The sequence below is a fragment of the Sesamum indicum genome, linkage group LG2 (genome assembly GCF_000512975.1).
Source record: "Sesamum indicum cultivar Zhongzhi No. 13 linkage group LG2, S_indicum_v1.0, whole genome shotgun sequence".
Lineage (NCBI taxonomy): Eukaryota > Viridiplantae > Streptophyta > Magnoliopsida > Lamiales > Pedaliaceae > Sesamum > Sesamum indicum.
In genome coordinates this window covers 3,333,907-3,405,995 of record NC_026146.1, presented here as the reverse complement: position 1 = coordinate 3,405,995, position 72,089 = coordinate 3,333,907, and the positions used below count along the sequence as shown (strand labels likewise).

Below are 72,089 nucleotides of genomic sequence, written 5' to 3'. Positions count from 1 at the left end.
TTCTTGAACTTATTAAATATAGGAGGGAATAGATTATTTATAACAAAAAAGATGTTCTTCTTCCGCTTTTCATTCATTTTCTTCGATTTTGTTCAATAAAGAAGACAATTTTTTATCATATTTTATTTCCTTTTAATTATTTAAAATCAAGAACACCTCACTCAGTCAGATCAAGAATTGAATCATAAAGCACATATAAACCAACAGAAAAATGCAGAAATTGTAACACTGAAAATGAACGCAAAAACAGATAAAGGAGAATTGGACAAAAGGAGATTAAGTGCATTGATCCAGAGGGAGACTCACCGTACGAGGGTTCAGAAGGTCGCGAGAGATAGAGAGAGAGACGGAGGATTTCAAAAGAAGAGGGCGCTCATGTGCTCTTCCAACGGCGCGTGAATCTGATTTTGTCCTAAAATGTAGTTCTCAAAACTACCCTTTGATTTAAATTAAGGATAATTAAACTCTTCTCTGCTCATATTTGTGTAATTATATATAACTTTTTTATAATTTAAAAAATTACATTTATCAGTCTTGATGTTTATTTTTGACTAACAAATAAGTCCTTTTATTAATCAAAATTTATCGAATTTGCTGATATTAAAAAGAAAACCAGAAAAAAAAATTATATTTACTCCTATTGATTTATTACTAATTTATTACAGGTCAGATAAATTTTATTATGACCAAATTACACTTATACGTCTTCACGTGTGAATACTCGCGAGAAAGTATATCTTCACCATTATAAAAGTAGTTTAGTCAGAAAAATATTATTGGACCTCCAATAAATAAAAAAAAGTCAATCGATGATATATATTAATTTTCATTTAACTTTTTCATTAATATAAGCAAATTCAATTAATTTTGACTAATTGAGAGACTTATTTGTTAAATGAGAGCAAACCTCAAGAATATTAAATATAATTTTTCAAATCACATAAAATTTAAGTATAATTAAGCAGCTCATTATCTTTCTTTTCGAAGCAAAAAAAGAAGAAAAGGAAAAATAAAAAAAGCATTTCATTGCATTAAATAGCATCATAAACCAATTGTTAAGTAAGTGTGGGCTTTTGTGCCTCTCACGGATGGCAACAAAGCCGGTTTGTTCGGATCCAAGACCCGTCCCACTCCTTAAAAAATTAGTCTCGTTCCCCGCCCGACCACGCCTCTTTTTTTTTTTTTTTTTTTTTTTTTTTAACACTGGAAGGTGGGGGAAGCTTTCGAAGTCCCCATCTCTTCTTCATTGAAATTTAACTAACAGCTATCGCTACATCATTACTGCAACAAAATCATAAAAGAAGGAGTATTCCTCCTTTATATTGTAACAATTTCTTCCAGCGACATCATGTTTTGTGTTTTTGCTCCTATCTTCTTTTGATTCGCTTGTCCGAATTTCTTAAACCACAAGAGTTGCTTCTTTGTTTCATCACTCGATTTTTCTCCTCCAAATTCTTGGCCCCGCCTTGCTATGCTTTGCTTCTTAATGAGTTTAATTTTTTTTTTCTTAGTTTTAGGTTTTGTATCTTAAGTCTAAAATTATATAGTAAAAATAATATTAATAATAAATATTTTTATTCTAAATATTTTAGATTTAACTAATTGATTATTTTTTAATAAATAATATCATTTTAGATTTAAAACTTTAACATAAATTTTGATCTAAAATAAATTATATAATAAAAAAATACATTCATCTAAAATTTTTATATTTTTAATAAGTAATATCATTTTAGATTCAAGTACTTTAACATAGTTTTTTTTTTTTTATATCTAAATAGAACAATATAATACAAATAATACATACAACTATTTTTTTATTTTTTCAATAAGTAATATCATTTTAGATTAGGTACTTTCACATAATTTCTAATGTAAATTATAATACAAACTATACAGTTTATTTATTTTTTTAATAAATAATATCATTTTAGATTTAGATACTCTAACATAGTTTGCGATCTCAATCGAATTATATAATACATACAGTACATTCAACTAATTTTTATTTTCCTTCAAAAGGTAATGTCATTTTAAATGCACGTACTTTAACAAATAATACATTGAATTAATTTCTTTTTAATTTTTTGTATTCCTTATATAGAGTTGGATATATGCAAAATTGTTCAAGAATTTACATTTATAATTTCCTAATAACTAAATATTATATATGTAGCACCCCCTGCAACACCATGCATTATTATCATTAATTATCATATATCCTTCTGAAGTATAATCCGTCGTATAAAAAAGTTTTAATTTAAAATGAATACGACAAACTTCAATTTTATCAATAAAATATACATATATATATATAAAGTAAAAATAGATGGTGTCAAAAGTTTATATTTACAATTCGACTGATGTATTCATGTACACAACTCGTATAGCACCCCTTCCGTAATTGCATTTTACCTCACAAAAAATTCACATTTAACCCAATAAGACAACTCAGATTTTTTGCCAATATATATTTAAAAAGAATTTTATAATTTTTTAGAGAGATGAACATGAAAAAGTAATACTCAAAACAAGTTACAAACTAGTAAAAAATGCCTAAAAACTATTATATCGTCTTAATAGGGGCATTTTAGTTATAAGGGCAACACAATATCACGCAAGAACGCCAAAATAATCCGCCAACCGCACCATTCGCCTGTGCAACGCACACTCTCTCAATTTCTAACAGCAAGAATGGATTTTTTTTGTAGGGATTTACAAAATACGTACGATTGTATTTTTTTCTAGTTAATTTAGAAAAATACAGGGGTAATAAGGCATTTAGCCAATTTTTTAGTATCTCATTCTAGAAAATTTAAATCTTTACTCCATTTCTTTATATATAAACTAGACTTAATTATCTTTCTATTGCTACATATCTTGCCATATTAAAGTCACTGTCTATGTTTTTTAAAATTTCCCTTACTGCCCAGTCAACCTCTAATCCTGCCAGCATCAGTATTGTTCACTAATTAAATCATAACTTTAATAGTAATTCTCTAATTTTTTTTTAAAAATAGAATTAATTATACTTAAATCCCCTCTACAAATGTGAAATTACACTTTCTCCCAAAAAATTTTTGAAACTACACTTGCACCCCCTTCAAAAATTCTCAGCTTACACATGTCCCCCGTCTGTTAGGGTTTGAATGAGAAATGCTGAGGTAAGTAAAATAAATTACAAAATTATTATATGAAAACGTTAAATGAGGGGTAAGTCATGTAAATTTTTTGCTTATGTTAGTATTTTTTTTTTTCCAAATTCTAACAAAAAGGGATCATGTGTAACTAGTGAATTTATGAAGGGACTGTAAGTGTATTTTTAGAACTTTTTTGAAGGAAAGCGTAATTTCGTATTTTTAAAAGGGATCTAAGTTTAAATAACCCAGAATTTTATTTATAACAAAACCAGACATCCTAGTGTTTTGCCTCTGTCTAATTTGTCTTGTGCTCTCTTCTTTTTTTTCTTAGTTTCGTTAGACCTTTAGTTTTTTTTTCTTTGGTTTGTCTACTATCTGTGTACTGCTTGTCCTTCCACTCTTGGAGTGGGGTTATAAGGCTAAATTGCATTTTACTTCTTGTGTTTTATTATATTAGTAAAAATTTCTTCGTATTTGGAAAATAGGCAAAAAATCTCCTTCTATTTTTAAAATCCCAGCTAAAAAACCTCATTCTGTTACAAATTGACAGAAAGTGGTGTAGAGCGTAGGGATGGGGGTAGGCGGCGAGGGTTAGGGTGGCCCTACCGGGCGGGGGGTGGGGGTGGGGTTGGCGGGTGGGAGTAGGGTTTTCTTTTCTTTCTTTTAAATTATATATGTAATAGTAATTCATTTTTTATAATTTTTAATTATTTATATATAACAGTCAGACGATGTAAAAATTTAACTCCATTACACTTCAAAATAAAAAAAGGAGCGTGTGCTGAATTAGAAAAACACAAGGGGTATTTTACTTATTCTTAAACAAGGGGGGAGGATTGTTGAGTTTTTAAAACACAGGGGGATTTTTTGTAATTTAGCCTTTATAGTATGATTTTCATTTGGCCCTCAAAAGAAAATCCATCTTACTCCTTTACATGTTTTTTCTTGATAGAATCTTTATATCAAATTTCAAATTCTCCCTAAATCAAAATATAATTGATAAAGAATACAAGTATTATTTTTACTCCAAATATTCTCATATGTCTCTAGTTTTGTTTCCACTAGGAATCATATGATTTGATTTGTATGCAATAAGTTATCATAGTATAGTACAACTTTACGTGCTCCGTCACAAATTGGTTTCGACTGCTTCAAAATTTTCTAAAAAATAATAATATTTTCAGAATATAATTTTATATGTTTCTACTTTCAATTTACAAAAGAATCACCTTTAATATTCAAGTACTTCCAAGGATTTATATCTTATCTATTAAACTCAAACACAAACTATTATATAAATCATCACACCGTATATCCATATTTTTATACTAATAATAATAATTATGTATAAAGTTCGACGGCGCTACAACCCAAAAGGAAAGTAGCGAAGTTTCGAGCCATTATAAAATTTGAAATGCAAATCCAGTAAGAGGCTAATGCATCTGATAATCACATAGCTAGAACTGTTAGTTTAAGATGCCACGACTGACATACTTTACAATATTGACGATAAGGCACAAAATTCAATATGGATAGTAAATGTGACCTATCTTATAAAAAATGTATAGTAAGGAATGAGTTACCTACACAATGTATAGCTAATAAGCTTATGTATATACACATACGTAGTAAAACAAATTTCATGCATAACACATATTGACAATCATATTTCAATCCACAATATAGTACCGAACATTATTGTGTATTCCCCTAGGACCTTGCTTACCCCAAGTTGTAATACATCATTCAATTTGTATATAACCCTCAGCTGGTTGGATAAGACCAAATCCTCCATGGATTTGATGGAGGGTTATTTCATAGTAGTTGGATAAGATTGAAAATTTTCTTAAGATTCATTGGGGGTCATCTCCCCTACAGATTCGGTGAATGGTTAACTCTTGGCAGATGGAGACCCGCAATCCTCAGGAGCAATTGGATTCTGTTGTGGATGATGATATCTTTAAGAGATAAGGATGGCTTCCTGGATTTTTCGTGAAGTGCCGAAATCCCAAGATTTTAGGGTCTAAAGGTTACTTTTGGCTGAAAGAGCCACGTGTCCTCATTAGGGGACGTGGTCCGTATTTGATTCTATGGAGCCTTTTGAGAGGTTCAACATGGATGCCATCTAATCCACCCATGGAGCCCATATAATATGAGTTTCTACTTTGACTTTAGAATTTCAAGTCTTTAAGCTTCCCTATGGACCAATTGGGCCTTCTTGTATTTGAGCTTTCTCGGGCCTGCGTTGCTTGGGCTGTTTTGGGTTAATTTATTAATTGGGGACACTTCCTACCTGACTTCATGGGTGCTCTACTCAACTAGACTTTCTGAGAGCGCCCTGATCCCTTTAAGACTTCTTGCATTTGTCTTTCTTTATACTCTCGCGATCACTTTCTTGTTTTTGTATTGTCTGGTCCTCTTCGGACCAACCAATTTTCATGAGCATCATACTTAATTATACAATAGGCATAAAAGTAAACTTAAGCTTCAAATAGAACTAATAATTTTAATTAATTTTGAATATGCAAGAATAAAATATTCAAAAGAAGTGATCATCTTGTATAAAACTAAATATGTTTGAGGTTATATTAATTAATATACAATTTAATAACCCAGAATAGTTATTCTGACTCACCCACACTTAACAAATAATATAGATAATAAAAACATAAAAGTTAAAAAATAAAAAAAAAATGAAGAGGTTGGGATATCTGAGATTTTTATTTTACTTTATAACTTGGACATTAAGAGCCCGTTTGGTTGTGTTTTTATTTTCATTTTCAATTTCTAACAATTGTATTTGTGTAAAAATACTTTATTGATTTTTGTGTGAAAACTGATAATATGTTTGTATTAGTTATTTTCAAATATAGGTATATAGGTGTGAGAATTAATAATATAGGTATATATATTTTGATGTGACAGAAATTAATTATGAGGGTTGATCAAAATGGTTGCGAGAGAAAGCAATTTTATTTGATTTAAAATAAGAAAAGACATGCTGACAAGATAAGACAAGTATGACCAACACTTGTAACCTATAATTTCAAAAAATTCAAGATTAAAATAGGAATGCATTCTCAATAAAAATGGCTTGAACAAACAAAATGCCAACTACCCAAATAGTGAAAAGTGAAAATAATCTTATTGAAAACACAACCAAATGAGCTCTAAGTTTTCCAAATGTCTGAAGGTACTAACAGACATAATGAACCAGGAATGATATAAATCTTCATACAGTATTCCTATTTGTTTTTCAAACTAAAACTTATTATTTTAGACTATTCTAAATGATACTAGGTTAGATAGCCAATAAGATATAGGATTTAATACTTTAGGGCTAAGAATTAAAAGTTTTAGAGTTGTACATGAAAATTCAAACCCCTCCCTTTCACTATTAACTTTTTCAAGGTATTTATTATTTAATAGTATAGTTAGGCAGCGCAACAATCCTTCCCATAAGAATTAGTAGTATTTTTTTTTCTAGTGTATAAAAACAATAAGAATGATAAAAGTTATAAAAATAATTAATACGGCATCCAATGTTAGACATATCATCATTGATCAAATTCCCATCATTACCCGCTAAAAGGATCAAAAAGCCCCTTCGTTAAGGGAAAAATTGATATTACATCAGGATCCGCGTGTAAGGTCACGGGTTGGGTCGACGAGCCCTTCCCCGCACTTTAACCCATAGACCGACACGATAAGGCAGGAAGAATTGTGCATCGTTCGAATAAAGCTGGGAGATGCTCAGGATACTACCCGTGGCTTTATCTATTGTGTCAAATTGGGCCCTATAAATACTCAAATATAATTCACTTGAGGTAACTAGCGTTAATTATTTTTGACCATTCACCTTCTAATCAGATATAGACTCGAACTAATTTGAGCGTCGGAAAATCTTAGTCGAGGACGAACCTGACGAGCCTAACATACGTGTTTCAATCCTCATGAACCATCACCAATTTGGAAAAACTACGTTGGCAAACCTGATATCGTTCCGTGAGGTCGCATATTCGAGTTGGATGAAATTTATTAATAAAATAATATTAAAATATATTAATTAATTGATCGTTTGAAATAGTAATTTTTTCTTACCTGTTCGAAGTCTTGGCGGAGGAAAAGAAAAACGGCTAACGACTAAAGGTAAAATTTGACTTTGGCCTAATTTTGTTTTTTTATTATACCTAGAGTGGGAGAGAGGCGGTGCATTGATGGCTCACTTGGACAACCCAAACCAAATTTTCTCTTACATTATATGCCTATATTTTATTTTAACTTTTATCAAAATTCTAACTATGTTTTCTAATTTTTTAATTTATATAACTTAACTCCAAATATTTTATAAAACACCAATATAAAAAGTATATATATAGAGAGAGAGAATGTAATGAATTAATATATAATTATACCTATATATATATAGAGAGAGAGAAAGGGCAACAAGGGCAATTTGGGGAGGGGGTTTGGGTGCAGCGACGGCAAGTTGGAGAAGGTTCTTTGGACACAGCTACAAGGAAAGGGACGGGGGAGGGAGGCGTGGCGAGGTGGAGGACGGAAACGGTCATGGAGATTGAGGCGGTGGACTAAGGGGGGAAAGGGCGGCGCTGGGGTCTTTTTTAAAGAAAAAAAAATATATTATTTTAAACATTTTATATATTTTACATGAACTAGTACATCCATATTTTTATACTAATAATAATAATCATGTACAAAAGTTCGAGGGCGCTACAACCCAGAAAGAAAATAGCGAAATTTCGAGCCATTATAAAATTTGAAATGCAAATTCGGTAAGAGATTAGTGTATCTGATAATCACATAGCTAGAACTGTTGGTTTAAGATAACACGACTGACCTACTTAATAAGATTGATGATAAGGCATAAGATTCAGTTTGGATAGTAAATGTGACCTATCTCCTGAAAAATGTATGGCAAGAAATGAGTTGCCTACACAACGTATAGCTAATAAGCTTATATATATACACATACGTAGTAAAACAAATTCCATGCACAACACATATTGACAATCATATTTATTCCCTTAGGGCCTTGCTTACCCCAAATTGTAATACATCACCTAATGGTCCTTGTGTGATATATATATATATATATATATAGCTCGTATGATAAACCATAATCACACAACATACAACTCATATAATATGTCACGTTATCAATCATACCATACAGCTCAAATGATGTCACATCATCTTCGTTAGTCAATTGACAACACACAACTCGTCATCATATTATTTTTATTTCAATTCAAAATATCCTCATCAGTGACTTCATTATTCAAACCACCATCCATCTATCTTTCTTATACCATATCACATGAAAGCACATAATAAGTCCATAGAGCAAAAAAGTAATACAAACAAATAATCAACAATTCACGATCAAATATAAATAATTATATTTATCTCAATCTCAACACGATTAAATTAGTAGAAAGAGTTGCACAACCCTTTACTTTATAATCGTGTCCTATAATAAATTACAATCAATATATCGATAATATCATAAATTATGAATAAAATATTAGATAATATTTATATATTTTTCACCAGACTTTTAATATGCACTTATATCGAAATTCGTATCTCCTATTTATTTTTTTAAAATAACTAAATATATTAAACTTTTCAGATATACATCTAATTTAGCCATCTGTCTCTGATTACATCCCCGAATTAAGTTATCTCATAAATCCTATATTATTTTGAATAAATTTAAAATTTTTAAATACAATTGTTTAATATTTTTAGTAACTAATTAGATACATGCATATTTTGATTAATAAGTTTAGATAAATTCAATAAATTGAGTAATTTATTTATTGGCTATAATACCTTTTGAGTCAAACTAAATATTTAACCAAACTAATCAAATTTATAAATCGGATAATAGATTTTACTTTAATAAATTTATTACTTTGGCCTAATCTTTTATTACTATTATTTATTATATGCATAGAGTCGGAGAGCTAAAGGCGGTGCATTGATGAGCGCACTTGGGTAACCAAATTTATAACATTTTTCAAAATTCTAATTCTGGTCTCTAAGTTTTTAATTTATATAACTTAATTCCAAATATTTCAAAATATTCAAATTTCAACTTGTAATTTATTTACAATTAATATAATTGTTTAATAATTATCAAACATAAGTATATAATTATAAAAAAAAAGCTATTAAAAATACTAATCCGGCATCTTGGGAAAGAAACCCCAAACCTGCCCCAAACTTTCGGATTTCAATTTGTTTACCTTGATCAGCCAAAAAATGTACCAAACTCGCCCCAACCTGGGCGAGTCTGGGGCGGGGCCCTAGATGCCCCAACCCCATTTCCATCCCTTATGCCCCCACCCAGTAGGGCTTAAATATCTTCACGAAGGTAAGATTTGTGTGCCTCCCTAGAGAAAGGCTTATGTGTCTCCATGAAGGAGAGTTAGGTGCATGCATGTAATATGGTTTGTGTGCCACCACGGAGAAGGACTCAAGTGCCTGCACTAAGTAGGACTTGTATACTTCCACAAAGTAGAGCTTAGGTACCTGCTGGGAGGCAAGGCTTCATGCTGAAGGAAGGTTTAAATTGGGAGCGGGTTAATATATTTTTTCGATTCGAGCAAGGAGGTTGTCAAAATTGAAAACGGGTTTCTTGGCTAGATACTTCAAATAGGTCTTCATTTTGCAATCCCTATGCAAAAGCACATGTTAGTACACTAGAGATAGCAGAAGGGATCTCTAGGACCACGAAGTTAAAATAGTGTAGATACTACCTCAGCCATTCTCCTTCATTTTGTTGTACGAAGAAAAGACTCATGGTTCCCTTACGGCATCATTTACTATTGGTACATTTGTTCAGGAACGGAGAATCGAATTATCCAAATGATTGGACGTGATCCTATGGGTAATTGATTTAACCACCTTCGAGCTGAATGTGTGAGGGTTATTATAAACAAGAAACATTTGGTCCTAACAATATATTAGTGGAGAAAGGCAACATTCTAAAAGTAAGACAAGTGCTCCTGGAATCCGTGCTCCTATCATACTCTGGCAACTTAGGCTCCATCCAGCTAAAGAATGTGCCCTCCTGCTCTCGTAGGGGGGATCCTAAGACATGTCTCTAAGAATGTAAAAGTCCCTGTTGAAGCATATTAATTTGCATCCTTCAGCCGCTGATGGTGCCTTACTGTAGGACCAGATACTCCAGCCTTCCCCCAGGGGGGACATCCCAGCGTAAACTTCTCTACGTATTCAAAGTTGGGTGAAGAGTAATTCAACTCTAAGTAAGGAAACTGATCATACACTAGAGGTCATCCAGAGGGAGAGGGAGCATGCTTCTGTAAGTGATATCCAGAAGGTGTTAGTTTTGATATTAGTAACTTCCATCATTCTCACATTTTAGTTTTGTGTTCCCATAGACGACACTATATAATGCGAGCAAAAAATGATGCTTGGGTCCGATTGGAGTACAAAGTAATGAGATAAAGCAATAAAGAGTATAAATGATTGAAAATACCCATTTCTACGTACAAGCCAGAGAAGAAAATTGAAGTTCAGAGTATAAAACTCGAAGTAAGAACAAAGTTATCATTTTAGCTTAAGTTGGGTTCCATCGCTAGGAGAGGTCTCAATTGTATACAACCCTCAGCTGGTTGCATAAGACCAAATCTCCCATGGATTTGATAGAGGGTTATCTCATAGTGGTTGGATAATATTGAAAAATTTCTTATGAATTCGTTGGTGGGTCATCTCCCAGCAGTTGGATAAGGCTGAATTCCCTACAGATTCGATGGATGGTTAACTCTTTGCGGATAGAGACCCGCAATCCTCAGGAGCAGTTGGACTTCGTTGTGGATGAGAATATTTTTTGGAGATAAGGATGCCTTCTTAAATTTTTGGCAAAGTGCCGGAACCCCAAGATTTTAGAGTCTGAAGGTTATTTCCAACTGAAAGTGCCATATGTCCTCATTGGGGGGGGCATGGTCCGTATTTGATTCTGTGGAGCCTTTTGAGAGGTTCAACATGAATGCCATCTAATCCACCCATGGAGCCCATGTAATATTTCCTCTACTTTGGCTTGGGGATTTTAAGTCCTTAAGCTTCCCCGTGGACCAATTGGGCCTTCTTAGAGTTGAGCTTTCTCGGGCCTGCGTTGCTTGGGCTGTTTTGGGTTAATTTATTAATTGGGGGCACTACCTACCTGACTTCATGGGTGCTCTACTCAACTAGACTTCCTGAGAGCACCCTGGTCCCTTTAAGACTTCTTGCATTTGTCTTTCTTTATACTCTCGCGATCTCTTTCTTCTTTTTGTATTGTCTGGACCTCTTCGGACCAACTAATTTTCATGAGCATCATATTTAATTATACAATAGGCATAAAAGTAAACTTAAGCTTCAAATACAACTAATAATTTTAATTAATTTTAAATATACAAGAATAAAATATTCAAAAAAAGTGATCATTTTGTATAAAACTAAATATGTTTGAGGTCATATTAATTAATACACAATTTAATAACCCAGAATAGTTATTCTGACTCACCCACACTTAACATATAATATAGATAATAAAAACATAAAAGTTAAAAAATTAAAAAAAAATGAAGAGGTTGGTATATCTGAGATTTTTATTTTACTTTATAACTTGGACATCAAAGTTTTCCAAATATCTGAAGGTACTAACAGGCATAATGGATCAGGAATGATATAAATCTTCCGATAGTATTTCTATTTATTTTTCAAAAGAATGTATCTAAAACTTATTATTTTAGACTATTCTAAATGATACTAGGTTAGATATAGCCAATAGGATATAGGATTTAATACTTTAGGGCTAAGAATTAAAAGTTTTAGAGTTGTACATGAAAATTCAAACCCCTCCCTTTCACTATTAACTTTTTCAAGGTATTTATTATTTAATAGTATAGTTAGGCAGCGCAGCAATCCTTCCATACCATAAGAATTAGTAGTATTTTTTTTTTCTAGTGTATAAAAACAATAAGAATGATAAAAGTTATAAAAATAATTAATACGGCATCCAATGTTAGACATATCATCATTGATCAAATTCCCATCATTACCCGCTAAAAGGACCAAAAAGCCCCTTCATTAAGGGAAAAATTGATATTACATCAGGATCCGCGTGTAAGGTCACGGGTTGGGTCGCCGAGCCCTTCCCCGCACTTTAACCCATAGACCGACACGATAAGGCAGGAAGAATTGTGCATCGTTCGAATAAAGCTGGGAGATGCTCAGGATACTACCCGTGGCTTTATCTATTGTGTCAAATTGGGCCCTATAAATACTCAAATATAATTCACTTGAGGTAACTAGCGTTAATTATTTTTGACCATTCACCTTCTAATCAGATATCGACTCGAACTAACTTGAGCATCGGAGAATCTTAGTCGAGGACGAACCTGATGAGCCTAACATACATGTTTCAATCCTCAAGACCCATCACCTATTTGGAAAAATTACGTTGCCAAACCTGAGATCGTTCCGTGAGGTCGCATATTCGAGTTGGATGAAATTTATTAATAAAATAATATTAAAATATATTAATTAATTGATCGTTTAAAATAGTAATTTTTTCTTACCTGTTCGAAGTCTTGGCGGAGGAAAAAAAAACGGCTAAGGAAGAAAGGTAAAATTTGACTTTGGCCTAATTTTGTTTTTTTATTATGCCTAGAGTGGGAGAGAGGCGGTGCACTGATGGCTCACTTGGGCAACCCAAACCAAATTTTGTCTTAGATTATATGCCTATATATATATATATTATTTTATTTTAACTTTTATCAAAATTCTAACTTGTTTTCTAATTTTTTTAATTTATATAACTTAACTCCAAATATTTTATAAAACACCAATCTAGTGCCTTCAAATTTTAATATGTTCAAATTTCAACTTATAATTTATTTATAATTAATTTAAATTTTTTAATAATTACCAAATATAAGTATATAATTATAAAAAATATTAAAAAAAAAACTAATGCGGCGGCTTGGGAAAAAAACCCAAACCTGCCCCGAACCTTTCGACTTCAATTTGTTTACCCCGACCCATCAAAAAGTGTACCAAACTCGCCCCAACCTGAGCAATTCTGGGATGGGTCCATAGATGCCCCAACGGCATATCCATCCCTAACGCTGCCATCGAGTAGGGCTTACATATCTTCACAAAGGTAGGGCTTGTCTGCCGCCCTAGAGGAAGGCTTAAGTGTCCATGAAGGAAGACTTAGGTGCATGCATGGAACATGGTTTGTGTGCCACCATGGAGAATGACTTAGGTGCCTGGACGAAGTAGGACTTGTGTTCTTCCACAAAGTAGAGCTTAGGTACCTGCTAGGAGGCAAAGGTTTGTGGAGAAGGAAGGTTCAAAGTACCTACTGAGAGTAGGGTTTGGATGCCTGTGTTGAAGACAGGATTTTTGTGCTTGCACGGATTAGGGCTTAGGTGCCTGCATGAAATATGACTTGTTTTCCTCCATGGAGGGCTTAGATATATACATAGACAAGGGTTTGTTCCTTGAGCTTTGAATGGAGCAGCACATCATCTTCCAGTTCCTTGTGTTTTTCACAAACGATTTCTTTCTTGTACTTCTTAGTCCCTCCATGTTAATATAGTTTTTCAATTCGTGCTAGGAGGTTGTCAAACTTGGGAGCGGGTTTCTTGGCTATGGACTTGAAAAAGTCCTCATCCTGCAATTCCTATGCAAAAGCACATGTTAGTACACTAGAGGTAGCAAAAGGGACCTCTAGGGCCATTAAGTTAAAATACTGCAGATACTCCCTCAACAATTCTCCTTTATTTTGTCGTACGGAAAAAAGGCTCACGGTTGCCTTATGACATCGTTTACACTCGCAAATTGATGGAGAAAGGGAGAACGAAATTCTCTAAATGATCGGAGTTGATCCCATGGGTAATTGATTTAACCACCGTTGAGCTGACTGTGTGAGGGTTATCACCAACAAGCAGCATTTGATTGTAACAATATAACGGTGGAGAAGGCAACATTCTAAACGTAAGAAAAGTGCTCTTGGAATCCGTGCTCCCATCATACTCTGGCAACTTTGGCTCCATCCAGCTAAAGAGGGTGCCCTCCTATACCAGTAGGGGGATCCTAAGACATGTCTCTACAAGTGTAAAAGTCCCTGTTGAAGCATATTAACTTGCATCCTCCAATCGTTGAGGGTGCCTTACTATAGGACCAGATGCTCCAACCTTCCCCCAGGGAGAATATCCTACCGTAAATTTCTCTATGTATTCAAAGTTGGGTTAATAGCAAATCAACATAAAGTAAGGATATTGATCATAGCTAGAGGTCGTCCAACGGGAGAGGGAGCATGCTTCTGTAAGTGATTCTCGAGGAGGTGTTAGTTTCAGTATTAGTAACTTTCATGTTTCTCACATCTTAGTTTTGTGTTCCCATAGACGACTCTATATAATGCGAGCAAAAAATGATAGGAGTACAAAACTAATGAGATAAAGCAACAAAGAGTATAAATTAGTGAAATTACACATTTTTGTCTATAGGCAAGAGAAGAAAATTGAAGTTCAAAGTATAAAACTCCAAGTAAGAATAAAATTATGATTTTAGCTAAAGTTGGCCTTTTATCTCTAGGAGAGCTCTCAATTTAAATACAATCCTCTACTGGTTAGATAAGATCAAAACCTCCATGGATTTGATTGATGGTTATCTCATATTGGTTGAATAACATTGAAAAATTTCTTATGAATTCATTGGGGGTCATCTCCCAGTAGTTGGATAAGGTTGAATCCCAGATTCGATGAATGGTCAATTCTTGGCGGATGGGGACCCGCAATCCTCGGGAGCAGTTGGATTCTATTGTGGATGAGGATATGTTTTGGAGATAAGATGTCGATCTTTCGCGAAGTGCCGGAATCCCAAGATTTTAAGGTCTAAAGGTTACTTCCGGCTGAAAGCGCTACGTGTCCTCATTGGGGGGCGTGGTCCGTATTCGATTCTATGGAGCCTTTTGAGAGGTCAACATGGATGTCATCTAATCCACCCATGGAGCCCATGTAATTGGAATTTCAAGTCTTTAGGCTTCCTTGTGGACCAATTGGGCCTTCTTAGATTTGAGCTTTCTCGGGCCTGCATTGCTTGGGCTCTTTTGGTTAATTTATTAATTATGGGGACTTCCTACTTGATTTCATGGGTGCTCTGCTAGAATAGACTTCCTGGGTGCACCCTGGTCCCTTTAAGGCTTCTTGCGTTTGTCTTTCTTTACACTCTCGCGATCTCTTTCTTCTTTTTGTATTGTCTGGACCACTTTGGGCCAACCAAATTTCATGAGCATCATACTTAATTATACAAAAGGGATAAAAGTAAACTTAAGCTTCAAATAGAACTAATAATTTTAATTAATTTTTAATATGCAAGAATACAATATTCAAAAAAAGTGATCATTTTGTATAAAACTGAATATGTTTGTAGATATATTAATTAATATACAATTTCATAACCCCAAATAGTTATTCTGACTCACTCACACTTAATAAATAATATAAATAATAAAAACATTAAAGTTAAAAATTAAAAAAAATGAAGAGGTTGGGATATCTGAGATTTTTATTTTTCTTTAATTAATTAATTCATATATAGCCCACAAAAGACTTCAATATACACACATTAAGATACAAAGTAATTAATTAATTAATAAATGTCATCATCCATCTTTCCTCTATAAATAGAGTCAATTGTGCAACCTAAAAGCATCCATCCACCTACAATATTTCTCTAATTTTCAATTGCCACAACACCAATAATTAACAATGGGTCTCCTAAAAAAATCTATCTTAATCTTTTTGATCATGGTGATGGTTATAATGCAGAAGCCATGTGAAGCTGGTCGACAATTGGGAGAAACACTCCGTGCTGTTAATCGCCCATCATCGATGGAGCAACGTGACAAACTTTACACCCAGTCGCTCCAAAACGTTCCTCCTGGCTCCTATGGTGCTGTGCAACTCTACACCCAATCGCAAGATGTTCCTCCCACCTCCTACGTTGTCCCACCCTACACCCAATCGCAAGACGTTCCTCCCACCTCCTACGTCGTCCCACCCTACACCCAATCGCAAGACGTTCCTCCCACCTCCTACGTTATCCCACCCTACACCCAATCGCAAGACGTTCCTCCCACCTCCTACGTTGTCCCACCCTACACCCAATCGCAAGACGTTCCTCCCACCTCCTACGTTGTCCCACCCTACACCCAATCACAAGACGTTCCTCCCACCTCCTACGTTGTCCCACCCTACACCCAATCGCTCCAATTTCCATCTCCAATTCCTCCGTACCCATTTCCTCCATTTCAACTAACCTCCTACGGTGTTGTACCACCCAACACCCAATCGCTTGAAAACATTCCTCCCACCTCCTATAATATTGTTCCACCGTACACCCAATCACTTCAAAACATTCCTCCCACCTCTTACGGTGTTGTGCCACCCTATACCCAATCGCTCCAGATTCCTCCCGGCTCCAACAGTGAAGTCTCACCTCCTTAATCTAAAATAGGATCCGGTTGACCATATATATACACATCTACACAAGATCTAGAGAAGTTGATTCTCTTGTACTAAATAAGTGTAGAATAAATATTAATTCTTGTTTGAAATAATACATAAAAGTTTAATGTACCTTAAAAATTGAATAAAAGTTTCGTCTTCTCTCTACACACCATATATATACATATATGTTTACATATTTATTGTATTGCCAACTCGATGCTTTTTACACTCCAAGCTTTTCTTACTTTATATCTTATGAATTTAATACGAATTACCCCCTGTAAAAAAATACCAAATTATTTTTCTGTGTTTGTGGTAGAGCAAATAATTTACCTCCTCACGTGGTTTTGCATAATACATGTGCTTTTTACTTATTTTTATTATTTTGAATTTGAATTATTTAAAAATCATTGGATCTTATTTAAATCAGAGGATCAAATTCAATTTATAGATCAATAGCTTAGATCTTACTTAATCCAAAATCAACGGTCTAAATTTACAATTGTAAATTTACCTAATATATATCTATGTAAATATTGATTTAAAAGTGCATTACATTTAATGAATTAATATATAATTATAACTATATATATATATATAGAGAGAGAGAGAGAGAGAAAGGGCAACAAGGGCAAGTTGGAGAGGGGGTTTGGGTGCAGCCACGGCGAGTTGGAAGAGGTTGTTTGGGCACAGCTACAAGGAAAGGGACAGGGGAGGGAGGCGCGGCGAGGTGGAGGACGGCAACGGTCATGGAGATTGAGGCGGTGGACTAAGGGGGGAAAGGGCAGCGGTGGGGTCTTTTTTAAAGAAAAAAATATATATTATTAAAAATATTATATATTTTATATGAAAACTAGTATTTTACATTTTAATAAATATTTAGATATATTAAAATTATTAAAATCTTACATACAAAATCATGCACAGTTGCAAGAGGGATGAATGCACTACACACCTCTCTCTAAGGGAGTAAATTGCTTAAATTTTAAGAATACAATGAGGTAATTTGGTATTTTTTTTATTTCATAACAAATATTTTGCACATTACCCATATCACAGTAAGGTAACTTGCATTTTCCCCAGTCGGTAGTAATCATGAAACATATGGTTGGTAATTAATAAATATTTGTAACAAATAATTTTTTATTATGCAATAATTATTTACTATGGTCATGCAACGATTGTTGACCATGATTTTTATAAGACTGGCTAAAACATTTGTTATGCTAAAAGTCATAGCAAATATTTTTACTGTGGCTTTTAAGTGTGACAAATAATTTTTATGGTGAAAAAAATTATTTTTTACATAAATTTTATTTAACTGTGATTAGTAATAGTATTTATCATAATTTGTAATCATATTCATTTATATTGTAGTCAATAATTTTTTTTTCTAGTGTATAAAACAATATGAATGATAAAAGTTAAAAAGATAATTAATGTGGCATCCAATGTTAGACATATCATCATTGATCGAATTATCATGACTATGTTTTAGTTTAGGGATAATCACACTCTTCTCTCCAGAGGTTTGGTGTATTTATATATAAATATTTGTAATTTAAAAAATTATATTTAATACACCTAAAATTCGCATCTGTCTAACAAATAGGTCCCTTTGTTAATTAAAATTCATTTAATTTATTTATATTAATAAAAAAATTATATGAAAATAGATATTTACCCTCGATTAACTTATTACTAACTTAGTGCGGGTCAAATAATTTTTTTCTTAAATAAACTATCCCTACAACAATGAAGATATACCTCCTATATGCATAATCTTATGACGATATATTAGAATAATTTGGTCACAAAAAAATTATTTGACTTGCAATAAATTAAATAAGTCAATCGGGGTAAATTTAAATTTTTATCCGACTTTTTTAATAATATCAGCAAATTAGGTAAATTTGATGTGCTCTGTCATAAATTTGTGTCAACTGCTTCAAAATTCTCTAAAATATAATAATATTTTAATAATATAATTTTATGTGTCTACTTTCAATTTACAAAAGAATCACCTTTAATATTCAACTACTTCCAATGGATTTATATCTTATCTATTAAACTCAAACACAAACTATTATATAAACCATCATACTATATATCCATATTTTCTTATGCTAATAATAATAATTATTATGTACAAAAGTTCGAGGGTGCTACAACCCAGAAAGAAAATAGCCAAGTTTCGAGCCGTTACAAAATTTGAAATGCAAATTCGATAAGAGATAAGTATATCTGATAATCACATAGCTAGAACTGTTAATTTAAGATGACACGACTGACCTACTTAATAAGATTGATGATAAGGCATAAGATTCAATTTGGATAGTAAATGTGACCTATCTCCTGAAAAATGTATGGTAAGGAATGAGTTGCCTACACAACGTATAGCTAATAAGCTTATATATATACACATACGTAGTAAAACAAATTCCATGCACAACACATATTGACAATCATATTTCAATCCACAACATAGTACTGAATATTATTGCTTATTCCCTTAGGGCCTTGCTTACCCCAAATTGTAATACATCACTCAATGGTCTTTGTCGGCTATCACTATTTCAATTGCAATTTTACATTTATATATATCACACAACAGATAGCTCATATGATAAACCATAATTACACAACATACAACTCATATAATATCTCACGTTATCAATCATACCACACAACTCATATGATGTCACATAATCTCCGTTAATCAATTGACAGTACATAACTCTTCATCATATCATCTTTTATTTCAGTTCAAAATATCCTCATCAATAACTTCATTATTCAAACCACCATACATCTATCTTTCTTATACCATACCACATATAAGCACATAGCAACTCCACAGAGCAAAAAATATAATCAACGATTCACGATCAAATATAAATAATTATACTTATCTCAATCTCAATACGATTAAATTAGTAGAAAGAGTTGTGCAACCCTTTACTTTATACTCGTGTCCTATAATAAATTACAATTAATATATCGAGAATATCATAAGTTATAAATAAAATATTCGATAATATTTGTATATTTTCCACAAGTCTTTTAATATTGCACTTATATAGAAATTCAAATCTCCAATTTATTTTTTTCTAAATAACTAAACGTATTAAACTTTTCAAGTATACATCTAATTTAGCAATTTACTCATAAGAATTTATACTTTACCAAACTCCTAATATTTTTATAGCCACCGTTTCTGATTTAAAATTAAGTTATCTCATAAATCTTATATTTGTTTTGAATAAATTTAAAATTCTCAAGTACAAGTTTTTAATATTTTTATTAATTTCTGCAATTCCTCCATAGTAACTAATTAGATACATGCACATATAGTTAAGTATTTGATTAATAAGTTTAAATAAATTGAATAAATAATTGTAACAATGACGAAATTTAATAAATTGAGTAATTTAATTGATTCGCTATAATACCTTCGAGTCAAATCAAATATTTAACCCAACTACTCAAATTTATAAATTAAACATTAATCGGATAATAGATTTTGATATAATAAATTTATTAATAAAGTAAATTTATTACTTTGGCCTAATCTTTTATTATTATTATTATTATATGCATAGAGTGGGAGAGACGCGGTGCATTGATGAGCGCACTTGGCTAACCCCAACCAAATCTTATTCTACTTTATATGCCTATATATATATATATAATTTTATTTTAACTTTTTTCAAAATTCTAAATCTGGTCTCTAATTTTTTAATTTATATAATTTAACTCCAAATATTTCACTATATTCAAATTTCAACCTATAATTTATTTACAATTAATTCAAATTTTTAATAACTATTAAACATAAGTATGTAATTATAAAAAAAAAAAAAGCTAATGTGGCGTCTTTAGAAAGAAACTACAAACCTACCCGAACCTTTGGATTTCAATTTATTTATCTTGATCTGCCAAAAAGTGTACCAAACTTGCCCAACCTAAGCAAGTTCGGGCAGGGCCCTAAATGCCCAACCCCATTTCCATCCCTAACACCCCCATCGAGTAGGGCTTAAATATCTTCACGAAGGTAAGACTTGTGTGCCTCGCTAGAGAAAGGCTTATGTGTCTCCATGAAGGAGCGTTAGGTGCATGTATGGAACATGGTTTGTGTACCACCATGGAGAAGGACTTAAGTGTCTGCATGACGCAGGACTTGTGTGCTTCCACAAAGTGGAGCTTAGGTACCTGCTGGGAGGCAAGTGCTGAAGGAAGGTTTAAATTGGGATCGTGTTAATATATTTTTTTTACTCGAGCTAAGAGGTTGTCAAAATTGGAAGCGGGTTTCTTGGTTAGAGACTTGAAAAAGTCCTCATCTTGCGATCCGTATGCAAAAGCACATGTCAGAACACTAGAGGTACCAGAAGGGATCTTTAGGGCCACTAAGTTAAAATATTGTAGATATTGTCTCAGCTATTCTCCTTCTTTTTGTTGTACAGAAAAAAGATTCACAGTTACCTTACGGCATTGTTTACTATTGGTAAATTGGTTCAGAAAGGGAGAACCGAATTATCCAAATGATTGGAGTTTATACTATGGGTAATTGATTTAACCACCTTTGAGCCGAATGTGTGAGGGTTATTATAAACAAGTAACATTTGATACTAACAATATAATGGTTGAGAAAGGCAACATTCTAAAAGTAAGACAAGTGCTCCTAGAATCCGTGCTCCCATCATACTCTGGCAACTTGGGCCAGCTAAAGATGGTGCCCTCCTGCTCCCGTATGGGGGGATCCTAAGACATGTCTCTACAAGTGTAAAAGTCCCAGTTGAAGCATATTAATTTGCATCCTCCAGTCGCTGATGGTGCCTTACTGTAGGACCAGATACTCTAGCCTTCCCCTAGGGCGGACATCCCAGCATAAACTTCTCTACTTATTCAAAGTTGGGTTAATAGTAAATCAACATTAAGTAAGGATGCTGACCATACGATAGAGGTCTTCCGGCGGGAGAGGGAGCATGCTTCTGTAAGTGATATCCGAGGAGGTGTTAGTTTCGATATTAGTAACTTCCATTATTCTCACATTTTAGTTTTGTGTTCCCATAGACGACACTACATAATGCGAGCAAAAAATGATGCTTGGGTTTGATTGGAGTACAAAGTAATGAAATAAAGCAACAAAGAGTATAAATGAGTGAAATTACCCGTTTCTATGTACAAGCAAGAGAAGAAAATTGAAGTTGAAAGTATAAAACTCCAAGTAAAAACAAAGTTATCATTTTAGCTAAAGTTGGCTTCTATCGTTAGAAGAGGTCTCAATTTGTATACAAACCTCAGTTGGTTGCACAAGACAAAATCCCCCATGGATTTGATGGAATATCTCATAGTGGTTGAATAAGATTGAAGTATTACTTATGAATTCGTTGGGTTCATCTCCCAGCAGTTGGATTAGGCTGAATTCCATAAAAATTTGATGGATGGTTAACTCTTGGAGGATAGAGACCCACAATCCTCGGAAGTAGTTGGATTCTGTTGTGGATGAGAATATCCTTTGGAGATAAGGATGCCTTCCTGAATTTTTGGCAAAGTGCCAAAATCCCAAGATTTTAGGGTCTAAAGGTTACTCTTGGCTAAAAGTGCCATGTGTCCTCGTTGGGGGGGTAGGAGGGGGGGCGTGGTCCGTATTTGATTCTATGGAGACTTTTGAGAGGTTCAACATAGATGCCATCTAATCCACCCATGGAGCCTAGGGGTGACAGATGAGTCGAGCTGGCTCGCGAGGCTCGATTTTGAGCTCGAGCTCAGTTTTAGCTATTCACCAGCTCGCGAGCTGGTGAATTTTTTTTATATATATTTTTATTTTTAATTTTTTATATATTTAACTTTATATTTAATATTTGATCAGTTTTATAATCTAAATTGACCATATATTATAATTATTAATCAATATCATATATTTTATTTTGGATAATAATAAATTATGGTACTTTTATTTATACATTTAATCTTTATACAAAATAAATTTAATCAAAATCTTAGTAAATTATAATATTTTTTATAATTAAAATTATTATTTAATATGATATATATAAATTTTATGTTATATTTTAATATATATTTGTATTACATTATATATTTTTTAAATTGACCAGTAATTCACTTATGATTTTTTATTATTTATAAATTTATGTCAAAATTTAGTAATTCCTATGAATTAATCTAAAAATCATAATAATAATAATAATAACAACAACAACAATAATAATAATAATGATGATGATGATGATGGTTGAATAATTCTAATTATTATTTTATTATATATATAATGAGATTAAAAAGTTTAATCAATAATTGCGATATCTTAAAATCCGAGTACCCGATTCATACGAAATTTAAATATATACAAGACTGTGTCAATTAGATCATATCAGATAGTATGATTTAAAATCACATGGCTTGATTCCACGATACACCGTCTTGAATGATTACTCTTATGTTTCGAGTACGATATCTCGATATCCATTTATTCAATAAGTCTAAAACTTTACAAAATATATTTTTCTATAAGTTTTATCATATCTAACGGTCTGACTGAATTTTGATGGCCCGATTAACCCATGGTGTTCAACAATATAAGATGATAGTTACATTAATATTATACTAACATTTATAAATATATAAATTTTGCAGATTGTGGACATATATTAATTTCAACTATATCTATGTAAAAATTTAATGATTCGATCTCATGATTTATAATAATAATAATAATAATAATAATAGTAGTAGATTTCTGAATTTTGATAAATGTAACTAATTTATTTTTATTTAAATAATTTATTGACAAATTTAATCTTTATATATTGTGGTTTCTATTTGGTTTTATGAATTTGGTAGGCTTGTTTGTTTTTTTAAATGATTAGTTGATTAACAATAAATTATTATATAAATGTGCTCAAAGTCATAATTCAAAACAGAGTAAATCGAGCTCGAACTCGAGAATACAGTGTCGAGCTAGAGCTCGAGCTCGAAGTTACAGAGTCGAACTCGAGCTCGAGCTCGTTGCCAGGCCTAATGGAGCCCATGTAATATGAGCTTCTACTTGGCTTGGGGATTTCAAGTACTTAAACTTCCATGTGGACCAATTGGGGGGCCTTCTTGTATTTGAGCTTTCTTGGGTCTGCGTTGCTTGGGCTGTTTTGGGTTAATTTATTAATTAGGGGCACTTCCTACCTGAATTCATAGGTGCTCTACTTGACTAGACTTCTGGGAGCACCTTGGTCCCTTTAAGGCTTCTTGCATTTGTCTTTCTTTACACTCTCACGATTTCTTTCTTCTTTTTGTATTGTCTGGACCTTTTCGGGCCAACCAATTTTCATGAGCATCATACTTAATTATACAAAAGGCATAAAAGTAAACTTAAGCTTCAAATAGAACTAATAATTTCTTAAATAAGTTTTATTAATTTTATTTATGCAAGAATAAAATATTCAAAAAAAAGTGATCATTTTGTATAAAACTAAATATGTTTGAGGATATATTAATTAATATACAATTTAATAACCCAAAATAGTTATTCTGACTCACCCACACTTAATAAATAATAAAAATATAAAAGTTAAAAAAAATAAATAAATAAAGAGGTTGGGATATCTGAGGTTTTCATTTTACTTTTTAACTTGGACACCAAAATTTTCCAAATATTACAAGGTAGTAACAGACATAATGGACCAGGAATGATCATTAATCTTCCGATTTCTATTTGTTTTTCAAAAGAATGTATCTAAAACTTTATTATTTTAGACTGTTCTACATGATACTAGGTTAGATAGCCAATAGGATATGGGATTAATTAATACTCTTGTACAGGCAATATTGAAATCAATTTTAATGGCATAATTAGAATGCAAAGTAGGAGACTTTTAAAAGTATCATCACTCTATTTGATTAATTAATTCATATATAGCCCACAAAAGACTTCAATATGCACACATTAAGATACAAAGTAATTAATTAAAATTAATTAATAAATGTGATCATCCATCTTTCCTCTATAAATAGAGCCAATGGTGAAACCTAAAAGCATCCATCCACCTATAATATTTATCTAATTTTGCAATTGCCACAACACCAATAATTAACAATGGGTCTCCTAAAAAAATCTATCTTACTCTTCTTGATCGCAATGATGGTTATGATGCAGAAGCCATGTGAAGCTGGTCGACAATTGGGAGAAACACACGACGTCGTTAATCGCCCGTCTTCAATGAAACAACATGACAAACTCTATACCCAGTCGTTCCAAAAAGTTCCTCCCGGCTCCTATGGTGTTGTGCCACTCTACACCCAATCGCTCCAATATATTCCTCCCGGCTCCTATGGTATTGTCCCACCCTACATCCAATCGCTCCAAAGTTATCCATTTCTTCCATTTCTTCCATATCCTCCTGGTGTTCCAGTTGCTGGTGTCCCAGTACCCTACACCCAATCGCTTCAAAACATTCCTCCCACCTCTTACGGTGTTGTGCCACCCTACACCCAATCGCTCCAGGTTCCTCCCGGCTCCAACAGTGATGTCTCACCTCCTTAATCTAATATAGGATCCGGTTGACCATATATATACACATCTACACAAGATCTAGAGAAGTTGATTCTCTTGTATTAAATAAGTGTAGAATAAATATTAATTCTTGTTTGAAATAATAAATAAAAGTTTAATGTACCATAAAAATTGAAAAAAAGTTTCGTCTTCTCTATACATACCATATATATACATATATGTTTACATATTTATTGTATTGCCAACTCGATGCTTTTCTCACTCCAAGCTTTTTTCTTACTTTATGTCTTATGAATTTAATACAAATTACTCCCTGTGAAAAATACCAAATTATTTTTCTGTGTTTGTGATAGAGCAATTAATTTACCTCCTCACGTGGTTTTGCATAATACACGGCTTTTTACTTATTTTTTTATTTTTATTATTTTGAATTTGAATTATTTAAAATTCATTGGATCTTATTTAAATCAAAGGTTCAAATTCAATTTATAAATCAATAGCTTGAATCTTACTTAATCCAAAACCAACTGTCTAAATTTACAATTGTAAATTTACCTAATATATATCTATGTAAATATTGATTTAAAATTACATTACATGTAATGAATTAATATATAATTATAACTATATATACACATATATATATAGAGAGAGAGAGAGAGAGAAAGGGCAAGAAGGGCAAGTTGGGGAGGGGTTTGGGTGCAGCAACGGCGAGTTGGAAGAGGTTGTTTGGGCACAGCTACAAGGAAAGGGACGGGGGAGGGAGGCGCGGCGAGTGGAGGACGGCAACGGTCATGGAGATTGAGGCGGTGGACTAAGGGGGGAAAGGGCGGCGATGGGGTCTTTTTTAAAGAAAAAAAAAATATTATTAAAAATATTATAAATTTTATATGAACTAGTATTTTAGTTTTTAATAAATATTTAGATATATCAAAATTATTAAAATTTTACATATAATATATTATATAAAAATAATATTTTATTTTTTAAAAAATCATGCACAATTGCAAGAGGGGTGAGTGCACTACACACCTCTCTAAGGCGGTAAATTGCTTAAATTTTAAGAATAAAATGAGGTAATTTGATATTTTTTTTATTTCATAGGGAATATTTTGCACATTACCCATATCACAGCAAGGTAGCTTGCATTTTTCCCCAAGTCTTATTATTGAATTCGATGGCGGTTGTAATCATGAAACATATCTGTTGGTTAATAATAAATATTTGTAACAAATATTTTTTTACTATGGCCATGCAACGATTGTTGACCATGATTTTTATAAGACTGGCTAAAACATTTGCTATGCTAAAAATCATAACAAATGTTTTTATTATGGCTTTTAAGTGTGACAAATAATTTTTTCATGGTGAAAAAAAATTATTTTTTACATAAATTTTATTTAATTATTCAATTATATTCATTTATATTGTAGTCAATAATTTTTTTTTCTAGTGTATAAAACAATAAGGATGATAAAAGTTAAAAAGATAATTAATGTGGCATCCAATGTTAGACATATCATCATTGATCGAATTATCATGACTATGTTTTAGTTTTAGGCATAATCACACTCTTCTTTCCAGAGGTTTGGTATATTTATATTTAAATTCTCATAATTTAAAAAAATTATGTTTAATACCCCTAAAATCCGCATCTGTCTAACAAATAGGTCCCTTTGTTAATCAAAATTCATTTAATTTATTTATATTAATATAAAAACTAAATGAAAATAGATATTTACCCTCGGTTAACTTATTACTAACTTAGTGCGAGTCAAATAAATTTTTCTTAAATAAACTATCCCTACAACAATAAAGATATACCTCCTATATGCATAGACGTATGATGATGTATTAGAACAATTTGGTCACAAAAAAAATTTATTTGACTTGCAATAAATTAAATAAGTCAATCGGGGTAAATTTAGATTTTTATCCGATTTTTTTAATAATATTAGCAAATTTGTTAAAATTTTACTATCAGATATTTGTCAGATGGAAGCTAACTTCAGGTGTGTTGGATATAATTTTTCAAATTTAAGAAAATTTTAGTATGATTACATTAAATCTCAGGGAATGTGAGTGTAATTAACCTTTTCTTATTTACATTATTAATTTGATTTTGATTTGATAGTTTGAGGACTAGTAATCTTTTATCATTTATCAGCCAAATATAGATTTTTCTAGCCATTAAAAATAAAAGTAGATAATACTATTTATCATTTAAACACAAACTATTATATAAACCATCATACTATATATCCATATTCTTATGCTAATAATAATAATAATAAATATGTACAAAAGTTCGAGGGCGCTACAACCCAGAAAGAAAATAGCCAAGTTTCGAGCCATTATAAAATTTGAAATGCAAATCCGGTAAGAGATTAGTGTATCTGATAATCACATAGCTAGAACTGTTAGTTTAAGATGACACGACTGACCTACTTAATAAGATTGATGATAAGGCATAAGATGCAATTTGGATAGTAAATGTGACCTATCTTCTGAAAAATGTATGGTAAGGAATGAGTTGCCTACACAACGTATAGCTAATAAGCTTATATATATACACATACGTAGTAAAACAAATTCCATGCACAACACATATTGACAATCATATTTCAATCCACAACATAGTACTGAATATTATTATTTATTCTCTTAGGGCCTTGCTTACCCCAAATTGTAATACATCACCCAATGGTCCTTGTGTTATATACATATATATATCACACAAGAGATAGCTCGTTTGATAAACCATAATCACACAACATACAACTCATATAATATGTCACGTTATCAATCATACCATACAGCTCAAATGATGTCACATCATCTTCGTTAGTCAATTGACAACACACAACTCGTCATCATATTATTTTTATTTCCATTCAAAATATCCTCATCAGTAACTTCATTATTCAAACCATCATCCATCTATCTTTCTTATACCATATCACATGAAAGCACATAATAAGTCCATAGAGCAAAAAAGTAATACAAACAAATAATCAACAATTCACAATCAAATATAAATAATTATATTTATCTCAATCTCAACACGATTAAATTAGTAGAAAGAGTTGCACAACCCTTTACTTTATAATCGTGTCCTATAATAAATTACAATCAATATATCGATAATATCATAAATTATGAATAAAATATTAGATAATATTTATATATTTTTCACCAGACTTTTAATATGCACTTATATCGAAATTCGTATCTCCTATTTATTTTTTTAAAATAACTAAATATATTAAACTTTTCAGATATACATCTAATTTAGCCATCTGTCTCTGATTACATCCCCGAATTAAGTTATCTCATAAATCCTATATTATTTTGAATAAATTTAAAATTTTTAAATACAATTGTTGAATATTTTTATTAATTTCTGCAATTCCTCTAGAGTAACTAATTAGATACATGCATATAGTTAAGTATTTGATTAATAAGTTTAAATAAATTGAATAAACTGAGTAATTTATTTATTGGCTATAATACCTTTTGAGTCAAATTAAATATTTAACCAAACTAATCAAATTTATAAATCGGATAATAGATTTTACTTTAATAAATTTATTACTTTGGACTAATCTTTTATTACTATTATTATTATATGCATAGAGTCGGAGAGCTAAAGGCGGTGCATTGATGAGCGCACTTGGGTAACCAAATTTATAACATTTTTCAAAATTCTAATTCTGGTCTCTAAGTTTTTAATTTATATAACTTAATTCCAAATATTTCAAAATATTCAAATTTCAACTTGTAATTTATTTACAATTAATATAATTGTTTAATAATTATCAAACATAAGTATATAATTATAAAAAAAAAGCTATTAAAAAAACTAATGCGGCATTTTGGGAAAGAAACCCCAAACCTGCCCCAAACTTTCGGATTTCAATTTGTTTACCTTGATCAGCCAAAAAATGTACCAAACTCGCCCCAACCTGGGCGAGTCTGGGGCGGGGCCCTAGATGCCCCAACCCCATTTCCATCCCTTATGCCCCCACCCAGTAGGGCTTAAATATCTTCACGAAGGTAAGATTTGTGTGCCTCCTTAGAGAAAGGCTTATGTGTCTCCATGAAGGAGAGTTAGGTGCATGCATGGAATATGGTTTGTGTGCCACCACAGAGAAGGACTCAAGTGCCTGCACTAAGTAGGACTTGTATACTTCCACAAAGTAGAGCTTAGGTACCTGCTGGGAGGCAAGGCTTCGTGCTGAAGGAAGGTTTAAATTGGGAGCGGGTTAATATATTTTTTCGATTCGAGCAAGGAGGTTGTCAAAATTGAAAATGGGTTTCTTGGCTAGAGACTTGAAAAGGTCTTCATTTTGCGATCCCTATGCAAAAGCACATGTTAGTACACTAGAGATAGCAGAAGGGATCTCTAGAACCACAAAGTTAAAATATTGTAGATACTACCTCAGCAATTCTCCTTCATTTTGTTGTACGGAAGAAAGACTCATGATTGCCTTACGGTATCATTTACTATTGGTAAATTGGTTCGGGAACGGAGAATCGGATTATCCAAATGATTGGACTTGATCATATGGGTAATTGATTTAACCACCTTCAAGCCGAATGTTTGAGGGTTATTATAAACAAGCAACATTTGGTCCTAACAATATATTAGTGGAGAAAGGCAACATTCTGAAAGTAAGACAAGTGCTCTTGGAATCCGTGCTCCCATCATACTCTGGCAACTTAGGCTCCATCCAGCTAAAGAATGTGCCCTCCTGCTCCAATAGGGGGGATCCTAAGACATGTCTCTAAGAATGTAAAAGTCCCTGTTGAAGCATATTAATTTGCATCCTTCAGTCGTTGATGGTGCCTTACTGTAGGACCAGATACTCCAGCCTTCCCCAAGGGGGGGGGGGGGGGACATCCCAGCGTAAACTTCTCTATGTATTCAAAGTTGGGTGAAGAGTAATTCAACATTAAGTAAGGAAACTGATCATACGCTAGAGGTCGTCCAGAGGGAGAGGGAGCATGCTTCTGTAAGTGATATCCAGAAGGTGTTAGTTTCGGTATTAGTAACTTCCATCATTCTCACATTTTAGTTTTGTGTTCCCATAGACGACACTATATAATGCGAGCAAAAAATGATGCTTGGGTCCGATTGGAGTACAAAGTAATGAGATAAAGCAATAAAGAGTATAAATGAGTGAAATTACCCATTTCTACGTACGAGCCAGAGAAGAAAATTGAAGTTCAAAGTATAAAACTCGAAGTAAGAACAAAGTTATCATTTTAGCTAAAGTTGGGTTCCATCGCTAGGAGAGGTCTCAATTTGTATACAACCCTCAACTGGTTGGATAAGACCAAATCTCCCATGGATTTGATGGAGGGTTATCTCGTAGTGGTTGGATAATATTGAAAAAAGTCTTATGAATTCGTTGGTGGGTCATCTCCCAGCAGTTAGATAAGGCTGAATTCCCTACATATTTGGTGGATGGTTAACTCTTTGCGGATAGAGACCCGTAATCCTCGGGAGCAGTTGGATTCTATTGTGGATGAGGATATTTTTTGGAGATAAGGATGTCTTCCTGAATTTTTGGCAAAGTGCCGGAATCCCAAGATTTTAGGGTTTAAAGGTTATTTCCGGCTGAAAGTGCCATATGTCCTTGTTGGGGGGGCATGGTCCGTTTGATTCTATGGAGCCTTTTGAGAGGTTCAACATGGATGCCATCTAATCCACCCATGGAACCCATGTAATATTTCTTCTACTTTGGCTTGGAGATTTCAAGTCCTTAAGCTTCCCTGTGGACCAATTGGGCCTTCTTGGATTTGAGCTTTCTCAAGCCTGGGCGTTGCTTGGGCTGTTTTGGGTTAATTTATTAATTGGGGGCACTTCCTACTTGACTTCATGGGTGCTCTACTCAACTAAACTTCCAACAGTATTTCTATTTGTTTTTCAAAAGAATATATCCAAAACTTATTATTTTAGACTATTCTAAATGATACTAGGTTAGATAGCCAATAGGATATAGGATTTAATACTTTAGGGCTAAGAATTAAAAGTTCTGGAGTTGTACATGAAAATTCGAACCCCTCCCTTTCACTATTAACTTTTTCAAGGTATTTATTAATTAATAGGTTAGATAGCCAATAGGATATAGGATTTAATACTTTAGGGCTAAGAATTAAAAGTTCTGGAGTTGTACATGAAAATTCAAACCCCTCCCTTTCACTATTAACTTTTTCAAGGTATTTATTAATTACTAGTATAGTTAGGCAGCGCAACAATCCTTCCACACCATAAGAATTAATAGTATTCTTTTTTCTAGTGTATAAAAACAATAAGAATGATAAAAGTTATAAAGATAATTAATGCGGCATCCAATGTTAGACATATCATCATTGACCGAATCCCCATCATTACCCGCTAAAAGGACAAAAAAAAAGCCCCTTCGTTAAGGGAAAAATGGATATTACAGCAGGATCCGAGTGTAAGGTCACGGGTTGGGTCGCCGAGCCCTTCCCCGTACTTAAACCCATAGACCAACCCGATAAGGCAGGAAGAATTGTGCATCGTTCGAATAAAGCTGGGAGATGCTCAGATTACTACCCGTGGCATTATCTACTGTGTCAAATTGGGCCCTATAAATACTCAAATATAATTCAATTGAGGTAACTAGCATTAATTACTTTTGATCATTCACCTTCTAATCATATATCAACTCGAACTAACTTGAGCATCGGAGAATCTTAGTCGATGACGAACCTGACGAACCTAACATACGTGTTTCAATCCTCAGGACCCATCACCGATTTGAAAAAATTACGTTGCCAAACCTGATATCGTCCCGTGAGATCGCATATTTGAGTTGGATTAAATTTATTAATAAAATAATATTAAAATATATTAATTAATGGATCGTTTAAAATAGTAATTTTTTCTTACCTGTTCGAAGTATTGGCGGAGGAAGAAAAAAAAAAGCGGCTAAAGAAGAAAGGTAAAATTTGACTTTGGCCTAATTTTGTTTTTTTATTATGCCTAGAGTGGGAGAGAGACGGTGCATTGATGGCTCACTTGGGCAACCCAAACCAAATTTTCTCTTACATTATATGCCTATCTATATATTATATAGATAACTTTTATCAAAATTCCAAGTATGTTTTCTAATTTTTTAATTTATATAACTTAACTCCAAATATTTTATAAAACACCAATCTAGTCCCTTTAAATTTTAATATATTCAATTTCAACTTACAATTTATTTATTAATTTAATTTTTTTAATAATTACCAAATATAAGTATATAATTATAAAAAATATTAAAAAAACTAATGCGGCGTCTTGGGAAAAAAATCCAAACTTGCCCCTTTCGACTTCAATTTGTTTACCCCGACCCATCAAAAAGTGTACCAAACTCGCCCCAACCTGAGCGATTCTAGGACGGGGCCATAGATGCCCCATCCTCATTTCCATCCCTAACGCCGCCACCGAGTAGTGCTTACACATCTTCACCAAGGTAGGTCTTGTCTGCCTCCCTAGAGAAAGACTTAAGTGTCCATGAAGGAAGACTTAGGTGCATGCATGGAACATGGTTTGTGTGCCACCATGGAGAATGACTTAGGTGCCTGCATGAAGTAGGACTTGTGTGCTTCCACAAAGTAGAGCTTAGGTACCTGCTAGGAAGCAAGGCTTAGTGCAGAAGGAAGGTTCAAAGTACCTACTCAGAGTAGGGTTTGGATGCCTGTGTTGAAGACAGGATTTTTGTGCCTGCACGGATTAGCGCTTAGGTGCCTGCATGAAATAGGACTTGTTTTCCTCTATGGAGGAGCAGATGAGGGTTTGTTCCTTGAGCTTTGAATGGAGCAGCACATCATCTTCCAGTTCCTTGTATTTTTTACAAAGGATTTCTTTCTTGTAGTTCCTAGTCCCTCCATGTTAATATAGTTTTTCGATTCGAGCTAGGAGGTTGTCAAACTTGGGAGCCGGTTTCTTGGCTAGGGACTTGAAAAAGTCCTCATCTTGTAATTCCTATGCAAAAGCACATGTTAGTACACTAGAGGTAGCAAAAGGGACCTCTTGGGCCACTATGTTAAAATACTGCAGATACTCCCTCAACAATTCTCCTTTATTTTGTCGTACGGAAAAAAGGCTCACGGTTGCCTTACGACATTGTTTATCATTGGCAAATTGATGGAGAAAGGGAGAACGGAATTCTCTAAATGATCAGAGTTGATCCCATGGGTAATTGATTTAACCACCGTTAAGCTGACTGTGTGAGGGTTATCACAAACAAGCAGCATTTGATTGTAACAATATAACGGTGGAGAAGGCAACTTTCTGAACGTAAGAAAAGTGCTCTTGGAATCCGTGCTCCAATCATACTCTGGCAATTTGGGCTCCATCCAGCTAAAGAGGGTGCCCTCCTGTACCCATAGGGAGATCGTAAGACATGTCTCTACAAGTGTAAAAGTCCCTGTTGAAGCATATTAACTTGCATCCTCCAATCGTTGAGGGTGCCTTACTGTAGGACCAGATGCTCCAACCTTCCCCCAGGTGGGAAACTTCTCTATGTATTCAAAGTTGGGTTAATAGTAAATCAACATTAATTAAGGATATTGATCATAGCTAGAGGTGGTCCAGCGGGAGAGGGAGCATGCTTCTGTAAGTGATTCTCGAGGAGGTGTTAGTTTCAGTGTTAGTAACTTTCATCTTTCTCACATCTTAATTTTGTGTTCCCATAGACGAATCTATATAATGCGAGCAAAAAATGATCAAAGTACAAAGTAATGAGATAAAGCAATAAAGAGTATAAATTAGTGAAATTACGCATTTTTATCTATAGGCAAGAGAAGAAAATTGAAGTTCAAAGTATAAAACTCCAAGTAAGAATAAAATTATGATTTTAGCTAAAGTTGGCCTTTTATCTCTAGGAGAGCTCTCAATTTAAATACAATCCTCTGCTGGTTGGATAAGATCAAATCCTCCATGGATTTGATTGATGGTTATCTCATATTGGTTGAATATTCTTTATGAATTCATTGGGGGGTCATCTCCCAATAGTTGGATAAGGTTGAATCCCCGACAGATTCGGTCAATGGTTAACTCTTGGCGAATGGGGACCCGCAATCCTCGGGAGCAGTTGGATTCTATTATGGTTGAGGATATCTTTTGGAAATAAGGATGCCGATTTTTCGCGAAGTGCCAGAATCCCAATATTATAGGGTCTAAAGCTTACTTCCGGCTGAAAGCGCTAAGTGTCCTCATTGGGGGCGTGGTCTGTATTTGATTCTATGGAGCCTTTTGAGAGGTCAACATGGATGCCATCTAATCTACCCATGGAGCCCATGTAATATGAGTTTTTACTTTGGCGTGAGAATTTCAAGTCTTTAAGCTTCCCTGTGGACCATTTGGGCCTTCTTGGATTTGAGCTTTCTCAGGCCTGCATTGTTGGGGCTCTTTTGGTTAATTTATTAATTAGGGGCACTTCCTACTTGATTTCGTGGGTGCTCTGCTCGACTAGACTTCCTGGGTGCACCCTGGTCCCTTTAAGGCTTCTTGTGTTTGTCTTTCTTTACACTCTCGTGATCTCTTTCTTCTTTTTGTATTGTCTGGACCACTTTGGGCCAACCAATTTTCATGAGCATCATACTTAATTATACGAAAGGCATAAAAGTAAACTTAAGCCTCAAATAGAACTAATAATTTTTATTAATTTTAAATATGCAAGAATACAATATTCAAAAAAAGTGATCATTTTGCGTAAAACTGAATATGTTTGTGGATATATTAATTAATATACGATTTAATAACCCAAAATAGTTATTCTGACTCACTCACACTTAATAAATAATATAAATAATAAAAACATAAAAGTTAAAAATTAAAAAAAAATGAAGAGATTGGGATATCTGAGATTTTTATTTTTATTTAATTAATTAATTCATATATAATTGATTAATTGATTCATATATAGCCCACAAAAGACTTCAATATACACATATTAAGATACAAAGTAATTAATTAATTAATAAATGTCATCATCCATCTTCCCTCTATAAATAGAGTCAATGGTGCAACCTAAAAGCATCCATCCACCTACAATATTTCTCTAATTTTGCAATTGCCACAACACCAATAATTAACAATGGGTCTCCTAAAAAAGTCTATCTTAATCTTCTTGATCATGGTGATGGTTATAATGCAGAAGCCATGTGAAGCTGGCCGACAATTGGGAGAAACACACAACGCCGTTGATCTCCCGTCATCAATGGAACAACTTGACAAACTCTACACTCAGTCGCCCCAGGTTGTTGTTGTCCCACCCATCGCTGTTGTCCCACCCTCCATCCCATCGCTCCAAATTCCTCCACCTCCAATTCCTCCAATTCCTCTAACCTCCTATGGTGTTGTACCATTCTACACTCAATCGCTTCAAAACATTCCTCCCATCTCTTACGGTTTTGTGCCACCCTACACCCAATCGCTCCAGGTTCCTCTGGGCTCCAACAGTGATGTTTCACCTCCTTAATCTAAAATAGGATCGGGTTGACCATATAAATACACATCTACACAAGATCTAGAGAAGTTGATTCTCTTGTAGTAAATAAGTGTAGAATAAATATTAATTCTTGTTTGAAATAATACATAAAAGTTTAATATACCTCAAAAATTGAAGAAAAGTTTCATCTTCTCTCTACACCATATATATACATATATGTTTACATATTTATTGTATTTCCAACTCGATGCTTTTCTCACTCCAAGTTTTTCTTACTTTATGTCTTATGAATTTAATACAAATTACCCCCTGTGAAAATATACCAAATTATTTTTCTGTGTTTGTGATAGAGCAATTAATTTACCTCCTCACATGGTTTTCCATAATACACGCGCTTTTTACTTATTTTTTTTATTATATTGAATTTGAATTATTTAAAAATCATTGGATCTTATTTAAATCAAATGTTCAAATTCAATTATAGATCAATGGCTTAGATCTTACTCAACCCAAAATCAAAGGTCTAAATTTATAATTTTAAATTTACCTAATATATATATATATAAATGTTAATTTAAAAGTACATTATATGTAATGAATTAATATATAATTATACCTATATATATATATATAGAGAGAGAGAGAGAGAAAGGGCAACAAGGGCAAGTTGGGGAGGGGGTTTGGGTGCAGCGACGGCAAGTTGGAGAAGGTTCTTTGGACACAGCTACAAGGAAAGGGGTTGGAAGAGGTTGTTTGGGCACAGCTACAAGGAAAGGGACGGGGGAGGGAGGCGCGGCGAGGTGGAGGACGGCAACGGTCATGGAGATTGAGGTGGTAGACTAAGGGGGGAAAGGGCGGGGGTGGGGTCTTTTTTAAAGAAAAAAAATATTATATATTTTATATGAAAACTAGTATTTTAGTTTTTAATAAATATTTAGTTATATTAAAATTATTAAAATTTTACATATAATATATTATATAAAAATAATATTTTATTTTTAAAAAAATCATGCACAGTTGCAAGAGGGGTGAGTGCACTACACACCTCTGTAAGGGGTAAATTGCTTAAATTTTAAGAATATAATAAAGTAATTTGATATTTTTTTTATTTCATAGGGAATATTTTGCACACTACCCATATCACAGCAAGGTAGCTTGCATTTTTCCCCAAGTCTTATTATTGCATTCGATGGCGGTTGTAATCATGAAACATATCGGTTGGTTAATAATAAATATTTGTAACAAATAATTTTTTGGGAAAATTGCAATTTTCGTCCAGTTTCTTAGGGGCGGTGGCGTTTACAGTCCAGGTCTTTTTCAAAATAGTATAGTAGAACAGTAATTAAAAAATTTGGCAATTTTAGGACAAATTACCCTAAATCAGCCGGAATTGTGCACGTTTGGGGCATGTGAGCGTCTGAAAATTGGGGGAAGCATACGTGTTCGGTGATACCGCTCACGTGTAAAAAAAAGGGGGGCCAAACATGACGTGGCAAAGTTGACGTGGAAAAAAAGGTCATGTCAGCTTGCCTATTAAAATCGCTCTTTTTGCTCTGCAAAACGCATTCACAGCTTACCCATAATCTTTGCCATGCAAGAAAAAATTCGCTCCCAAGGCACGATTTAAGGAGAAATTGAGCAAGAAATTGAAATGAGCAGCATTTCATCTCTTGTCGATTGCTATTGTGGAAAGAGGGCAGTGCTTCGGACCTCATGGACTGAGATCAATCCTGGAAGGAGATTTCATTCATGTAAAAACTACAATGTAAGTTTGTTTTTCTTTTTTGTTCATCTCCACTTTGCTGAATTTTCTCCTCATTATATTTTTCTTATTTTCTTAACTGATTGTAGATGGGTGGGTGTGGTTTTTTTTATTGGGAGGACCCTCCAATGTGTAGAAGGGCGCGTACAATTATCCCAGGTTTATTGCGCAAGAAGAATGAAATGGAAGCTGAAATTTTGAAACTAAATTTCAGGCATGGAAGACTTTGGAGACAGACAGTTGTTTTGTTGGTTGTTTGCATAATGTGCATTTGGGTGAGTGTTTGATTGTGTTCGAAGAAGCAACAAGAAAAATGTAGGGTGTAGAAGATGAAGAAGATGGTTAGGCTTAGTAGGGTGTAAAAGATGAAGAAGATGGTTAGGCTTTGAATGTATTGTATTTGGTATTTTTGAAGTACTTGTATCACAAAATCCATATGTAATCATTTGGTTATGTGTAATGGAATTTTCCCCTGTTTCAATGTATTGTATTATATTTAGTATTTAGTATTTAGTTTCATCTTTCAATTAATTATATTACAAATTCATATGTTACCATTTGGTTATGTGTAATGAAATTTCTGCACATTACTTTTCTTGCAAACCAAAACTTCAACATTTCCTGCAAACCAAACAAAAAATTCATGTTACCATTTGGACTGTAATATACATACTTTCTGGAAAAATTTCTGCACACCAAAACTTCAACAATGCAAACAAAAACAGAACACTCAAATACCCCTGTTTCATGGCATTTCACTTCACTTGCACAATGCAACCAATGCAAACAGAAAACATAACTCATAATTTCTGCAAACAGAAAAGTAATGGATAACTCATAACTCATAATTTCTGCAAACATAATTTCTGCAAACAGAAAACAGAACTCATAATTTCTGCCAAGAATTCTTACATTGCAATGTATTTGACTTCATGACATTTCACAAACACTATCCACAAAAACTCCATTCCTACCACCCCAACACAAAAACTGATTCACAAAAGCAAGTGCACAAAAACTACTTTTGCCCGTGATCCTCAGAACTTTGGGAAGGCCAGCTAGAGATGTCAACCCACTTTCTCCCATGCTCCTTCACTATTGTCTTGGAAATAGGAGCTGCTGGCCTGCTTGAAAAGGAGGGCATGAAACTGGTACCAGTCATTAGAGGAGGTGCCCTGATGTTGAGTCTCAGTTGCAATGTCACTTGGGGTCAGAATGACATGTTTGTGTTGGCCATCTACAATTGTTCGTACATTGTAGGCCCTTGAACACATGGTGGAGTTGGGTGTAGGGCCAGGTTCTGTCAGTATTTCTGGCTCCACATCATGCTGCATTGGCTCATGTTGTTCCACAATTGGAGGTAAAATTGGTGGTTGATCATTTACTCCACTATCACTAGCAGGCATAGTCACCTAATTCAATATCATTGAACACACGGTCAACCAATTTGTACAATATGATTAAACACCCATAAAAAAATGAGCATACTTACCCTATTTGGATCTTCATAGACATAATGTTTCCTCTTCCTTGTAGTGCTTGTGGACGATGAACCTGCCTGAAAATGAAAATTAATATACAAAAGAGTACATTAGTTTATATGTATACAACAGATTATGTATAGAAATAAAAGTGAATATTGAGGTACCTTTGAAAACAATGCATTCATTTCAATCTCATCAAGCCCAGGTTCTTGCATGTCCTTATATAAGGCACATCCCTTTGCATTATGCCCCTCTTCACCACATATCTTGCAGTGGTGTTTGACATGTTGCCTTCTGAGTTTAATCTGTTTCTTCTGCTTTTTCTTTCCATCTTTTTCTTTACCTTCATCAGGCTCTCTATTTCTTGCTCCAGCAGGTCTTCAAGGACCCCGTCCAAAATTTAGAGGCAACGGAGGAATGAAGTCTGTCTCAGCCCACAGCATTTCACCACTGATTGGTATTGTAGCAGGTTCATACACTGACTTGTATGTATCCACATTGTAGTAAGGGTGAACCATCTCTTCAGGCTGCAAATTTTGATTAAAAATTGCACTGCATGCATGCTTGCAAGGGATTCCTAACAACTGCCACAATCTACATGTACATGTTCTCCTCTCCAAATCCACTAAGAACTGACTCCCATCATAACATGAAATTTGATAGTATCTATCATTGGCCTTAATAGGGATGCAGTCACCATTTGATAGTATCTATCATTGGCCTTAATAGGGATGCAGTCACCAATTTTATCAATGTGTTTCTGCAGCAACTTTTTAATTTTGGGGCACAGAGTTCCTTTCCACTTCTTGGATGCTTTTTCCCTGTTTTCTTGCAACCTTCGCATTAGATATTCCCTTATCCATTCTAGCATTGTAAGAATAGGCTTATTTCTTGCATCCATTATGTTTGCATTGAAGCTTTCACAACAATTATTAAGTAACATATCACATTTTGGCAATTCAGTAAAATGTGACTTACTCCACTCACTTGGGGGCTTTTAATTCAACCAATCAAAAGCTTTCTCATCTAACTTCTTTATCTCTTCCATTCTTAGTTTAAACTCCCCCATTGTGCTTGCTCTTGCTGCTTTCCACATTGCATTTTTATATGCAAGACCCCTAAAACCCGCAATCTTGAAATTATTGTGTAAATTTCCTACACAAAACCTGTGTGCAGCATTAGGAAAGACACTATGAAAAGCCTGTAAAAGTCTTTTCTGTTTGTCTGACATAAAAGTGTATTCACTGTGCCTCTGAATACACACATCCTGTTTCAGCACCGTTAAGAACCATTCTCATGTGTCTGTAGACTCCCTCTAGACCACAACATATGCAATGGGGTACAAGTTATTATTCGGGTCCACCCCGACAGCAGTTAGCAATATTCCCTTATGAGGTCCCTTCAAATGACAACCATCTACACATATAATAGGCCTACAACCTCCCAAAAATCCCTGCTTCAAAGCACTGAAACAAACATAGAACTTTTCAAATCTGTTCTGCCCATTTTCATCATTAATCCCCACAATGCAAGCTGCAATAGGCATGTTTCTAAGTTCACAACCATAGAACACAGCTACTGTTATAGATTCTGTTTCAGGGTCTGTAAAAAGAGCATACAAAAAAAAGAAACCGAAGCAACATAGCAATAACAACACACCAACATTATAATAGCAATTTAATGGGGGGCCACGTTTCCCCTTTACAAAATAGCAATACAAAAAAAAAAAAAAACAGACACACACACACAAAACAACAAAACAGCAGGAGACAATGTTTCCCCTTTTCACAATACCAAATTTATTTTCTTTAAATACTATTTTTGAGAGCACTAAGCACAATGCAAGCAAAATAACAAAAAAAAAATGGAGGAACCACTTACGATAAGCAGGCGGTGGCATATTCACATGCCTGTCTGCGCGAATGACGACCATCTTCCCACAATCGATTTTACAGCTGTGAAAACTCATTTTCCTTCGTGCTAAAGTCCAGTAATTGTGTTTTTACTCTTTTTTCTTTCTTTACAATTTAGGGATTTGGCTGGGGAAATTTACCCCTCTTTCTTTACCCCACTCTGTAAAAGAGGTGAGAAGACGACGGCACGTGAGAAAGACGTGCTGACTGTTTTCCCTCGAACACTTTCCACATTGGCAAGCTAACGTGGCCTTTTTTCCCACATCAGCTTTGCCACGTCATGTTTGGCCCCCCTTTTTTTTTTTACATGTAAGCGGTATCACCGGACATGTATGCTTTCCCCAATTTTCAGACGCTCACGTGCCCCAAACGTGCACAATTTCGGCTGATTTAGGGTAATTTGTCCTAAAATTGCCAATTTTTTTTAATTACTGTTCTACTATACTATTTTGAAAAAGACCTGAACTGGAAACGCCACCGCCCTTAAGAAACTGGACGAAAATTGCAATTTGCCCTAATTTTTTATTGTGGCCATGCAACGATTGTTGACTATGGGTTTTGTAAGACTGGCTAAAATATTTGCTATGCTAAAAGTCATAGCAACTATTTTTCTTATGGCTCTTAAATGTGACAAATAATTTTTTCATAATGAAAAAAAATTATTTTGTAGATAAATTTTATTTAACTGTGATTAGTAATAGCGATTTATCATAATTTTTAATCATATTCATTTATATTGTAGTCAATAATTTTTTTTTCTAGTGTATAAAACAATAAGAATGATAAAAGTTAAAAAGATAATTAATGACACTCTTCTCTCTAGAGGTTTGGTGTATTTATATTTAAATTCTCGTAATTTAAAAAATTATATTTAATACACCTAAAATTCGCATCTGTCTAACAAATAGGTCCCTTTGTTAATTAAAATTTATTTAATTTATTTTATATTAATAAAAAAACTATATGAAAATAGATATTTACCCTCGATTAACTTATTACTAACTTAGTGTGGGTCAAATAATTTTTTTCTTAAATAAACTATCCCTACAACAATGAAGATATACCTCCTATATGCATAAACGTATGACGATATATTAGAATAATTTGGTCACAAAAAAAATTATTTGATTTGTAATAAATTAAATAATTCAATCGGGGTAAATTTAAATTTTTATCCAATTTTTTTAATAATATCAGCAAATTAGGTGAAATTTTACTATCCGATATTTGTTAGATGGAAGCTAACTTCAGATGTGTTGGATATGATTTTTCAAATTTAAAAAATTTTAGTATAATTACATTAAATCTCAGGGAATGTGAGTGTAATTAACCCTTAATTTTATTTTACATTATTAATTTGATTTTGATTCGATAGGTTGAGGAATAGTAATCTTTTATCATTTATCAGCAAAATATAGATTTTTCTACCCATTAAAAATAAAAGTAGATAATACTATTTATCATTTAAACATAAAAAAAGGGTCTTATTGATTTATATTACATATATATATATATATTTCAGAAATCAATTCAGACTAATTTCTTCAAAACAAATAAAATAACATTTTGTGTTTAAACAATAAATAAACTATTTTTTTTTATTTTTGAATTGGCTAAATGAATTTTATGTGTATGTGATAAACAATAAAAAGAATATAATTTATTAAATGATCAGATCAAAATCTAATAAAAATATTCAAGATAATTCAGTAGATGAAAATAATCCAACTTAGGATGCCACATTAATTACATATTTTATCGTCATTATTCTTCTTATTGTCTTATATTAGATATGATGCGTGTAAGAAACGTATGTATGAAATAAATGATGCAAGCAAAAAATGCAGTGATAGGTCCACTTAGAGTGGAAAATGGTAAAATAAGTGTTAGAAGGTAAAAATTATCAAACGAGTAAAGAAAAGAGTGAGATTGCTCAATTTTGTATATAATTATAAATAGCTTGATATGAAATTAAAGTTATAAGTACAAACTTACAATGCTTCTTTAAACTAACATGGTAGCAAAAAACGTGAAGGTTGTAGTATGGGGCTCAAAGTGAAGAATATGCCAAAACATATGAAGGTGTGAATTTGTCTGTCTCATCATGTCCTTCTCCCACTAGAGGAGCTCCCTATTTATAAGCAATTACAAGATTGTTAGAAAAGATCACAAATCTAGGGGAGTATGGCCTCAAACTTGTTAGGTAATGCTAAATCCCCCTCAGATGGTGCAGAGTCCCCAACGATTGGATTCCCTCGGACTTGAGGGGGGGTAGCTGAAGGATCCCCTCAAATTCGGGGGACTGTTGGAGTCTGTTGTGTATCAATTGGGAGATAAAAATGCCTTCTCGAATTTTCAGGAAGGTTGATGAGAAGGCCTCTCCCAGCCAAACTTCAAATCTACTAAGATTTATAATACTTCTCCCTGAGGAAACCACGTATCCCTTAGGGTGCTACTAGTCCTTATCTCATTCTGTGAGAGGGACCTCTAAAGGTTTTGCGTAGTTGCCACTTAAGTCCCCGTGGGTGCCATGTGAAGAATCTTTGATTTTAATTGGGGAACTCCCAATCTTAAGCCTCCTTATGGTCCTATGAGATTTATAATAACCCCACCTATGGATGATTAGATGACTGGTTCAGCCATATGAGACTTTTGCACTTCATGCAAATTGCAATATAAGTAAGTAGATATGGTTTTCCTCCTACATATTTCTCAAAGGAAGAATGGCAAATCAACTTTACAATTGCACGACATAATTATCACAACTAAGTAGATTTCTACCTATTTCTACATCCAAGTTTACCTATCTATGAAAAATTTAAGAGGAGGAAAATGAAAACTGTGATCCCTATCAAAATTAAATATAACAAAAAAGAAATTTTTTTAATGCATCAACAATAAACTAAAACTGCGACGATGTAGACGGCCGGTCATCTTGCTTCTCTATTAGCACACACCTCGATGGTGGACCAAACATGCTCAATATCACCTACAGAAAAACAGAGGAATCATCGATCGTTCCAACATTCAGAAGGTCAAAATCTGAATAGATTGTAAAGATAATTTTCATAAACCTCCCATGAATTTCGAGCATATATAACAGAAACTCATCGATCTTGAAAAATTCCAATACCGATCTTGGATTGCAAAATTATAATGTATATTTTCATGAAATAGAGGGAATTCTTTCTTCAAAATATGTCCAAATCCCTGAGTTAAAGTTTGCAAAAAACGGCCGAGGGACATCTCCGTTTCATTCATAAGACAGATAAACGGGTACGAAGGGTATGAATCTTACAGGTAAAAAGACGAGGCCGTGCAAGAAACCAAGAAGCACCAATGAAAGATACATTTTGAAATAGTAAACCTGCAAACCGGAGAATAACATTAGAAGTAGAACGAAATGCGTTGTTTGATATACAAGCCTTTAGATAGCAAGATCGCATACCACAAAAACTTCTGTCCTCGAAAAGCACAAAACAAGCACTCCAACAAGCTTTGTTAGTGTGATTCCACTGCACGAAAAAGTGAAATCATTTTTTAACAGCTTTGAGTCGAGGAGTTACCGGTATCAATATGGGAGAGAAACAGAACACTCGGAAGACAAGAGTAGTCGATAGAGTAATATTAAAGAGAATATCAACTGAACAAAAGCTTCTTCGACTAAGAAGGGAAAACTCGAACCTGAATACTGAAGCCCCCATGGTTGTCAGAGCTTCTTTCATCCGTTGATTCCTATCTCCGCTGCTCACCTGACATAACAACGTAATTCAGGGATCATTAAATCAACTATATTAACAAACCTTTCAATAGCTTTTTGCAAATATTACAGACTTCTTAGTGTTGGATGATTGATACAATTTTTATCCGACAAGCAAGTATGCATTATAGATATAGTGTGCTAAGCATCGAAAATTCATGTTAACCAAAAATATTCATGTGGATTTTATCAATTGTTTGTTAGCGCCCGCTTTCTTTTCCCCCTAAATACTAGATAAAGCAACAAAACATTATTGACATGTGTCTGATTTCCGTCCTAACATGTGCTAATTCTGTTTTCTTAGTCCCCTGTGCATGCGAATTCAAAGAAGGAAAAAGATTATAATATTAAGACATGGAAAAAAAAGGGATAAATATTGAGAAAATAAGAAGAGAAACCTCACCAAGAAAGCATGAGTGATATGCACACAGAACTCAACGGCGATACCCACCGACATCACGAGGTTCACAACGGACAACGCGTTCAGTTGGATATTTAGGATTGCCATTATACCCTGAAAGGAGACGTTTTATAAATGAAAGCATGCTAGAATTTTAGACCTTTCTTTTTCCAACTGGTATATGAATCATTAGAAAGAAAGAAAAACGTACCAAAAGATCCACAACGATCATCACTAAAACGAGTAGAATTATTGCTGAAGTCCAGAAACTAAACACAAAAAAGAATAAAATGAAAATAGGAACTGAATGAAATACAATAATTGGACGAAGGAGTAAGGATGATATTCACATAGCAAGAGAAAAATACTGACCTGCATGTGATAACCAAGCAAACAACAAAAACTGCACCTGTTAAATTGTCAAAAGAAACGAGATATCTTAAGAGTTTAGCCCGAAGAAAATGCACCGGCCCAAGTTGATTGAAGCGTAAAAAGAACTAACCAATAGCTATAGCGAGGTTGATCAGAGCTGTCTTCCATATATTAAGGTACTGCTCGAAGAACATATAAAAGACGGCATATGGAAAGACATCAATCTGTACCAGCAAAATCAAATGTCAGCAGAACGATAACACCACCGCAAGGGATTCTTTATACTAGCAGAGAAGTCAATGGACCGTAAACATACTAGCTTTGCTAACTGGTTATAATTGCAGAATCTGTAAAGTAGGAAATTCTTAGGATTGCTAAAAAAATTTTCATGAAAATACAAAATGAAGTGAACTGCTAAATAAAAGTGCAGCAGAGAGAAATCAAGACCACCCAGCTTGAGAATAAATGTTTAAACTAATTATCCTCAAGGTACAACTCTTCTCCAGAAGAATTACCTTTAAAGATTCAGACATTTTCGAACTAAAATCTCGTGCAGCCCGCATTGAGTTTACGTAGTCAATCTGGAAACAGTAAAAATGTAAAATAGCGGCAAGTCATACTCATTACGTGTTTCAACAACATAACAGAATAAAAGATCATCACACAAACTTGCAAAAAATGATTACCTGTTTGTTAAGGGGAGTGTGGTATGTCCGAAATGCTGATGCTCGTATTATTCCATCCTCATAGCCTAACAACATATGGTTATAAAATCACAACTTTTAGAGACAGAAATAGCTTTGGGCTTAGTAAATTTCACAAAGTTCGGCAAGAAACATGATTATCCAAATTTCCACCTTTGAGTTCGACGCTGCTTGTATACGCCCCATTTCCACCTTTAGCACAATCAGCGGAAGGTAAAGCACTAAGGAACCATGGCAGCTTTTCCCTGAATTGTTCAGTGGATGGACGATCGTTTTGTAACTCTGAGTGTCGGAAACACTGAAAAATACCCGTGTTAGTCACTATTTTCAACCAAAAGTCATTTTCTCTTTGCCTCAGGTTAAGTTACCGTTGTACAGTCCTTGCACACTGAGCTGAGTCCACAAGAACCACTACTTGACGAACAACAAGGAGGCTGAAACAGAAAAATGTTCCATCAGATATACTGCAAAGGTCACATACAATTTTTAAGAAAACAAGAGGAGGATTATCGCACAGCTTGAAAGAGCAATAACTTACGAAACCCACTCAGCTTTACCCCAAAAAATTGCATATTTTACAAGAATTTGGTGACATGAACACACAATTATTCTGTTCTAGTGAGCGTATACTAAGGTGGAAAGTAGAAAAAAAAAATTACCTAAAACTATACTCTTTATCCTGGTTTTTCTGTGATTTATATGACTTTGACATCATCTGTCTAAAACTTTTTAGAATCTTAAAATTATTTATCTCGAGAGAACTAGCAACATGTCTTATCATAGTTGAATTATGAAAAATCTTTGAAAACCAATGAAATGTGAACTCAACTGACAAAAGAAAAGCTATTCAGAGGCAATATAATTAGTGAAAACAAGTTTGTATATTTAAGATGAAATAACAAATCAATATCTGAGCGTATTGGGGACCTGATCGTCAGGAGGACAGTAGCTCCCGTTTGTGAATTTTCGACAACACCCAAAAGCTTCAGGAGAGAGCCAAACAAGAAAATCATCAAGCCATGAAGCTGCAGGTTTAGCTATATAACTCGACTCTGGTACTAAGGATGCTCTTGCAATCTGCAGAATACAGGAAGTTTCAAGTTAGAAATAGTAACTTCAAAGAAATTAAACCTATCCAGACATGAAACTTAGGGATATCCTATGACCGAGGAATATAGTGAAATACAGAGTGTGTGCATGAGAGACTGGACAAAAGCCCAATTTCTCTCCCAGTGGCCAACAACTATCTGATATTGTAATGATTAGAAAGTAGCTGTGTCTTAATACAATGGATTTACCTCATTTAGAAGAGAATTGGAATCACACTGACTGATGGAACAGAGCTGGTTTGTTTGTCTTGATTCTGAACTGAAGAAACAAAAAAGATGGGCATAATAAGAAATTCATTACGAAATAAAAGTCTACAAGTAGTTAAGAACTTTAAGTACAGCAGAAAGCAACGTAGTTCATGTTGTCTCTAGAAGGCCGTGGAAATGCATAAACTCATTTACTATTTCCCAGATAGATGATGTAAGCATCTCGCTCCCGCAGTCAAACCTCTTTATCATATGGAGGAATACCAACACACAAGGAAATAGCCATAACCACGTTTCTCTTTCTTTATCTTTTCTGTTTATGCTCTGATGATGTCCGAGATGGGTGGATATTTCCACAGACGTACGAGTGAAGAATGAAATTTCAAGTCTATAGAAGCACATTCCCTGAAGGGACATCAAAAATGAATTCCCAAGAAATAAGCATCATATTGAGGACAAATGACAGACCTGAAATTGTAGTTTTGCACCACAAAGTAGAGTGGCGGACCAATTCTTAGATATTCAGCGAGATTATTAAAGTAACCCTGCAGGAATGAATATAACTACGAGTATAAGGTTTCTAAAGAATGAACAAAAGGTGTATACCATAATACAAAATGGTAAGTGATTAAGACCTGAAGATACGAGTCTCGAGGAAGAACAATTTGCTGTTCTAAACCAGGTTCAATTCTTGGACATAACGCCTTGATCAGTCAATAAAGAAAATTAACTCTTTGGACCACAAATGAAATAACTACTAAGACATATGAACCATACATTAAAAGAATGGGAAAAAGGTAGTGCTACAACTTACTATGCTTGCCAGCGCAAATGCACTAAAAGCACAGACAACCAGCAGTTTTACACCCCAAAGGTTCAGAATGGGAGCATGAATTTCCTAGACAAAGGGAAATCACGGGTTATTGTACGACAAAGAAAAAACATAAATGTCAGAGCTTACAGTCATTAGAAACCAAACACCACAGATCGGATTTTTATCAACTAGAAACTATCAATAACCCAGTTCTCAAAACCCATCCACAATTTCGAGAGATTTTAAGGTACCTGAAGTTCACTCAAAATAAAAGGAAAGAATAAGAAAATTCTGTATTTATCCTGTTCTTTTACATCTTGCACGAACTAAGGATATAGTCCTTGAATGCATGCCAGATTCTTCACAAGGATGCATATTAATTAGACAAAAGAAAGAATCAAGCCCATCTCTTACCTTCATATATCGAGCAAGCAATCCGAGTTTCTGCTGATGGCTGCCTACAATTTCACAAGCAGTCTTTACTTTAGCTTTGTGTTTTTATCATATAATAGGCATGCAATAAGATAGCATGACCAAAAGAAAAAGCATATTGCTCAACGAGATTCCCCAAAAGTACCTTTCTCCAGCTCCGCATTCGAACCAGATACTTTGATACAAGGAAAACAATCGATCCTGTTATCCTCAGCTCTTAGGAAGTCAAAAACAATTAAGGCAACAAATGCAGTGACTTGAAGTAGGAAATCCAAGAGAACAGCCAGTGCTGCAAACAATGGGTGCATAAGAGTTAAACAAGAAACACATATTAGGTATATAGTTACTTGGCAGTCACTATGATAGCATCTCTCTTGGATAGTGTAAAAGATGCAAAATTAAGATTTAACTGATAAGAGTTCCAACCTGCAAACATGGAAAAGACACGGCAAGCTGGCATAGGGATGAAACTCCCAACTGCAAATGCCAAGACCTCCGCCAGACTAGCTAGGGTTATAGAAGGCCCAACTTCTACAAGTGCATTACTAATCCGTCCCTCTATAGGCAGTTCTACCTGTTGTCGCTTTACTGCATGAACCAATATGCACATGTTGTCTACTCCAACCTGACAATCATGGAAAATGCCAATCAACGCATCAAGAGTAGAAAACAGTACACAAATCCATTTTGTGCACATGTTGGTGCCTCTCTGTTTGAGAAGATGAATGTGCCAGACTCATTTTATGAACCTAATTACACATCCATGGTTGGCCAATTTGTTTGAAATGCCAAGTTTTGGAGCTGTTCTCACCAGAGACTAGCACTGCTGAGTTCAACTTTTCAACATGAATAATGTGTTATGCAACAAAAGCTCAAGAACATCTGATAAAATTGAATCTTCCTCAAACCTACAACTATCATTTAAAAATTCTGAACAGAAAAATCTTTTTGGAGAAGAACGAAAAGCATGAAAATTGACAAAGTTAAGAAGATACAGTTAAGTACTTCGAGAACAAAACTTACTGCCAATACAAGAAAAGGAATGACTTCCATTATTATTAGTGTTGATTTGACTCCAATTGCACTGAAGAATCCAACTGATCCAAGTACGGATAACATGACAAGAACAACCCCTGATAGGCCAAGCAATACCTGTGGAAGCATATGTGCAGTATCAACCAAATAAGAGAATGTCAAGGTGATACTTGAAAGTAGGAAAATTGGAATTTTCACAGAGCAACGCTAAAATACACACACAATATCAGAACAATAACAACAAAATTGTGTGATTTGTTTTCCAGAAATCTCAGAAATTTTATAAAATGTGTGTGTGTGTGTGTCGAGGGGGGATATACTTTTTTAGATGCGTAAGAAAATTTTAAATATCCATGGAAACAAAGGCTATCTGTTAAATCATACCTTAGAGGAGATATAATAGGAAGAGAAACGAGGAGCATCTCCCAGAGTCAAGGATATGTAAGCAAACATGACAAGATAGCTTATCTGAAACAGAAAAATAAATGTAAGAGCTGACAATACCATCCCATATCTTATATTCTTTGAAAATGGATTTTGTATTATATTGACGAACTAGTTGGGGAAATACAAAATATAATAGAGGCATGAGTTGGATTCAATCAAATAAGCAATTATGTTGTTCCTCTGCAACTGAAAAATGAGCGAATATGTTGTATGGAGATTTGGGGGATTTCGGAAATAGATATATATATATATATACAGAGAGAGAGAGAGAGAGAGAGAGAAAGCCCCCTACCAAAATAGTGATAGCATCTGCAGTACTTTCTCTTTTTAATTCTTCCTCAACAGAGCTTTCTGATGAAAATGCGAGTGTTAAATTCCTGGATTGCACCATTGGCAAGAGCTCCTCCTGCATAATTTTACTGATTAAGTATCACAGGGATTTATTAGATAAAGCATGAGGAGCAAAGAAAGACCGCATATGCACACTAATGTATATGCGAACAAATGTGAACCTTTGCTAGCTGAATAAAGGCTTTCTCCCATGCCACTGCCCTCTTGGTACCATTTCCTTCTTCATCAATTTCATTGTTAACAGGATAAGTCACAATGAATGCAGAAGCCTGTTTGAAATGACTGGTTATGTTTATATATTTCATACACACAAACTCAACCAACATGAGGTACAAGCAATACCTCAGAATAGTTATTTCCAGAGAAACCACCAAGAGCAGTGCTTGGATCAAGCGGGGCTTTAAATGCACTGGCACATGTATCTGCTGAGGTATAATGCTATAAAATATAGACCACAAATAAGTGTCTCTAGCAACAAATTAGCATAAAGTTCAAAGACAGGGAAGGGCTTTGGATGTTATATATAAAGATGGAGACCACTAAAAATACCTGAAAACAGTATTCAACGTGTTCAAGACCCCCAAAGCTGTCATAATTTTGCTGATCCATCTTGAAATACTGTAAACAAAGGAAATATTTGCCAGTTATACAGAAGTCCAATCATGAAAACAAAAAAACAGGCTTCGAAGCATTATAGTGAATCAGCAAACCACAAATATCCAACGGAATAGTTAGAAATGAGATCTAGGAGACAAGTTACTAAAAAATAGATAGTGTTCGCGTATATAGTTTAGTCAATAACGTGGTCCATCTTGCCATTAAGTCGCCCAAAGGTTTTCTGAAATCAATAGAACGGGAAATTCACAGTCATGCTCTTTATTGTGTCTTATGACGTGATTGCCATGTTAATGTCTTCAAGATGCAAATCACCGACCTCTAAGCTTCAAATCCAATGAATTTTAGATCATTCATGACCATAGCAAGCTCTCAGGGCCTCCAATTGAAATTAAAAATTCTAAAGTATCCCAAGGAAAATGTGATCTTAATGTTGATAGATAGAGGAAATGCAGTAACTAGAACACGAAAATCTAGTACCCCACTACACCTTCAGCAGGCAAGAAACGCTTTATGAGCAGCTCAACTTGTCAAGTAGAGAAACAAAGAAGCTAAGTCCTAAGGGGCAAAATTCGTCATGTCTTGATCCTAATTTAGCTGCTTCATCTGTGATATCCTCTAGCAAATACATATGAGTATATTTTAAGGATATGATAAGACAGCCACTTTCCTAGTTTGTAAACAATTCCTTTTAGGATTGATACAGAATTGAATCTTTCTGTAGCTTGGAATGTGAATAGAGTGGAGAAATATGCAAGAAATTCTCAGATTTCTGAAAACATAGTACCTGAAGAACACTTTGAGTCGCACAATCATTGCCAAGTGGCTTCATGCAAATGTCAGTAAGAGATATCATCAAACCCGAGTAATTAGCTCTGATAGCATCCACCTATAACAGTTAATATTAGATAATCTCTATGAAGCAACTAATTCATTGCTGTAGAATAACGAATTTTAAATCCAAAATAGAGGGATGCATTTTCGCCAACTTACAGAGAAGGTAGCAAACAAGTTTTACCTTTTTCTGGATATCAAATAATAAATTGATATTGCTATCTGTCACAATGCTAGGTGCTTTTCCATGCACAGTGTCTGGAATTGTTGCAATTATGAGCTGAAAAGTTTCAACACTAGATTCTCAATCTGAGTACAGTTCCAGACAAAGATGCAGCAACATTAACTATAAATATAAGGTACCTGCTCAATCCGGTAAAAAGGAGCAAGATGACTGTCGAAAAATTGTTTCTCTTTGGCAGCTCTACTTCCAGGGCCTACCCATAACTGGAGAGGTAATAGGTCAAAAATTATCTATATTTAAGAGATAAGGCGGAAACTTACTGGAAGACATTAGAAATAAATGGGCTTAACATGGTAACATCAAATGCCGAAACTTTCTCTACCCTGGCCAAGTTGTGGCACCACATTTGTCGTGTCATGTATTGTAGCAAAATCAACCCAAGGAAACCACCCAAATAATCTTAGGAAAATATGTTTTACGAGATCCTACTACGAATTCATTTTATTGAAGCAAATAAAGGGATGTACAGCAGAGCTTCATAAACTCCAGGTGATTGGACACGGAGATTGACTGTCGTCAGTACAAAAATAACAGAAGTAGTTTTGATACAAATGAAAGCAATCATAATAAAATTTAGTAACTATTATACCTTCTCAGGCCTTGTCTCCACTTGGAAACGAATTAGACCTAAGCAAAGCACTAAAACGATGCCAACTGAGGAGCATAATACAAGGATTGGATTTCTTGCCACCCACGTTCCGTATCTCCTGAAACAGACAGCCAATGAACCATGTCAGAAGAGATTCAAGTAAACAAAAGAAAATCAGTATTCTTGCACAAGACTATGATTAACTCGATGACATTGTAAATCACCTGTAAAACTTTGACATATACCCTTGAACAATAGAAAGCTGTACACCATTGGTAATTTGGGGAACATCCTCAAGCATCTGAGATAAGCAAATGACAAGATTCCATAAGGAGATTGGCATGGATAACTGCCAACTAAAATCAGCACGACGACTGAATGTAACCAGTACAAGAATCAAATGGGACTTTTTCAGAATGAAGAACAGTATAAATCTCCAGAATGAGGTAAAGGACAAAAGAAAAAGAAAACATTTGACATAGCATTGATGAAATATATGATCCCAGAAAACAAACATTCTTGCTGTAACAGCTGCATTACTTTGGCACCATAGAACCTCACAAGTGAGGGAGAAAAGTAGGGGATGCATACTCCAAAACATAGATTCGCATGACAAGAAAAGCAATCACATATTAGAAATTCATATTGGTATGCACCTGCATTGGGATATTCTCATCCTTTTGACTGTTTGCACGGCGAATGATGCCACCATTAGGGACATTAACTAATGGCTTGGTTCTAGATGCAGGACTCCTGTTCCTTTTCCTGTGGACAAAACCCCAGCCGAGAAATACAGAGACGAGTATAATGTACAGTATTGCTACTGCAACCTCAACACATTTTGCCTGCACTTACGAATAAATGGAAACACATTAAGTTCAAGTAATTCAAATAACTAAGAAGACTAGTGAAAATAGCTTATCAAACTTTTGTATCATGTCAATCTTGAATTATGAGGCATTTACAGGTTCAAAAATGAAGGTCCACAGAAAGAATGAGCTTAGCCATCTAAACTAAATTTTCTCACCTTTAGAGAACCTATTCTCACTGAACAAGAACCTTTCTTGGGAGGAGGAGGAAGAGCAGAATTTGAACAGACTGCAGAAGCAGGACAATCACCACATGAGCAGCCTAAAGAAGTGTCCCCACATGAATATGTGGACACATTCATAGGTATCATTCCTGATGACTCTGGGGCAGATGGCAAAAAGTTGATAGCATATGGTGATCCTGGTACCCCAAGCCCTGCCCGTCTACCGATAAATGCATACCATTCTGCCATACATAATCACTGATTAGCAAGCTCTCCAGATCCAAGGAAAAGATCACAATATATTAAAAAAAAAAAATCAGAAAGAAAGAAAGCATAGAGTTCTGTGACAATTTCAGGTAACTTAGGCAGTTCAATGATGATGTTTAGTTCCATGATTCATGCTGCTAACAGTACCCGACTAAAAAGCTTACCTCTGAAATTTTTGGCACCAGCACCAATAAATTCTATGGCTCGAGTATTCATTGTACCAAATTTTACATCTTTGCAGGATTCAAACATTCCCTGACCAAAAGTGTCAGTTATGTAAAAGTCGATTCCATCAACAGTCAAATTGCTACCAACCTGGACAGAGGACATCAGGAAAAGGAGAGAATTAATGTCTTAGGATCTAACAAAGTAATTCATATCAGATGTCTGATGTTAGAATATGAGCTACATTCACTTTCTGAAGAGCTAAAACATACGGATGTAAGATGACATGGACTAAAACGAATTTTAGTGAGCTCAAAATGATCGTAAGTTTTCCCATAACCATCAAATAAAACAAAATCAAGATGACCCTGATGAGTGAGCACAAAATGACTGAAAGTTTTCTTCCCATAATTATCCAGTATAGGGAAAAGGTAGCAAGGTTTTAGGAAACAGACATCGGCAAAAATATCTTAGTTACTAGTTAAATTAATTGGTAATTGATGAAGAGAATGGAAGTAAATTGTCTTTCTCCCGAAAGTAACAGAATCATATTATCAGGATTCACAACTACAGAAATGATTTAGTTGAATTACTGACCTTGGCAATAGAAGTCACATTAATAAACTGACTCTGATTAGGAGAACATGTAAGCTCACAGAATAGATTCAAGAAATTTCTCAAGCATGCTGGACAACCTACAAGGAAAGGAATTGCCTGCAACAAATAAACTAAGAGAATATAAGTCATTTGTTGTTGTCAGAAGTAAGATAGAAATAACAGTAACAAAAAAGAAAGACCAACACAAGTGAGCATCAATCACTCTAGTCCAACTTAACATTGGCACTTCTAACTGTCAGCATTTCTTGCGAAACATATTAACATCTAGATGGTTAATTTGCATGATAACAAGAATCGACACTTTTAAGAATTGCCAATCTTTTCTTTCATACACTTTGGTAACTCAAATTTAAAATACCATCTGAACCTATATACAGCGAACGAAAGAAATCCATAGCCAAGCCACTGGCAAAGCTGAACAGTATCATAAAATCAACAACAGAGTTCAATTTCTTACTTGCTGAACTTGTGTTCGCAATGTATTGAACTGTGCCTCTGTACAACACACATTTCCGGTAATTGTGGGGCACAAACTTTGAATCTTTGCTGATAGCAATTCATCGGGCTGTCAGCAAAAAAAAAAAAACATTAAACAAACCCAACTCAGAGACCTATGAGAAATCAAGAACTCAAAGTTATAATCATGGCACAACAGATATAGAAACAGTAAGTTCCGACCAATGAAGCTGGCACTACCTACCTTGACGGCCGGGGAACCAACAGGGCAATTCAGCACTTTACCATCACTTCGCGCTCCACAAATGTCGTACATGGCACAGTAATCTTCGGAATGTCTTTGTCTAACAACCAGAAACAATTGTGATCAATTTATCTAGTTCAACCAAGATTGCAAATAGCTGCAACTGAAGATAAACCAGGAAAGAAAAAAAATGACTATCAAACACCAATAATCCGTAGAACAAACACTTGTTCCTCTAAACTCCATATCACTTGCTTGTTTAGAGAAAGAAAAATTCACTTAAATCTAACGTTTTAAAAGGAAAAGAAACCATAAACACGAAACACTTTTTTATTCTGCGGAAAACAACTCCTATGACTCCAAATGGCTTTCAAAACCTTCTGACTGATTCACTTTCCCGAGTACACACATAAAAGACAGCAAGAAAATCACAGACACACACACTTCAATGTTGTCAGATATGAACTTGAACAATCAATAACCATTTCCCAACAGACAAGAAGCATACCCCCCAGTGTCGTTACTCGTCAACAGAAACCTCGTATCAGACCGCTCCCCATTCACCATAGCCGCCGCCACGACCACCACAAAAAACACCTGCAAAGAATCCCATATCAAGCCACAATTGTTTTCCACCCAACACTCCTCCAATTCCACCCACCAAAAGAAAAAAAAACGAAACCCGAAGAAACACCACCGAAACAGCAGCGTCCGAAGCACCTGAAACACAACTCTCCGGTGACTCACCGTAAACACAGAACGCTGGAAGACCCTCATTTTCCTCCTCTGCGAATAGCCCATTGCTGGCAATGGACCTTGTATCCAAATGGGAACCAAAAGCTCAGCCCCCAATCAAGTTATATACACAAGTACAAGAGAGTTAAAGAGTCCAGAGTCAATGTGAAAGGTTGTATATATATACAGTCATACAACATATACATACACAGATAAATACTGCTGTATATATATATATATATATATATATATGAGAGAGAGAGAGAGAGAGAGAGAGAGTGGGGAGTTTGAAGTGATGCAAGCTCGCCGCGAGTTTTAAGGAAGAAAATCCGACGACGGACGGAATCAGGACGTTTTAAAAAAAATAAATAATTATATTAGGAATTGACGAAAATGCCCTTACTTTCGGTCCTTTTGTCGTGTAAGGAGTAATGAATAATGTTTCCCATTCACACCTCTACGTATCATTACATTTTACTATTGCCCATTGGTAGAGATAGTTTTTTGTTTTTTTAATAATTAAATAATTTTATAATTCAAATTTGGGTTTTTGGGCATTTTGGTAAATTTGAATTAATCAATTTGGAGTTAAAAGTTTTAAATTCATGATAAGAAAAATAAATGAAAATCCTCTGATTTTTATTATAAGCTTTTTTAGTAATATTGCGATAAATTTCAAATTCATTTAATGTAGAGTTATGTGAAGATGTTTCGTTTTAAATTATTCATTCAAATCAAAATACGTCCGTCCAAACGAAACCTAAAAACTTTTTCTGAAAACTTAATTCAGTTCATTTAGGACGCTTAGCTGGTGACAGTAATTGCTCGTCTCTCAGTGATTGAATGCAAAAACGGTAAATTACATTAAATACTTAAAAAATTATACTTTCCCTTTAAGGTAATCGAGTTTTTCTTTTCTTATTTTTTTATAATTTCAGCATAAACAAACAATTATAAAAATTTATTTTTTCATAAATATTGCTATTTTTTAGTGGATAAGAAGGAAATAAATGTAAGTATTTAAATTTTAATTAATACTATATTCGGATTTTAAATTATGCGATAAAAACACGCAAAATAAATTGTAAAGACATATATGAGTGTGTCATATCTCTAATCTTTCTATACTATTTATTAAGGGAGAAACCACTAAAATAACAACGACCGTTAACAGAATATGAATTGTCTAAAATGCCCTTTAACTAAATTTTTATTTTTCTTTCACAAATGACCATATTTTTTATTTATTAATAATTTATCTTCATACACATTAAAATTTAATTTATTTTATTAACTTTATATTTATTTTCAATTTAATTAAATAAATATGACAAAACTTTAAATTCAGTAGTTAGTATTTTATAGAGTATATTATATTGACACTTTTCAAATTCAATTACACAAATACCTTTTATCATTTGTAAAATTATAAAATTACAAGTACATCCTCATGAGGGGTGTTAGTGTAATGAATTTCAGAGAGTGTTTGTGTAGATTTTTAACTTGAAACAGGGGTACAGTTGTCATTCCGCATACACTGACTGTATTTGCAATTTTATAAAAGGCAGGGATGTTGTGCCGGTGTAATTTACTCGTTAGTAATAATGGGTATAAGTGGAAGGGGCAAAAGAGTACTTCACAAGGATGAAAAAGCATTGACTCCAATGTGAAACTTTCGGGAACACCTTTTTGAATTTAGTCGGATTGGGAAAAGAAAAGACTGAGATTCACACGTTAGTGTGGTTGTATGTAATTACAGAAAAGGGCCTGAACTGAGTTTGTTGGGTGATAGCGACGGCCGAATCCTCTAGTAGTGGCTACCAAATACTTGCATGATTTGAAGGTTGATGATCTCTCCCTTTTTTTCTATAGTTTTCCAATTCTACCCCTTCATAGATTTTTTTTTTTTTTTTTTTTAAATAACTCGGTTATAATCATTCATATCAAACATTAATGCTTGAGAAAGACAACCCAACAATTATATTCTGAATAAAATTATCTTATAAATGAAATTTAAACAACACCTACCGTGCAGTAGAACAACATCACACGCATATAATAGGATTCGAGCCCATGACCTCTAAAAAATTCCACCCCTTAATAGAAATTTTTAGTTATCAATCATTCATTACACGAGTGGTGAGGTCGATGTCTCACAATTAAGATGTTGTGAGTTCGTATCTTACGGATGCAGGTATTTAATCTATTTTTTTAACAGTAGTATGTTGTTCTTTTATTTGCTCTGTACGTATCGTGTGCTGAATGTTGGAATAACAGTATGTTGGTCGATCTTATAACTATTGATATTTAAAAAAAAAAAAAAATTAGTTGTTTTCAAGAACTTTGATTTTATTATTCTTTGGTGGCGTCTTATTAGGAATTATTTATTTAAATTAGCATAATTACAAATGTTGCTTCTTGATTTGGGGGTTATTATTTTTTTTCTAGTTTAGACAAATTCAAGTTGCGTCGAGGTTTTATTTTTTATTTTTTATGATCTTTTAATTAAAAAATATAATATTCTCGTGCCTTGGCATGGGGTACTGAATATTAATTTAAATTATATAATAATTTATCCATCCAATGAACCAAAAAAACAAGAAGAATTTCAAAAATATAAAATTAAATATATTCTATTTTTTAAATAACTAATTTTTTTTATCAATATAGAGAAGGAAAAAGTATTATTTTAGTCCACTAAGTATGCCTAGTTTTAATTTTAGTCTGATAACTATGTCCATTTTTATTTAGGTCCAGTAACTTACGAAATTGCTTACTTTTAGTCATGTGGCAGATTTTCGGACAATTTTACTCCTATGAGTGCATATGGACTAAAACTGTCTTTCAAAAGTTGCATAGGGGTAAAATTATCCGAAAATCTGCCAGAGGACTAAAAGTAAGCAATTTCGTAAGTTACTGGAACTAAACAAAAAATAGACATAATTATCGGACTAAAATTAAAATTAGGCATACTTAACGGACTAAAATAATACTTTTTTCAATAGAGAAAATTAAAAAATAAATAGGTATATTGAAGAAGGAGGGGGAGATATGCTTTAATAATGGACATTAATGAGTTGGGGTCAAATCTATTTAATTACTAATTAAGTATTTATTTTAAAGATTTGGCTAAGATTAAATTGACTTTCTTAATTATTATTTTTAATTATTAATATAAATGTGCAATCAACGTGCATCCTTTAAATATTTATATTCCAACGACTATATTTTCCTTCATTTTTCCCCTCTTATAAAATATCGGGATGTATCGATGTATATTTTTCGTCATCAATAAATATCGAAATAATTATTTTTAATGCACAAATTTATTTTTAATTAAATCAGCATCTCATCTAGACTGATGATAAGTTCGACATCAAATCATGTATAATTTAATTTTTTTTTTTTTGTTAAGTGATTATGTATATGAGTACATAAAAAATCAATAATCAGAGTATATCGAGTTGAAATAAATTAAAAATTAAAAAACTATAATTTTTTTTAATAGAATTCCAATTTTAGCGAGTATAAAAGAATTTTATGTTTATATGTCCAGAATAAAAAATTAATATCGAGTTAATTATCAAGTAAAATTATCGTTGCTAAGCTACATTATTTAATGCAAAAAATTTACTTGCTAATGAATTTAGCAACGAATATTTACTTACTAATGATACTAATGATGAAATTCGAGTACTAATTAAGTTATTTATAATTATTCGTATACCAAAAATATATTAATAATGAAAGTGGAGTACTAATTAAATAAATAATAATTATTTAAATACCAAAGTGATATTAATAGTAAAATTGAGATGTGAATATGAATTTTAGTCTTTATAAAGATGATAAAACATAAAGTAGATAAGTTTGAAAATATTTGTGGATAGTCTAACTTATAATTCATATCCACCCCACTAAGAGTGGGATTTTCCTAATGCCCACTAATTTCAACAACCAACTCATTTTGTAAAAATAGAGATAAATACATAAATAAATTAATATATATAAAGGGACATTGGCTCTTGATACTTTTATTTTTTAAGTAAAAATATTTAATAGATTCTTTTAAATATTTGGAATAATTATATTTCCTTCCCCTGGGGCTTAGTGTAATTACACACATGTTTTATGTGGTTTGAAAATTTATATGTAGCAACTATGAGGTTTGTTTCTATCTAATAAATAGGTTCATCCATTAGTCAAAATTCACCGAAGCTGTTGATATTAAAAAAAAAAAAAAGAAAAAACTGAATGAAAATATATAGCATCGATTGGGTTATTTCTGACTTATTGCTAGTCAAATAAAATTTTTTGGCTAATTAAACCACCCTTATAACTAGGGCTGACAACGAGTCGAGCTCGAGCTCAATCTAATTTATTATTATTATTATTATCATTATATTAAATTATGCGAATCACTAATTTTTTACATAAATTTATAAGTAATAAAATAGATTGTATAATGTATACTATATTATTATTATTATTAATATTATTAGATTAAATAATGGGCATCATCAATTTTTTACATAAATTTATAAGTAATAAAATAGATTGTATAATATATACTATATTATAAATATACCAAAATATAATATGAAATTCTAATTTATTGTTATAAATATAAACTACTTATTAGTTTAGTAGTAATATAATTAGTAAAATATACAAAAAATAAAAAATATTCTGGACAGTTTAAAGTTATAGAAAAGTATCAATTATCTAAAATATTGCAATTGAAATACATAAAAACATTTTATAGTTGAGATTAATATATGTTCATAATTTGCAACAAATTTATATGTTTATAAATGTTAGTATTACATTGATATAACTATCATCTTACATTGTTGAACAACATACGTCAATCGGACTATCAAAATTCAGATCAGGCCGTTAAATATGATCATACTTACAGAAAAATACACTTGGTAAAGTTTTAGACTTATTGGATATACGGATGTCAAGATATCATACTCGAAATATAAGAATAATCATTAAAGTCGGTGTATCATAGAATCAGGCCATGTGATTTTAAATCAAACCGTCAATGGACACAATCTTATATATATTTAAATTTGGTGTGAATCAGGTGCCCAAATTTTAAGATATCGTAATTATTGATTAAATTTTTTGATCTTATTATATATATAATAAAATAATAATTAAAATTATTCTACCATCGCTATTATTATCATTATTATTATTTTTAGATTAATTCATAGGAATCACTAAATTTTAACATAAATTTATAAATAATAAAATAGATTGCATAATGCATAACAAGTATCCTAATATAAATATAAAATTCAAAAATAAATAAAAAATCATTAGTGAATTACTTTTCAATTTAAAAAGAATATAACGTAATACAAATATATATTAAAATATAACATAAAATTTATATATGTCATATTAAATAATAATTTTAATTACAAAAAATACTATAATTTATTAAGTTGTTGATTAAATTATTTTTGTATAAAAATTAAATGTATAAATAAAAATACCATAATTTATTATTATTCAAAATATATGATATGATATTAATTAATAATTATAATATATGGTCAATTTTGATTATAAAATTAATCAAATATTAAATATAAAATTATATATATAAAAAAAAAAAAAAATGTTCACCAGCAACAGCCACAACTGAACTCGAGTCGAGCTCAAAATCGAGCCGGCTCGCGAGACTCCTCTGCCACCCCTACTTGCAACGGTTAAAATATACCTCATAACATGCATTAATGTGTGGAGATGTATAAGGTTAAATTGGTCATAAAAAAAATTATTTGAACTTCAATAAACTAGTAAAAAGTCAATCGATGGTAAATATAGATTTTTTTTTGGATTTTTTTATATTATTAATAAATTTGGTGAATTTTAACTAATGAGAATGACTTGTTCGTTAGACAGAAGCAAATACCAAGGATATCAAATGTAAGTTTTCAAATCATAAAAAATTTATGTGTTATTACACTAAATATTATCAAGAAAAGAAAGTGTAATTATCCCTGAAAGATGAGTTGCCTTGTTGTGTGAGGTACCTAGAAAGATGAGTTGCCTTGTTGATGTAGGTGTGCTATTTACTCCCCATTCATTATGCATTTATTCACCTTGAAAAATCAATCTATCAAATTCATGCATTTATTGCATTTGAAATTTTAGTTAAATACTTAAAGACTTTATTCTATTTTAATACCAAAATTCAATTAAACTCATACTACATTCAGTATTTTGTGTATTGAGTATATGAATAATTATTTGATTATCGTTTAAGGAGTCTATATAAGGCTTGACATGGGTGTGTTTGTGCATTCAATACACTCTTATTCATGATTTATTGTAACAAACGGCAACCCGTTAAGAATCCATCCGTATCTGGATAAAGCCCGATACTGTATTCGGCCTTGGGATATGGTAATTTAACCCGACTATACCTCACATTTTATCCAATCAGATAGACACTGATAAAAATTAGGGATAATTACTTTTTCACCCCTTTATATATGTTCTGTTTATACAAACCACCCCTATCTTTTAGATAATTACACATACACCTACCAAGATATTATTATCACTTACAGAAACCACATCTTATTTTTTAAAAAAATTAACACATATCCTTCAAAAAATGTTGGTATCATTACATAAACTACTCCTATCTTTTGACTGTCATAGGTAATTTTCTGTAACTATGCAAAAGACAAAAGTAATTTATGTAAATAAATCATAGATCAGGGGTGTAAATATAATTATCCCTAAAAATTGTTAATTTATCATATTACATATTTATCCCACATATAAAATAAATGCCCCCTAAATTCCTCCCCCACCCCCCACCCCCCAAAAAAAAAATGAGGGCAAATTGGTAAAAGAAGAATAGAAGAGTGAGTGTAAAGAAAGAAAGTGTTGTAAGGTTAAAACAGCAATGGGATTGTTTGAAAAAGAACAAAAGAACATAAAGAGGAATATGAACAAACAGACAGTTGGGAAGATTGGAAGTGGGATTAATGATGGTGAGTGTGAGTGTGGGGTCATATATCCCCCATTTACATTCATTCTTACACACACACATATATATATATATTCATATTCTAGATGAATGTCCTAATCATACTTGTCCTATTTAAGAATATTTATGTTAGATGTGTGGACATCATTTTTATATATACACATATTTATAAACTACGTCTATCTCTCTTTAAATTTGATATAATTATAAATATTTTTTTAATATTTAAAAAATTATAAGTATTTTATTCAAATAGAAGTAGCCTTTAGATGACGAGGTAGAAATTACTCCTTTACTCTTATTTATTTTTATTTTTTTTAATATTTGAAAAAAATAAAAAATAAAAGAATTGAGGGTAGTAAAGTAAATGATCCACAAAGATACTAGTCCATAAAAATATATTAGAAAAATTTAAAAATTATAAAAGAAATTATAATTCGTAATCTAAAATGGCATCTTAGACAATTCACCACAAAATTTAGATGAAAACTTAAAGAAAACTAATGAAACGGTCTCGTTGTTAGATATACATTAAAATTAGGGGGATATTTAAGATTTTTTAAATTTCAATGAAGTATTTATAATTATATCAAATTTCAGTAGAGGTGGTTGTCATAAAAAACCCTCAGTAGGTAGGGATTATGAATAATTATATTTTACACTCGTAATTTTACATTTATATCCTTTTAGTTAATTATAACTACTCTTTTTTTTTTAATCTTTTTTTCACATTTAAAAAAAATCCAAATTTTTATTTATATATTTTTAAAAATTTCACATATTTTACATCAGAATAGATATATTTTCAAATGTTTTGACATCGTCACACTACAACAAATACAGTTTAGACCATAACCAATCTTAATTAATGATGTTGCTTGTGACTTAATTGGTGCCTCATTGTGCAAGGTATTGTCTGCTCTAACTCATATGAGCCTCACAATTTTGTCTAAAAATATACCTCCCAGAGATAGGAGACATTGGGTGCTTATAAATCGTTCAAACTCTTCATCTACAACGAATATGAGACGTTTGCATACATAAATTAATGGGATAATTACACTCTCCTCCTTGAAGTTTGGTATAATTACAGAATGTGGTTTTGAAAAATTACATCTAGCACACCTGAAGTTTGCTTATATCTAACAAAAAAGTCCCCCGTTAGTCAAAATTCATTGAATTTACTAATATTAATAAAAAAATGAATGAAAATTGATATTTACTCTCGATTGACTGATTAATGACTTATTGCAGCTCTAAGAATCTTTTTCAGACTAAAAGTATCCTTATAACGGTGAAGATATACATCCTCACATGCGTTAAGTCGTGAAGACATATAAAGGTATTTTGGTCATATAAAAAATTTATTTGACCTACAATATATCAGTAATAAGTCAATCAGGGGTCAATATAGATTTATTTTTTTTATTCTTTTTTTGTTAATAAAAGCAAATTCGATGAATCTTGACTACCGAAGGGACTTATTTATTGGACGAAAGCAAACCTCAAGAATGCTAGATGTAATTTCCTAAATCATATGAGGGCCTACATATAATTACACCAAACATCATGAGATGGAAACGTAAGCATTCCTGAATTAATTTGACTGATCATAGTAAATAATATTAATTTACCGTAGTCTCGAAATCACTCTCATTTATAATACACGAAATAATTTATTTATTTTATTTTATACTTTGAATTGTACTTTAGAAAAAAATAAAAATTTAAGATGAAGAAGTACATAAAATTATGAATAAATATTGAATATAAAAGATGAATGAGCGTGAATGCTATGATTGCCACTCCACCCACATTCTAATCTCTATAATCATTCCTCAACACTTTTCGCCACGCCTCCTTTCATGCCATAAAACTCTAATTAACACATACTATTTATTTCATTTTTTTTAAAAAAAAGATACATTTAATTATTTAATTATTTTGAATATCTCTCTCTCTCTTTTTATTTAAAAAAAAAATTAGCCGTCGTATCACGACATCCATATACGTATATAATAAATTATAAATATAAATAAAATATATAAAAAAATTGCATTTTGAACAAAAAAAAAATGAAAGAAAGATTCAGAAACACCAACCTAAAGTATTATCGACATAACAGAAAAATTGATATAGTAGTGTTAAAACAACGTGAAGTTATTTTTACAAAAAAAGTAATTAATTTCAAAAATTATTTGATTATAAATATAAATTATTATATTTAAAATTTAATGCGGCTGTATTACTAACTCTCATTTGTAAACATGGAGGGAATTTTCTTTTTTCTTTTTTAATATTAGTGCTAGCTGTTGTGACATGTTATTCTTGCGTGCATATAGTAAATAATTTTTAATATTTTTGAACATATTATAAATAAAAAATAAAATAATAGATTATATTGAAAAAATAAAAAAATAAAACTATTTTATTAGTTAATATAAAATTTAAAAAAATTAAATAAGTTAATTATTGTATTAATTAATTTCACAAAAAATTAATACAACAATATCATTAATCGTCATTTATGAATGTGCGGTGTCTTTTTTTAAAAAAAATATTATAAATATATTGGTAAGAGGGTTGTGTATAAAGTGGATGAGGTAAATATTCCCTCTTTTTCCCTTTTTCCACGTTGTAATAAAAAGTCAAAAAAGTAAGGAGGAAGACAGGGTGGACTTCTGTACGGTTCTTACTACATTTACATTTAGGGGCTCCCCCCATGTGGATTTTTTGATTCCTTCATTATTTAATTATATTTTAATTTTGGGTAATTTAATATTCGATTGAAATTAATTAGTAATAATTTATTTAAATTTGATTTGTTTACCTTTAAAATTAAATTTGAACAATTTTTTTTTATTCCATAAGTTTTCGAACTCGATTTAATTAGTGTAAAAATAATAAAATATACTTAAAATATTAAATCATTTGAGTTCGATTTATGTTGATCCAATTAGAATTCATTTGAACTTGATGAGAGTAATAATCAACTCGAATTCAAACGTATTTTTTCATGCCCGATATTAATTAAAATAAGTTGGAACAATTGTGTGCTCGACTGGACTTGAATTATTTACAATTATACAGAGGAGCGTATACAGAAAAGAAAAAAGTGGTGTACAGAGAAAATAAAAATCATGTTTGGTTAGGAAGAACAAATGGAAGGATAAAATACAACGACTTTTCCTAAGGTTTGTCATAATTATGAATACTCCCTCATTGTTTGAAAAATTACAAATACCCCCTAATTTTTTATGAAATTATGTAATTCTTGGATGAAAGTGTAATTTTATTTCTTAAAACATATTATGGACTAAATAGATAATTTTTTTAATAAATTTTTAAAATTTTCCATCCACTTCATCCTATTTTTTTATAATTTTATATTTTTTAAACTACGAGCAAATTTGACAAATCTCTATCAAGAATTACATAATTTTATTATTGTAATTTCCAAACAACGATGAACTATTTATAATTTTTCAAACAACAAGAAAATATTTATAATTATGTAAAATTTCAGAGAAGCTCGTTGTAATTTCTCCTAATAACTGCATTGACCATTATGTTAATTGCCAATATTTAAAGCCAAATAAGTTGACATGAATTAATTCAACTAATAATCAATAATTAAATAAATAAATGACATATGAAAGTGAGACAAAAAATAAAATAAAATAAGGGTATGTATTTTTGAGTTGGGGTGGACCCTCAAAATCATTTATTCTAGTTATCTACTATAATTTGACCACACCAAAATCATAGCTAGTGTCATAAATTTTAATGGGACATCATCACTATTTGACATTGGATGTAATTATTTATATATTTACCATTAATTTTATTTTTTGTATGTTAATTTTTATATGATAAATTAAATAATATTACTCTCACCATAAAAAAAAAACTTAACTATTTCCTACCTTATTAACAGATACGGCTTAAAAACTATGACAAATCAATTATATTTATTACTGCCAAATAGGAGTAGTTGTCGTGGTTAATAATAAATAATCAGAGCAAATAGTCATTGACCACGGCCACGCAACAGTTGTTAGCTGTGATTTTTGCAATGGTGGTTAAAATATTTGTCATTATTTTTTTATCACGGTCACGCAACAGTTGTTGGCTGTAATTTTTTGGATGGTGATTAAAATATTTGTCATAACTAAAAGCCATGACAAATATCTCTACCATGATTTTTAGCTGTAGCAAATATTTTTTCATGATGGAAAAGTTAAGTTTTTTTTAAACTTTATTTAACTGTTGTTAATAATAATTATTTAATACGATGATTTTTAGTCATAACCATTAATATTGTAGCCAATAGTAATTTCTTTGTCGTGATGGTTAATTGAAATTTCGATTTAAGCTACGACCACTTTGATTTCGTTTTAGCTTTGGAATATTTGTAGTAACAAAAAATTTAATCGACACGACACTTTCCTATATGCATAAACATAATTGAAAATTTGTGAATCCGTTATATTACAAGCTAAGTAGAGGATTGATGAAAATAGCTTGTAAATAAAAATATATATCTAGTAAAATTATCTCCCACATTGAAAGAACAAATAAATTTAAAAAGATTTATAATGAGATATGTCTCCTTAAATTTCAAAATGGAACTTGGAGGAAAAATTGGAGGGGATGAAATTAAATAAATAAATAAACATACTCTTGGTACTTGCTTGATAGAAGTTTTCGAAATTGGTACTCGTAAACTTCAGGAGACTTATTGTATATTAGAAGTGAATTGTCATATCGACTCACTAACAATTTATAGTGTCTAAATTCATTCCTCTTCATTGTTTTCTAACGTTTTTTTACATAAATCAGCCCTCTGCATGTTGAATATTATGCACACTCACTAAAAATAACAATATTATTTACACAAAATCATCTATATTTTTTGAAAAATTAAACATATATATCTAGAAACGTCGACAACAATACACAAACTATTCCTATTATTTTGACTGCCAAAAGTGATTTGTGTAATTATACAAAAAAAAATAATAATAATAAAGTGATTTATGTAAATAAAAAAATTATACACAAATATAATTGTCCCTAAAGAATAATACACACATTAATAAAAAAAAGTGACTTCGATCAAATTTAAGTTCAAAGTAAAATAAATTGAAATCTTGATGATTAGGACAAGAACTCATCAACTGATCAAGATTCTTCCCACCAACATGATTGGAGGGTCCACAAGGCCAAGAGCAGCAGATATTTTTTTTTTCTTTTTCTCATTATAGGAACAAGCAAGCCCATGATGATCCTAGTAATATAAATCGTACCAACTTTTAAATAATCAAATTTTTCGTTGAATTCATTTATTCCCATAAAATAGAATTTGATTTTAAAATAATAATTTTAATTATCTCACAAATTACAATTTATTTTTTCTGAACTCAGTACTCTACTTTCTTTTTTTTTTTTCACAAACATTCATATTTTAAATAAATTTATAATTATAATTTATTTTTCGTTTCTTATCTCACTTTACATTTTTTTCGCCCCACGTTTATTTATTTTGATAATTTATTTTTTTTATTTTATATCATAATTTTTTTACATATTCACAAAATCATGTACAAAATTACTAATATATATACATATATTAATCGTCGTTGCACGTGGTTTCCGCGAACATATAAAAAAAATACGAAATAAAGATGAAGACAAAAAAATATACTATAAATTTATTAAAAATATAGAAATTTGTTAAAGAAACAAACATAAAGAAGTTTGCAGAGACAGAAACATGGAGCAATGAGTGAGAGAAAAAAATTATAAAATTGTGAGATTATTAAAATACTTTTAAAATCATTATTCTGACTAAATTTATTTTAAATAAATTTAAAGATAAATTTGAATATTTAAAAATTGATATGATAAAAAATATATTTTTTTATAATAATATATATATATATAATACAAGCAATCCCTTTGTGATATCGCAAATGAGCAAATTATCCCCTTATAAAAGAATAAAAAAGATTTATCTCCTCTATTTTTTAAAATACAACAATTTACTCCTATATAATTTTTAAAATAAAGCAATTTACCTCCCTATATAAAGATGTAAATTGCTTCATTTTAAAAAGAATAAAAAAATAAATTATTATATTTTTTTTATAAGAGAGTAATGTACTCATTTTCAATATTATACATACAACATTCCTAGATTTGTGCTCCAAAGACTTCACACCTATTCAAAAGGGTGAGGTTGGACTCACGCACTTGTCCTTTTCCTCTGATGTGTAAGAATTTTGGGATCATCAATCACATGTTTTCCCAATTTTACCTAACATTCCTTCTAATACTTTTATTTATGTCTTTGTCTATCTTCTTGTTTAGGGATGTAAATAATTCCAATTCAATTATTGTTGTTTCAGCTTCATTATTTAAAATTAATTTCATTTTTAATTAAATTATAAACAAATCGAGTTTGAATATTTTTAATATATTTTATTATCTTTTTAATAAAGCATTCGAGCTCGAGCCGAGCTTCAAAATTTATTAAATAAAAAATTAAGTTAAAGTTTGGTTGTTCAAACTAATGAATCGAGCTAAAATAAGCTTCTAACAATCAATATTCTCAAGTCGAGTATCGAGCAATTTAATTAGTTTTTCACTTTAATATTGTTTATTAAGCTCCAAAATAATTATTATAACTAAAAAATATAGATTATTTAAAATATATTTAATTATAACTTTTTTTCCTTTCAAAAATCATCCTTTCGAATAATTAAATCGATAGAAGGGGGTGATGGGTAGTCCCTTTCGGTTGCCCTCCCCTCCCCCAAGGGGTTGACCTCTTCGTCGCCCTCACTTGAAGGGGTGATGGCTCGATTTGAGAGGGCGTCCCTCTGGATCTGGGTGATCGTTTTAATCTAGATTTAAGATGATGTCGCCCCCGTTGTCTGAAATCTAAGCAATGGCGATCGCCAAAAAAGAAGGGTTTTGTCTCCAAGACGCCATCTCCAAGGTGCGTTTGGGATGATGCGGCCAATGGTGATCTGCCAAGAAGATGACCTCAACAAAAAAAAAAAGGAAAGTATTAGTTTTATTTTTTTTAAAATTTAAGTAAAAACAATTTATTTTTTACAAAATTTAAAAATATTAAAATTTAATTTAAATTAATAAAATTAAAAAAATAATTCGAATAATAATAATGATGATAATAATAAATAGAGAAAAAAAAATAAAATATAGTAATTTGTTTGTGAAGGTAGGCTTGCATAGGTTTAATAATCCCATAATGATTAATGTAGAGTGGGGGCCACTAAATTTAAACCAAACTTAGTACAAAAATATATATATATTTTTTACTTTAATTTGTTGCTTTTTAGTTTTTTAATGTCAGAATCACATAATTAAATAATTAATTAAAGAAGCTTAGGAAAAGGGAATAATGGGGAGCGGCGCAGCGCATGCACCATGCTTAATCATGATCATTAATTCCAATATTAACATCACCTAAGTTTACCAGAGGTTGGATTCTATGACCTCAAGACCATGCCCTTTTCACTAATTTACTTATCAAGATATTAAATATTAAATAATTTTTTTCTTAATGAGATGATGTGGTCGTTTATCGTGGTACTGGAGTCCTGCTAAACAAGAGATCCTGAGTTTGAGTTTCGTTATCATTCATTTATAAAGAAAGATTTCACGGACAGGATTTGCATGCATGTAAACAAGAGAGGCCTGTCAAGATGTTACATTTTAAGGATAAATACACTGCTCTGTCGTGAGATTCTGTGTAATTACATGAAGATCATGTGTGATTTAAAGAATTGCATCTAGCGTTTGTTCCGTCTAACAAATACACATCTTTATTAGTCAAAATTTATTGAATTTACTGATATTAACAAAAAATATTGTCCATCAAATAAATCTTTTATGATAAAAAAACTACACTTATCAGGTTAAAAATAGACTGCTTGGACTTAACCGTCCACACTCATTACTGTTAGTTGTCATTTATAGGAATTAGAAATAGCACGGATACAATGACCAACACGGCTTCACACATGGCCGTGTCTGGAGCTCCCATGTGTTACACGGCCAGGCATATAGTCGTAATTTTCTGGCTAGAAGGAGGCTTTGCCTCGATGTTGTATTTCTACAACTTTTTTTACAAAAGAAAAATGTATAAGGGTAATTTGGTCCAAAAAAAATTATTTAACATACAATAAGTCAATAATAACTCAATCAAGGCAAATATAAATTGTAATTCTTAGGTTTTTTTTTGTTTTTTTTGCTAATATTAGTAAACCAGTAATTTTGACTAACAAAGAGATTTATTTTGTTATACGAAAATAAATATCAGGAATATTAGATATAATTTTTTAAAATATAAAAGATTTACGTATAATCACACAAAATCTCATTGCCATCCATTACCCTCTCTAACAATTTAAATTTTTCGATAGGATGGTTGTTTAACGTGAATTTATTTTATTTAATATTTTTTATTTATCAAGAATCTAAAAAGTGTGTACATAGATGCATCTATGATGGGACTTTAGAATTTTTTCAAGTTTTTTTTCTTCTTTTCTTTGGCCCATATAATATATTTAATATATTGAATTAAGAAGGGTTTATATATGAGTTGGTATTGTGATGAATTATGAAATAAATGTTGTTATTAAATAATTGTGAAGAGAGTTGAGATGAAAGTAGTAATTAATAAATGTTGGATGAATTGAAGACACATGCAAATGTGTAATGAATGTGTGGGGTAATGATTCAATTCAACATGC

The 72,089-nt window shown here is 32.4% G+C and overlaps 3 protein-coding genes across 3 annotated transcripts in view; 1 reads left to right on the top strand and 2 right to left on the bottom strand.

Annotated features, from left to right (window-relative positions):
- LOC105178673 (probable phosphopantothenoylcysteine decarboxylase) overlaps positions 1 to 408 on the bottom strand; it is a 1,635-nt gene extending 1,227 nt beyond the window's left edge. Inside the window, exon 1 of the mRNA XM_011102206.2 lies at positions 307 to 408. The gene's annotated coding sequence lies outside the window, so the exon portion shown is untranslated. The remainder of the gene's footprint in view (positions 1 to 306) is intronic.
- LOC105179008 (leucine-rich repeat extensin-like protein 2) lies at positions 15,989 to 16,687 on the top strand. Its single transcript, XM_011102593.1, has one exon. The coding sequence runs from the start codon at positions 15,989 to 15,991 to the stop codon at positions 16,685 to 16,687; it is 699 nt and encodes a 232-aa protein (XP_011100895.1).
- On the bottom strand, positions 43,526 to 56,486 carry LOC105178667 (Niemann-Pick C1 protein). Its single transcript, XM_020691855.1, has 39 exons — positions 56,295 to 56,486; positions 56,056 to 56,144; positions 55,548 to 55,647; positions 55,305 to 55,412; positions 54,827 to 54,943; positions 54,229 to 54,379; positions 53,792 to 54,039; positions 53,421 to 53,609; positions 52,989 to 53,065; positions 52,765 to 52,882; positions 52,295 to 52,378; positions 52,116 to 52,211; positions 51,885 to 51,986; positions 51,032 to 51,100; positions 50,825 to 50,920; positions 50,644 to 50,751; positions 50,424 to 50,537; positions 50,069 to 50,152; positions 49,673 to 49,801; positions 49,076 to 49,274; positions 48,795 to 48,938; positions 48,632 to 48,675; positions 48,218 to 48,301; positions 48,039 to 48,107; positions 47,872 to 47,948; positions 47,386 to 47,455; positions 47,015 to 47,164; positions 46,456 to 46,521; positions 46,241 to 46,385; positions 46,070 to 46,134; positions 45,899 to 45,964; positions 45,514 to 45,607; positions 45,384 to 45,420; positions 45,223 to 45,280; positions 45,015 to 45,125; positions 44,536 to 44,603; positions 44,300 to 44,366; positions 44,150 to 44,218; positions 43,526 to 43,840 (listed from the first exon to the last, which is right to left on the bottom strand). The coding sequence occupies exons 1-39, from the start codon at positions 56,346 to 56,348 to the stop codon at positions 43,754 to 43,756; spliced, it is 3,903 nt and encodes a 1,300-aa protein (XP_020547514.1). The 5' UTR covers positions 56,349 to 56,486; the 3' UTR covers positions 43,526 to 43,753.

What these genes read in the sequence shown, in the direction of transcription:
- LOC105178667 (XM_020691855.1), bottom strand. Translation starts at nt 56,348, where the DNA reads ATGGGCTATTCGCAGAGGAGGAAAATGAGGGTCTTCCAGCGTTCTGTG. An exon ending in ACGAGTAACGACACTGGGGG is followed by an intron (nt 55,648 to 56,055) that starts GTATGCTTCTTG and finishes TCTGGTTGTTAG; the next exon opens with ACAAAGACATTCCGAAGATT. An exon ending in CGACTCAAAGTGTTCTTCAG is followed by an intron (nt 51,101 to 51,884) that starts GTACTATGTTTT and finishes CTTTGTTTACAG; the next exon opens with TATTTCAAGATGGATCAGCA.
- LOC105179008 (XM_011102593.1), top strand. Translation starts at nt 15,989, where the DNA reads ATGGTGATGGTTATAATGCAGAAGCCATGTGAAGCTGGTCGACAATTG.